This window comes from Arachis ipaensis, chromosome B8, assembly GCF_059453495.1.
Source record: "Arachis ipaensis isolate K30076 ecotype BB chromosome B8, ASM5945349v1, whole genome shotgun sequence".
NCBI lineage: Eukaryota > Viridiplantae > Streptophyta > Magnoliopsida > Fabales > Fabaceae > Arachis > Arachis ipaensis.
The window spans coordinates 26,959,456-27,031,544 of NC_142443.1; the positions used below are offsets into that span (position 1 = coordinate 26,959,456).

Here is a 72,089-nt window from a genome sequence, read left to right on the forward strand (position 1 = left end):
GCTCTTTTTCCATGAAGACAGCGGGTGGAACTCCACGTCACACATTTCGTCGAGATTTTATATTTATCGTTAAATAAAAATATAATTAATTTAAGAATGAATGAGTTTATAATTAAAATTAAAATAAATTAAATAAAAGTAAACTATTTGATAAAAGATATATATATATATATAGGTTTAGGGTTTAGGGTTTAGGGTTTATAATATATATATATATATATATATATATATATTATAATTTGCATATATATTATTGAAAATCAACACAGTTCAGCGACAAGGAAAGGTTTTGATCTTATATAAGATAGGGGTTCGAACCCCCTATCACACATTTTGGATAATTTTGACTTTCAAACGGTTCGGTTAGACCGGTCTTACCAAGTTTAACCAGTTTTTATCGGTTCATTTCGGATTTGACCGGTTCATTCTGATTTCATACCTTACACGGTCCAAATATCAAACCGGACCGATATTAAGTTCGGTTCACCGATTTTTCGGTCGAACCAACCGGTCCGGTTCGGTTCTGCTAACTATGGTTAGTAGAACTAAAACTGGTTAGAGCGAGAAACAGGTGAACCAAAACTAATACGGGATCGGTCCGGTTTTGGGATCCCATAAGGTACAGAACTGGAACTAACCTGTCAAATCCGGAGTGCTCTAGATGAAGAACAGTCAAAGGAGGTAAGCCCGATCTGACCAAATCGCTTGAAAGGAAAATTTATCCGAAATGTGTCGTACCCATGTCTTCTGTGACATAAAAACCTTTCTTTCCCACCGAGTTGTCTTCTTTCTCGTTAATGTATGTGCAAATTATAATAAGTATACTTGTCGTTTATCAAATTGTTTACTTCTATTTAATTTATTTTAATTTTAATTATAATATGGCTCGTTCTAAAATTATTTATATTTTTTTCTAAGAATAATCATAAACTCAGTTATTCGTTCTTTTCATAGTTGTATAATACATGGATATTGTTTTTTAACAAATAGTTTAATATATATTAGTATATTAGAGATAAACTGAATGATAAATTATTTAAATTTAAAAATCACGGGTTTTTCAATATAAAAAGAAAATAAACATACTCGTGAGAGTATAAAATTAACAAAATATTTATTGTTTCTATTCCATATTATTTTAGAGCGGTTAGATATTTTTTAAACTATTACTTGAAGACTTTTTTTTATATATAATAATATTGTGGCAAATAGAATTATTTTACGTTCAATAGGCTTCAATATTTGCTGGCCTATGTTGACATAAACCGGGTTGGATAGTTCACATGGGAATAAAGATTAAGATCATTGCCTTCATTAATGGGAAAATGATGAATGTCCGTATGGGATAATCACGAGTAAAATCTAAAACCGTAAGGAATCGAAATTTTTTGCAAGAATTGCAGTTTCACGGTCAAACAATCATTGAAGGGTAGCTTGGTAGATATTAATTAAGCGATCTTGGAGAACGCTCCTAAGGTTTTTCCGAATTATAGGGAAAGACTGATCCATCCACAGTAACAACTCCCTTGGTTATCCCATCTCTTTTTGGGATCAAATTTGAAGGCCCAACAACACCACTAACGAGACACTCTACAACGATAACCTCATTCTGAATGGCGTTATACAGCCGGCTCACCAAGCTCTTGAATGAGCCTCCCCAGCTACTTGAGACCTACCTGCTTTCAGCCATACACAGACAACACGTGTCCACAGCAGATTCAATAAAAACAAGAATCTGTAAATCTGTACAAACATGCATCTTTACAGTAGATCGACTCTTTTTTCAATCATTGGAAACTAAAGACTTGACCATCCAAACTAAGGTAGGAGAAGATTTTGGCTTAAAGCCAACAAAAATTACAGGAAAAAACACAAAATATAAACTAAAGTATTACATATATGATAACTCTTCACAAAATACAAATCATCAAATAAAGTTAAAAACATCCACACCTAAAGACTTTGATTTGCAAGAACTCCCCACTTTAATTTTCAAGAAAATGAAGGCCTAAGTTGTTACTGCCTATTTGGATTCGGCTAGTGATAAACCACTATTTTATGGTTTATCTTGTACTCAATTGAGTGGTTTTTATTAACTCTTTACCCACTTATTCATATTATTTGCATGGTTTTATATTTCCTTCCTAATTATGTACTTTGATTGAAAACATGCTTCTTTGATATTATATTTGCTTATTATTAATCCTCTCTTATTACCATTAGATGCCTTGATATATGTGTTAAGTGATTTCAGAGATTATAAGGCAGGAATGGCTTGGAGGATGGAAAGGAAGCATGCAAAAGTGGAAGGAATACAAGAAGTTGGAGAAATTGCTAAGCTGTCCAGCCTGACCTCTTCGCACTCAAATGACTATAACTTTAGCTACAGAGGTCCAAATGACGCGGTTCCAGTTGCGTTGGAAAGCTAACGTCCGGGGCTTCGATTTGATATATAATATGTTATAGTTTCCCTGACGCTAGGCGACGCGACCACGTGATCCATGCGGCCGCGTCGCAAGTGACGAAAATCAGCGAATCTGAATTCGAACCCAGCGAATTCTGGATTGTTTTTGACCCAGTTCTCGGCCCAGAAAACACATATTAGAGACTATAAAGTGGAGGAATGCATCCATTCATGAGGAGGCTCTCATTTTTATAATTTTAGGAGTAGATGTAGCTTTTAGAGAGAGAGGTTCTCTCCTCTCTCTTAGGATTAGGATTTAGGATTTCTCTTAAGTTTTAGGAGTAGCTCTCAATCCCAGGTTCTTTATTTTTATTTCTTTTCTCAATTTAATTTATGAACTCTTTATGTTTAGATTGATCTTCTATTATTAATGCAATTTGAGGTAATTTCAGATTTAATTTTGCTTTGCTTTATTTATAAGTGCTTTCAATTTAACTTACACATTTTCTTCCTTTTGGTTTTGGTTAAATAATTGGTAACTCTTGAGTTATCAAACTCATTGTTGATTGAGAATTGGAATTCTTCGAGAATTAATTCATCCACTTAACTTACCTTCATAGTTAGAGGTTAATAAAGTGGGAGAAAAATCCAATTCTCATTACAATTGATAAGGATAACTGGGATAGGACCTCCAGTCTTCATACCTTGCCAAGAGTTTATTTTATTATTACTATTTTATTTTATTCTTTTTGTGCAACATACTGCTTCCTTACTTCCAAAATCCCCAATTTACAATCTTCATAACCAATAATAAGAACATACCTCCCTGCAATTCCTTGAGAAGACGACCCGAGGTTTAAATACTCGGTTATCAATTTTAAAGGGGTTTGTTACTTGTGACAACCAAAACGTTTGTACGACGGGATTTTTGTCGGTTTAGAGACAATATCTACAACGCGACTGTTTTTATGACATTCTTTACTGGCAAAAATCCTAACGTCAGCTAGCCCTTCTTCTCCTTCTTGATCTTGTAAGACCCGGTTAATTAACGGCTAATTAATCCATATATGAGAATTTATTCTAGAAAGCCAAAAATATGATTTTTTTTTTTTATGGCTAAATATGATAGAGGAGATTGAGACGAGAATTTTGGTACCAATTTTATAGAAATCAGATTAAGATTGGACCGAACGGGCCAAACCGGGCCAACCGGACCCAAAGTGGGCCCTTGGCCCAACATAACTAAACTCTAAAACACTCATTTCAGAACTCTCTCTCCTTACTTATCACTCAAACACGCTGAAAGGGGGAAGAATGGGGGAAGAACACTCTCTCAAACTTCTATCTCTCATTTGATCTTCAAACCACCATAACTTTTGATCTAGAGCTCCGATTACCATACCATTTGTGGCCACACGTTCACCGTGGAGAGCTCTACAAAACTCATATAATCAATTTTGAGGTAAGCCACGTTTTTCTCTTCGAATTTCCAGCCTTGTTTTCGAGTTTTATGAGCAAAAATGTTGAGATTTTGGGCTCTTTGATGTTATATGACCCAACTCTCTTGAAGGAGAAGGTTAATCTTGTCTCCTTGGACCTTGGGTATGGTAAGATTCTCAACTCTAGTATAATTTGTTGTTCTATGATGTTTGGGTATTGAGATGTTGTGTATGGGTATGATGATTGTGGCTTAGGTTATGTGTATGTGAATATTGGAGCTTGATTGGTGATTTTGAAAAGCTTGGGAGAGGATTTTGTGTGATAAAATCTGTTCTTGGAGGTGTTGAGACCTTGAGAGCTTGAGGAAAAGTGATTTGGAAGTGCTCCGGTTGAGCTTGGAAAATCGGCTAAGGTATGGTCTCGGTTTCTCGTATCTAATATGTAATGTGGTAGGAAATACTTAGGCTAGAGGCTCTAAGATAGGCATTGAATTGATGATTTTGTTGAATGGTTGAGATATATGATGTGATCATATATGTGATTATGAATGTTGATGCCTTGATTGTGTGATATATGAGAAATGCATGTTGTGATAAATGCTTGATGAATGATTGAGGTTGAATTGGTGGGTGGTACCATATTGATGGTGAGTATGATGTTGATTATGTATAATGATGGTTGATTGGAAATGGTATTATTGGAAATTGGGATGAGGAAGGATGTATGACATGATATTGTGTTTGTCCTTTAGCCATTTGATTGAGAAGTGTTAAAATGGTTGGATGGTGATTTTGGGAATTTTGGTAAAGTGTCAATGTATGAGTTGAGGATGGCTTGATGTTGATTTTGGTACATTTTAATTGATTTCAAAAAGGGTTGAAATTGGCATGTTTTGGTTGATTTTGAAAAGAGTTAAAAATGGCTTGTTTTGAAATGGCACCTTGTGGTTTTGTATGAAAACATGGTTTTTGGGCATATTTTGACGGGACATAACTTGGACTACGGATCCCCGTTTTGTACCAAACTTGTTTAGAAATTAAATTAGATCCGAGATGTCCATGCCGTTGGAAGAATGGGCGGAAAATGATTTAAAATGAGAAAGTTATATCTGTCGAAAGATTGGGGGTTGAATCTGTGAATTCTGCAGCTTTTAACTTAGAAAATTTCTAGCAGAATGACCCTCCGCGCGTAGGCGCACTTGGCGCGTACGCGCCGTTCTTCAAGAAAGCACCATCCACGCGTGCGCGGGGGCGTCGATGCGCTGCACCAAATGCCCAGCTATTTTCCCGAGAGTTGTGCCAGAGTTGTGCCAGTTTTGTGCCTGGGGCGCAAGAGCACCCACGCGTACGCGTGGCTGACGCGTGCGCGTCGTTTGGCTATTTTTCAATCCGCGCGTATGACGCTTGCGCATCGATGAGTTTTGTGGCCATCCACGCGTGCGCGTGGAGTCCGCGTACGCGTGGCCCTATTTTCATCCCAAAGTTGATTTTTGAGTTTTAAAGGCCAAATTTCATACTTCTAAGCCTCCGATCTCACCACTTATATCTTAAATCATTATGTTATGCCCAGCAATGAGAAAAAGGAGCTAGTGAATGTGGCAACTTGCGAGTGAAGTAAGGGAAAATGGATGATCATTGAGGATTAAAGATGATTATGTGAGATGCGGTGGATAGCGGTGGAAGTGCTGGTTATGCCATGGGCCGAAAGGCCGTGATTGTTAATGAATTGGCTGGTTATGGATTTAACCGTGAGCTGGATGGCTGGATTATTGCCGTTTGACGGCGGGGCCATGATTATGGCTAAGTATAAATGCATATATGCTGTTGAATGAATTGTGAATGTTGCACTTCCACTATCGGAGATGAGAGTTTCCCTAGGAGAAAGCAGTGGCTAGCCACCACGTGCTCTAGGTTGAGACTCGAAGCTCTTTGACCCGATGTCGTCAGGGTGGCTGGGCACTGTGAAAGCCCCGGATGAGCTTACCCCCATAAATATTCACCAGTGAAGGTGATGGATATGGATCATGATTATGATCAAGTTTATAGTGAGTATAACTCGAGTTGGGGAGACACGACAGAGGGACAGTCCAATGGTTAGCTACCAGGACTTGTCGGGTTGGCTCTATAACCGACAGATGATATCATCAGCCATTAGGAATAGGCATTCATCATATGCATACTATGTGAATTGATTGAGATTGCCTATTTGACTGCATATTACTTGCTATTTGCCTAAATGCCTTAATTGTTCTTATTTGTATATCTCTTGTCTGATATAACTGTGTTTGCTATATTATGCTACTGCTGGCGGTTGGGAGGTCTGAAAGAATTGGAAAGGGAAGTGTTAGTTAGACTGAAGGATCTTTAGTCAGATACCCTTTATGGTTTAGCTTTTTTATAAGCTTTGATTTTATCTGGAGGAAGTTCTAGGATTGCCTTCGGCTTTCCTCTTTTATTATGTATTATATATGTGGAAGCTGTTACCATGCTGGGAACCTCTGGTTCTCACCCATGCGGATTTTGTGATTTTCAGATGCAGGACGTGAGGTTTCTCGCTGAGGCATGCTGGAGACTTCTGGATTAGCGAAGATCCTTTGTTCTCGGGACGCTGTTTTGATTTTACGATTTCTCTTAGATACTTTTATCTCCATTGAATAATACAAACTGTGATGATTCCTCTTAGAGGGGATTTTGGAGACTAGGTTCTCTGTTTTTGTGTCCCTTTGGTAGCATTTGGTGGAGAGACAGAGACGGAAAGACTAAGACTAAGAGACAGAGACTAAGAGACAGAGATTGAAATAAATCTCAGTATTCTGTTTGGTGCAAAGTGGGAGACAGAAATTGAAACAAGAATAAAATTCTAATTTAATTTGTAAAAAAGGTAAAATTGAAATTAACTAATTAAAATGAAGGTATTTTAGGTATAAAATGTTATTAAAGTTTCAGTCTCTATCTCTAAAAATTTTAGTCTCCTATGTCCCTACTTTTTGGAGGTACTGAAATACTGAAATTTTGGGGACAGAGACAGAAATTTTAGTACTAGTCTCTGAACCAACAAACATGATACTAAGTCTCAGTCTCTCAGTCTCTCAGTCTCTGTCTCAGTACCTCAAAACAAACGCTACCTTTGGGTTTCCTTTTGGTATCTTATTCTATTTATATGTATATATTGCTATGCCCGGACCGGTTATCTTCGCATCCGGATTTGAGTTTTGATATTCCCGTTTTTGACACTCTTTTGTATATATATAATCTCGCGTTAGCTTATCCCTATTCGTTACGTTATCGATCGGAGTGTTGCGCTTTCGAGTTACGGTTTTTGTTTACCCCTTTTTCTACAAAGGCTCCTAGTTATAATCAATCGTTCATACTATTATACGTACTAAATTTTTGTTTTAGAGGTCGTAATACCTTGCTATCTCTGAATTATGACTTAAACATAAGACTCTGTATGGTAGGGTGTTACAAATCTTGTTATGATAGATATATTGTCCATCCTGTCATATTTTTCAAGTTCGCTCCTTTTGAGCTATGTTACTGCTTCACTATCATTACTGCAAGACAGTTTCAATTGAGTTCTTACTCTCCAAGTTTTGATAACTTCATCTTCAGACTCATCTTTCTCTTCTTTGCTACTATAGTCACGTCCCAAGGTATTCTCACTTTTCTTCTTAGTGAAAAAACCTCTTACTTCTCTTTTAGCTTATATTTCATTTATGGCTCTCTTCTTGATTCTAGAACTATTCGCTTTTGCTCTCTTTTTCTTCAAGTGTTTCTTAGTCTTCATTTCTATTCTCAATCTTCTTCTAGGTCTCGCTGACTTGCACTCTCTCTCTCTCTTTTTTTCATCTGTGAGATTAGGATCTATTGCAATCCTACTCTTTTTGACTTTATTGTCTTTATGCAGCCCATTATTAAAGGCTGTCATTTCTAATAGTTTCTTCAAAGTCCAGTGGATATAGGGGTGCAGAAATTGATTCATCATCATCCATTTTATGAGCTATTACACCCTACTACACTTCATTTTGGACCATCGAAACCCAATTAATTTTTCGGTATCACTTTATCTGTGCATCTATCATCTTCCAAGCATTTAGTTGAGATTGAACTATCAAAGTTATTTCTTAGCTCCATTTCTTGTATGTCTAGAAGTTCACCTTTATCATTCTCCATGGCTTCTCCTTGAGACAAGTCTGTCAACAGATCATAACTTGTGTTCTTCTCATTTGCTACGTTGTTTCCCAATTCCTCCTCCATCACATTATCTTTCTTCTCCAACTCTTTTGCTTGAATATTGAATTTTCTCTCAAAGCTGCTTAAAAGTATTTATTTTTTATATATATTCATCCCTTTACTATTTTTTACTATCACCATCTTGTCCTTATCACCAAGAAGATTGCCACATCTCTCTTTAATAAAGATTTCATATTTTGCTTCATTTACTTTTAAGAGAATTTGATCTTGTATTATGGGCACCCAAGTAGTTTCTACAATAACACTTACTGGATTGAAGCTTTGACTTTGAATAGAATTTTTGTCCCAATTTATAACAGGAACCCAAACCTCTGCAATATTACAAAAGTTTTCTTCACTCCAAACATGTAGTGGCATACCGTGCATTTCAATCCACGTCCTCCTTGTTCTATAGGATTCATTTTCGGACCATCTTTTTATTTATCCAAAATAATTCAACAAAAAAGATGATTGGAAGGCCTCTTCTATATTTTCAATTGAATTGTAAATAATGACCATTTTAAATGGGCTCATAGATTTTACTTCAGACAATGTATGTCAATCTTGAAATAAATAAGGAATGGTGTCTTCCTCATCTATAAGAATTACCGACTCTCTAATAACACTCCTTTGTAATTTCTTTATCATACTTAGTTTCATACTACCTTTAACAGTTTTCACCGTTACCTTGTCTTTGTTTTTGCACTTCTCAACCACTTTATCATCTTTTGCATAATCAGAGCCAATAAGACACTCTTTAAAAGATCTTCCATAACCCACATGCCTGTTTTCCTCCATTCTTTGAGAACGTTGTTTCTCATTTATGTTATAACCATTAGGATTGGCACTATAACCATCCTTATTATCACCTCTCCCATACTTAGCTTCTAACACCGATAACTATACTCCACTTACATTCCAACCATAAAGGTGATAAACTACCCTCTATACATGGTTGTTGAAGGCGTATCTGACAAAAGTAAACTTATGAGGAATCGTCAACCATTTCTTTTTTCATAGAAAAATATCCACAGCCTATCTCTCTTTACTAAATACTTTCCACAACCATTGAAGATTCACCAATCGTGGTATATTATCCACAAAAATAATAAATGATCTCAAATCTACTCTTATAAGATTTTCAAATGTTTTTGAGTTTCGAATACTTTCAGAATTTACTTCCTGCTTCTTAGCAAAAGGTTCTCTATTTTCGAACTGATCTTGATGAATACTTGAGATTTTATTCTTAACATGTACTCATTGATTTTTTCTTTTCTCATCATCTTTCTGTTTTTCACTTCCATTATCATTCTCCCTAATATTCAAAGAAAAACTCCTTCTAACTAAAATATATATGAGAAAGTAACATTATTGATTGATAATGACCAACACTTTTTAAGCAAAAAAAATTATTAATTAATAAGATATTTTTTTGAGACGTTTGGACATTTTGATATGTTTTTTATTTGATTTTTGGAAATTATTTTTGGGCTTTCATTTAGCTTAAAGCACATTTTATACTCTCTTTTTTTTTTTTTTTTTTTAACTTAAGACTACATGTAAATCTTTAGTTTAAAATCTTGAGTCATAATGTATATGATGATTTCAGAAGGTATATGGGAGAATTGATACGGCATTTCATTCGACGAAAGAATTTTTATTGGAGCTAGCATATCTTCAAACCCTAACATCGTAGTCCAACAAGCACCTACAGTATTTGTAGCTTCCATGGAATGTGACCATACTATAAGAAAAAATAGTATTTGTAATAAAAAAATTATTACAAAAAATCTGAATTTTAAAATGAAAAAAAAGTTGTAACAAAAAAATTGTTACAGAATTATTGTAGTATGTCTCATTACAAAAAAATTTTATAACAAAAAATAAAATTATTATAATACAAAATAATATTTTATAACAAATTTTTTATTTTTTAAAATATTTTTTGTAACAATATTATTTTTTTATCATAAAAATTTTGTTACAAAATATAATTTAATTTTATAATATTTTTTATTTCTTTAGTTACAAAAACACATTTATTTGCAACAATAATTTTTTTAATACAAATTATATAGATCTTTATATGTAACAATATAGATTCTTTTTATAGGTCTAAATAAATTATTATTTGTTAAAATATACATAATTAATTTATTATTGGATACAATATTATAAAATTAATTTAAGTGGAAGGTGACCATATCTTTTTATAATAGTATATAAAATATATCATGAACTTTAGATAAATTGGCATCCATTTTAAAAAACTTCCTAAAATCAAATAATGACGGATTCGGCCAAAACAATGTCTAAAAAGTCTAAAATAAAACATCTTATTAATTAGTAATAATTATTGCTGCTTAAAAAAAAGTGGTTATTATCCAATTTAATCTCTTAGCTAAAGTGTTACCAAAGACTGCAACACATTTGACATTTGACATTTGATGACAACTTGATGAATCATGAAACTGTAACTTTTGTCGTTTTTTGGAGACATTTGACATTTGCTGGTTTTGTCGACAAATTTTTACACGTGTAGATATGCACTTTTTAATTTTGAATGAGTATCACAAGTTCACAAAAGTGTAACGCAACATTATTAGGGACTATGATGTTTGATGCCATTGTGATGACAGGAGAGAGCAAATCGGACGGTCATTTGAGTTAGTAGATCAGTAATCGAAGGGTTCGATTTATGTATGATAGTCACGTGTCGGACATGCACCAACTGGCGTGCTCCACTCTTCCATATCTATTATTGTTCTTTCTCTGAAAACACAAAGAAGGCCAAAAAGGAGACCTAAAATAAAAGATGATCATTCGTAAACTTCACATTGTTAATTATTTTAGTCATCTTAATATGTAAGTTATTATTTTTAAATTTTTTGATTTAATAAAAATAATAATAATAATAATATTATAAATTAATGTTGTTTATAAAGATTAAGTGATAATTAGCATATTGTATTTAGAGATGTTATGTACTGAATTTAATTAGCTAATGTTGTCGACATAGGCTTATATACATTAGATAATACATGTTCCGGTGCGATTAGTGTATTTAATAATTATTATAATTATAATTTTAGATATATTTAAGTTTTATTAGTAATTGTTAGAAATTAAATATAATTGTGGATTTTTTTTAAAAATATATTTAGCATATTTTGAGTAACTAATGAGTTAATTATTATTATAATTAATTATTGTTAGATATATAATATAATACAGTATATATAATTAATATATTTATTATAATTAAATTTTTAATTTTTTAGATACAATTATTATCGTTATTATAATAATATTACTTAAGTAATTAATATAATAGCCGTACGTGTTAATGAATGAATTTAGTGTTAATAAATTAATTAATATAAATAATTTATTAATACTAAATTTATTGTTAATTTAATAAATTATTTATTGTTATTAATAAATTAGATATTTTTAAAATTTTTGGATATATAAATACTAAGTTATTTTAAGTAATTGATTATTATTTTAATAATATTAGTTATATAAGCCTTGTATGTATGTGAATAATAGAATAAACGTGGACCTCTACTTTTAATTAATAATAATATTAGTGTATATTATATTATTATTCGGATAATTAATGGTAATTTGTTAAATATAATTAAATTATGTTAATGATAATAAATAATTTTGTTTTACAGTTATAAATTGTGATAAAATAATTAAAATATAATTTAATTAATAAAAATTTTAATTATTTAGTGTTTATAGATAATTTTATTTGATGTAATATTTGATTATGTTTTGTAGGGCTTATGAATGTTGATGTGTAACTACCTACTTCCACCGGATCCGTACAATTTTATTGTTGAGGAGTATTTACGACAGATTGGTTTTTATCACGTTTTTTAAATTGGAGTAATTCAATGTCAGTCGACAATGGTAAATGCTCTAATTGAGAGATAGCACCTAAATACACATATATTTCACTTTTTGGTTGGTGAGTGTACTGTGATATTGGAAGATGTGGCTGTAATTCTTGGTCTTTTGACAAATGGTCTTCTAATGACAGAAATGACTATGAGTAATCACGATGACTTAGAGGTTAAATATTTGCACCGGTTTAGAGTTGCACTTAAGAAGGCAGATTGTAGAGAAAGTTTTATAAAGTTGATGTGACTTCCGAATATGAAAGATCGTTTAAATTTGACGGATGAAATTGGCATTTAGAGGTACATGAAATGTCACATCATGTTATTATTTGGAGGTTTGGACAATCTTATTTGAAAACAAGTCTGGGACAACAGTGCACTAAAAATTTCTGCCATTGCTCAACAACTTCTCCGGGATAAAAGAATTTATAGAGGAATCATCATCTACCAATGACTTTATTACTTCTATAATTGTGTTGGAATCTAGTTTCGAATAGTCCTAAGAAATGGTGGCTCTACTACAAGTGTGACTATCATTGTACCTGTTTATCTTCCAATAGTACTTTCTGTGGATCATGCTGACCCTGATCAGTCAATCACAGCTTGTGTCATATTGTATGTATTTGGCATAAAATATCATCGATTCCGACTTATACACTCTGATAGTCTATACCTCTACAGATGATATAATCTTTGATAGCTGTAATAACAACTTCTCTAATACTGAATTTCATTTCCACAATGAATTCTCCATCCGTTGTAATAGAAAGCTCTACTACAACAACATCATGAAATAAATATTTAATAAATAAGTAAAATTAAAATTAAAATATATCTACAAATTATAAATTATAAATAAATATTTATGAATTTATATTTTTAAAATTAATTAAAGTTATACATTATAAATAAATATTTAATAAAATAATATAAATATAAACATATATTTATTCCTAATCAAGTAATTATCCAAAATTTAACTAAAAAGTTAGCTAAACCTAATTAGATAATTATCTTGAGTTTAACTAGATAAATAAGTAAATAAATACTAGTTAATAAATTATATTCTACAAATTACTTATGTTATTAATTGATCTACAATATAAAAAATGACAAAATTTTATTCCTTCTAATACTAGTCAAGTAATTATTCTAAATTTAACTAAATCTATAATATTAATCTATCGTACAAATATTTAAATTAATATATAAAATTAATATCTGAAAACCGTTAGATGATTTAATTAATTTGACTATAAAAAAAAATACCTAATGAGTGGAGAGAGCGGGGGAGAGCGGGGCGGTGGAGACGGTGGTAGGGTTTTAGAAGAAAACTTTCTTGTTGATGGGAAGGACAGCGGAAACCTTGATCCAGGTTTGATAGATGAGGCTTCGAAGGGCAAGAATGTTATGGAGGCCAGTGAAAAATCTGGTTTGGACCAAAACAAAGTGTCAGGAGGCGCCATGGAGATTGAAAGGCAAGGAGCAACTCAGGACATGGAAGATGGAAAAAAGAAGGTAAAGGACAAGGAACCTTTCAAGGTCTCTTTTCGAGACAAAGTAGTAGGAGAAGCGTCGGCTAGTTTCTCTCACGGAGTGGACGCTCTTGATAAGGACAAAATGGCAACCATTATTGATGGAGAGATACCTAGTGTGGTTTTTTCGGAGGAAGCTAGAATGATCCTATCTGCTCCATACAAGGATGCCATTATCATTAAAGTCCTCGGCAAAACCTTTAGCTACTCCGCCATTACACATAAGTTAAGAGGAGTTTGGAGAACCAGAGGAAGATATGAAGTGTTAGATGTTGGTTTTGGATATTTTCTCATCAAGTTTGATTTACGGGAGGATAGAGAGCGCGTGCTACTTGGAGGGCCATGGATGATTGCTGGTAATTATGTGGCGGTTAAGCCGTGGTGTTCGTCGTTCCGCCCATGTGATGACACTTTTGGATCCACTCTAGTCTGGATCAAAGTCACAGGCCTTAACATATGGTATTATAGTGAGAAGGCTATCTTGAATATAGCTAGAACATTGGGGAAGCCGATCAAGGTTGACTTAGCCACCAAATCGGCTAAGCGCGGAAAGTATGCACGTGCATGCATTCAAATTGATCTGGGGCAGCCTGTGAAACGAAAAATCATGGTAGATGGTTTTGAGTACAACATCGAATATGAGAATTTGCATCTCATTTGTGATAAATGCAATTGTTTTGGGCATGTGACTAGAGATTATGGAGAGACAGAAAAGCAGGTGGTTCGAGCACCACTAGAAAGCTTGAATGTATCACAAGAAGAAGACAGAGGAGCAGAAGTCGGAGAGAAGCCGGTAAACACCGCGGAAAGACCGCCGGAGAAGGCAAAAATTCAGGAAAGGCCACCGGAGAATGCGAAAATTCAGGAATTCAAATTTCAAAATAGTGAAACTGAAGATTCGCTGAATATGGCAAGTGAGAATTTTGTGGGTGGGACGTTGCATGCATCTTTGGAAGGAAATCATGCATTTAATGATGGGGGTTGGACTAAGGTCACCAAGAGTAAAACCAATAAAGGCCCAAAAGTGGGTTTTAATCTCAAAAGGCCCAATCTTGATAAAAAAACTTTTGTGGGCTAATAAAGGGCCATCTTTGGGTAAGGATGAAGCCAAGAAAAATTCTCCAAAGCCCAAAGAAGTTATCACATGGACTACTTCTTCCTCTAGCGGTGCTACTGGAGTAAAGAAAGGGGGCACTGTCTCACATGCTTCTACCCCACTGATCAAGATTAATTACAAGAGGAGAAGACTTCCTTCACTTCAGAACTCACCGAATGAACCGGTTGGAGGGGTCAAGCATGGCGACGATCAGATGGAGGGTGGTGATATCCTGGAGGGAGGTACCAAGATGGGAGATAGAGGACCCCCAACGTGAGACGTTAGGGGTGACGTTCCATCATCAAGTCTGATTTTTTATGGATAGTGATCCTATGAACTTGATTAGTTGGAACGTGAGAGGAGCCTCTAACAAGATGGCTCGCGTACACTGTAAAGAACTGGTAAGAAAATTTAATCCAGCTTTTGTTATTCTTGTTGAAACACATGTTGCTTTTGGCTCTATGAAATTTTTTTGGGAACATTTGGGTTTCACTCCTGTGGAAATTGTGGAAGCTAGTGGACACAGAGGGGGTATATGATTTTTATCCTCTGACGACAAAGCTAAGTGTAGAGTAATTGCTACTATAGAACAATGTTTATCTGTTGCTATAGAAAGGGACGGAAAGAATTGGGTATGCAGCGCAGTTTACGGTAGCCCCCAGTCGGCGATTCGTGAAGATTTGTGGGAACATCTGTTGGCACTTGGAACTTCTATACAAGACCCGTGGTTGATAACAGGGGACTTTAATGAAATTTTGCATTCTCAGGAAGTGAAAGGGGGCCACTTTAATGTTAATCGAAGTAATTATTTCTCTCACATTTTGGATTCGTGTAATTTGTTTGATCTGACAACAGTGGGTAGGAGTTTTACTTGGTTCAGGAAGGTTCAGGGGAACAAGGAGGTAGCCAAGAAGTTGGACAGAGCTTGTAGCAATAGTAGTTGGAGAGTTATGTTTCCTGAAGCGTTCACAGAGGTACTTAGTCGTTTGCATTCTGACCACTGCCCTTTACTCACCAGATGTCTTGGACTGCCAGTCAGGAAGGGCAGCAGACCGTTCAGGTTCCAAGCTGTATGGGTTACTCATCCATCCTATAAAAGTGTCGTCTATAAAGCCTGGAATGGCAACAACACACACATTCATGGCAAGCTTAGAAAGGTGCAAGAGGCTTCTCTGAAGTTCAATTCTCGTGTCTTTGGGAACATTTTTATTAAGAAAAGGTCTCTAAAAAGCAAGCTTAATGATCTCCAAAAAAGATTAGAATTTTGTGATGATGTAGTTGTCAAAGAAGAGGAACAAAGGTGCAGGGATGATTTTAATTCGGTCCTTCTTCAAGAAGAGATACTCTGGTTCCAGAAATCTAGGGAGCAATGGGTTAGGTATGGTGACAAAAATACAAAGTTTTTCCACATGCAGACCATCATTAGAAGGAAAGCAAACAAAATTCATGGCCTTTTTGTGAGCGATGGATCTTGGTCTTCAGATCCGAATCTTCTTCAACAAGAGGCACTAAGTTTTTATAAAGATCTTTTTTGCTCAACCGACCCGGTGGAGGTAAACTGTATGGGTGATTTTCCAAGACCTTCTCTTAGTAGTGAAGCTTGTGAGAGCCTAATTAAGCCAGTGTCAATGTTGGAGGTTAAATCTGCAGTGGACAGCATGAGCCCTTTCAAAGCTCCAGGGCCGGACGGATTCCAAGCATTCTTTTTTAAAGAATATTGGGATGTAGTGGGCTAAGATGTGTGGAGTCTGGTGTGTAGGGTGTTCCAAGGTGACACGATTAATCCTTCTATGCTTGAAACCCTTATTGTGCTCATTCCTAAGGTTGACTCCCCAAGCAGAATGAAGGACTTTCGACCAATCAGTCTCTGCAACGTCGTGTACAAGATAGTAACTAAGGTGCTGGTAACCCGTTTAAGACCCTACTTAGCTGATATTATATGCCCAAATCAGGGAGGATTCATTCCTGGTAGAGGAGCTCCTGACAACATCATAGTAGCGCAAGAAGTCCTTCATTTCTTGAAGAGAACGAAATCAAAAAAGGGTGCTATTGCTTTTAAGATAGATCTAGAGAAGGCATATGACCGGGTCGATTAGAGGTTTTTAAACTACACTTTGAGTAGCTTCGGCTTTCCTGCCTCTACTAGAAGTCTTATTATGAATTATATTCAGGCATCATCTCTTTCGATATTGTGGAATGGGAATAGGTTGGAGAGTTTTCAGCCCAATAGAGGGTTGCGACAAGGAGACTCCATATCACCGTATTTGTTTGTTCTTTGTATGGAAATGCTAGCTTGCTTTATATCTAATCAAGTGGAGTTGGGGGCTTGGGACCCGGTTGCTGTCTCTCGGGGAGGTACATGAATCTCCCATCTCATTTTCGCAGATGACCTTCTTCTTTTTGTAAAGCAAGCAAGACACAAGTCCACCAGGTAATGCATTCTCTGAACTTATTCCGTAAGGCATCAGGCATGAAGGTGAACATAGATAAGTCCAAAGCTGTTTGTTCGAAGAGCGTGTCCAATACTCGTAGAAATGTTCTGGCTGGTGTATCTTCTATCAGATTTGCTAATGAGTTAGGCAAGTACTTGGGGGTCAACATCAACCATCCGCGGGCATCTCGAACGGCTTGCCTGGAGGCGGTGGAGAAAATAAAAAGCAGATTGTCTAGCTGGAAGGGTCGGCTGCTTAATAGGGCCGGCAGATTATGTCTTATAAAATATGTGGCAACGTCTCTACCTATATATCAAATGCAGGTCTCCCTCTTCCCCAAAAAAGCGTGTTCTAAGATTGATTTTGTTCTTCGTAATTTCTTGTGGAAAGGAAAGACAGATGAGCGGGGCTTAAACTTGTTGAATTGGAGTACTGTGATCACGCCCAAGAGGTATGGGGGCCTTGGTGTTCGCGACACTCAATGTGTTAATACTGCCCTCCTTGGTAAACTAGTTTGGCAACTCTTCCATGGTAAAAACAAATTATGGGTGCGCATTATGCTAGCTAAATATGTTCAAGGAAGTTTGGGGCTGGATCTTCAATGCCCTACGCAATCTTCGAGCATATGGCGCAACATCACAAAGACAGCTAGTAGGCTTAAACATGGCTATGTTTGGTGCATTGGTTCTTTAACTCAATCTTTCTGGTATCATCCTTGGAGACCGTCGGGGCCTTTGGCCCCAGAGATCCCTTTTGTGCATATTTCAGATACTGGTCTTTCCCTAGGTGACGTGTGGTCTGGGAGAGTTTGGAATTTGGACCATCTTTATACTGTGTTGCCTGAGACCCTAAAACTAGATATTACAACTTACAACCCTATAGTGCAGGCAGGTTGTGATCCGAACTGGTGTTGGGGATCTAATGCCTCAAAGACTTACTCAACAAGGGATGGTTATGAATGGCTCCTTGAAAGAAAGGTTGCATGGGATACTAATGAGAATTGGTTGTGGCTTTGGCATTTAGGAATACCTAAGAAGGTCAAGGGGTTGATTTGGCTCATCTTGCATGGGGCCATCCCCACTGCCAGCCTTCGTTACCGAAGACGCTTAACAGCAACGGATCTTTGCCCCAGATGCAATGAAGCACCAGAATCTGTTGAACATTGCCTCAGACTTTGTAATAAAGTGAGCCCGATTTGGGAGAGCTTGAAGGTGGGAATGCAAACTTGGGATGTCGCCTTGGATTTTCAAAGTTGGCTTCGTATAAAACTTCGGACCAATGAAGGGATTTTTGCAGTAGGTCTTTGGTGGATTTGGAGGGATAGAAACAATGATATCTTTAATCAGAATGACATTTGGAGCAAGGAAAAAGTTCTCCAGCTTATCAGGCACTCTGCAGCCGAGTATGCTGCAATCAAGCGTTCTAATCAGGTGACACACAATCCCTCTTTATGTGATTCTTGGTGCCTCCCCCAATCAATGTTGTTAAATTAAATTGCAATGCTAGTCTTTTGGAACAAGATCAACTGGCTGGTTTTGGGTGTGCTATTCGAGACAGTACGGGTAAATGGTTATCGGGTTGTTCAGCAAGCATTCCAATAGGAACTATTACTTGGTGTGAGATATTCGCAATTTGGAGGGATCTTTGTTTGGCTTGGGAAAGTGGTCACAGGGAGGTAATTTGCGAAACAGATTGTCTAAAAGCTTATCTCTTGATTAAAAAGGATCCATACCAGATGCGGAGAGAATACACAGACCTCCTTTTGAAGATTTCTGAGATCCTGCAGCGTAATTGGGTGGTTCAAGTTCAATTGATTCAACGAACAGCGAATTCGGTAGCTGACCGTTTAGCTAAGACAGCGGCTAGGCATTCTCGTCCTTACACTGAATTTTTAATTCCTTGTAGTGTTATTGATCAGATCATTAGGAAGGAGATGATATCTCCATCTTAGTTGCTCTTTGTTTCTTGTTTTATCAGACACCAAAAAAAAAATTACATACATGCATTCGTATATTCAACAAATTTCGGTGTATACATAGCCTCCAAATCTAGCGCGTGCATGAAAGATGGCTCTTCAAATGGATGTATATTTACCACTTCTGCGACATCTACCTCCATAGTGTCATCATCTTGATCTTTGTCTTTATTTGGATCAACGATTTTATAGTTGCTTTCAAACTCTTCCTTGTTATCACTATTGTAATCTTCCCATTCGATATTTCGGTTGGATTCAAATTGTTCGAACTCAATATACAGCTCAATAAACGATATATGTGAGTGAGTTTCAATATACATTAAAAACATCTCTTGCATATTTTCTTCATCGGTTACATATTTGGTTTAAAATTGAACGAACCCACTAAATACTGATATAGAATATATACCTGTACAAAATATATGACACTCTTTTTGATATTTGAGAATCTATCTTATCATAAATCATACATTTTAGTTATTCAAATAAAAGTGTGAAAGGAATAACAATATCAAATAGATTCTCACATATAAATTTCACTCCTTTAAATGTTTATAATAAAATCTAACTATGATAATATACTTTTAACATAACTCTATCATCTATTTTATTTTTTCTATTCACATTGATAAAATTCAATTTCACTGTTGTAATTTCTGGAAACAAAGTAAGAGAGTATGAGGAGGTGAGAGACAAAAAAGAGAAAGAAGAGAGTTCTGACAATTGACAAAGACGAAGTGTATATATATATATATATACCCACACAAATTGAACGGTTCAATTTGTTATTATCCTTTTAAATTTCTTTTATATACAAATTGAATCTATTGATTTGGGTGTTTTTGGAATAAAAATTATTAAAAATTTTCAAATCAAATCTTCTAATTTAAGTTTCTCTAAATTTAAGAATTTTTCGTCTAAAAAATTGGACTATCCAATTTGTTTGTATTTTTAAAAAAAAAAATCGAACCCTCTAATGATTTTACTATACTATTTTTAATTTTAAAAACAGCCGCCACATTATAAGATAACACGCCCAATTCTATATCAAAGCATAACAGACGTACATTTTTAGTATAAAAAAAATGAGCCATAGATAGATATGTTATCTACTTCTACACTAGAGAAAAATACTTTAAATTTAAGTATTCACTGCTTCTTTAAAAAAAATGATAATAAAAAGCGGAGAAAGTGATTAAGTGAATGAATAAAAGGCAAGTGGAGTTTGCAATAATCTTATGATAGCCAAATTTGAGCTTTTTTTTTTTTTTTACTTTGGGATTTTGGTCACGATAACACTTTTTGTTTTGTTTTAAATTACATGGTATTTTTGGTGTTGCTTTTAAATATCGTTGGTGTTTGTTATATACATTAAAATCTTCAATTCATTACTCGGCATCAAAATAATTTTTTAATTGAATTTTATGATATTTTAGATTTTTGGTGATATGGGCTTTTCTTGTAGCCCATTATCTAAAGAACATGGGCTATCATTCGTTCATCTTCTACACACCTCTTTATCATCTAAGCCCACAACCATACCATTGTAGAAATACCATAAAAGAGGAATCTATTACTGTACAAAAAAAAAGAGGTATCTATTAAATATGAAAATAGAGTGGCTACAGGGGAGGGAAAAGAGAAGTTTTTGGTCAGAGAAATAAAGAAGTTTAAGGGAGGTGGTGGTGAGTTTTAGCCTGTTACTGTTTGGTTTTTGCATAAAATTTATAAAAACCTCATCAGTTGTTTTTTTTTTTTTGTCAGTGGATTGGACAACCCTCATCAGTTATTTAAAATTGTTCAAGAAAACAAAAATTTTCATAATAACCCCATACTGAATAAATGGGCCTACAATAATCTATTACTGAATCTTTTTGCTTTTTTTTGCTTTTATTTTTTTTTGTCATGTAAATCATTTTATTTTGAACAAGCTAAATATGTGTAAGAAACTCAAGCGAAATGATAATATGAAACCAATGACTCTTAAAAAAATTCAATGAAGAACATGAAGTGCATGCAGGAGGAAAATTTTCTGAAATAAATAAAAAAAAATTATTTATTTTTCAAAATAAATAATTTTATTTTAATTAATTTCATCTTTAATTTTTAAAATATTTTTTTATTGGAATTTGAAGTAAGTCCATTCACTGCAACAGCAAACTTGCTAATTTTTATGAAGTTTACTCACTGTAACGACGAATTTCATTGAAACTAATAAATTCCTATTTTCATATAATTTGGATTGCATTGGTATATTTTTTTCATTTAATTCACATAATTTAACATTTTTAATTATAAAATTTTTAATTTAAATAGATATAATTTAAATTAATAATTTAATTTAATTTGATAAAAATAAACGTAATCATAATATTGTACTCATATAATTAATTATGTTTATTCAATTTCAAAAAAATTAATCGTTTAAAATTAATAATTTTAAATTAAAAAATCGATGTATTCGTATTATTTTAAATTAAAAAATTATAAATAAAAACATTCTTTCAATAGATTAGGCACTTAGTTATCAAATAATTAATTAAATCAACCATTTAAATCTTTTAATAATATAATAAATCAATTACATGATTTTACATAGAGACAAATGGACAAGTGATATGTACATGGATGTTAGACTCATTTTAAAATTTAAAAAAAAATTTAAAATATATAATATTGAATTCAAAATGAGAATTCAGGTAAATAAGATATAAATATTATAATATTTAATGCATTATTAAAATATTTAACTTGTTAAATATCAAATTAATTTGAAAGAGTAAATTAAGTTAATTTTTTTGAAATCGAATAAACATAATTAATGACATGAGTACAATAATATGACTACATTTATTTTTATCAAATTAAATTAAATTATTAATTTAAATTATATTTATTTAAATTAAAAATTTTATAATTTAAATTTTTAAATTATGTGAATTAAATAAAAAATAAAAATATATCAATATGATCCAAATTATACAAAAATAAGAATAAATTTGTTGTATTAATGGACCAATTTATTTTAAACTCCAAAAAAATGTATTCTAAAAATTAAAAGTAAAATTATTTGTTTTAAAAAATAATTATTTTTTTATTTATTTCAGAAATTTTTCCACATGCAAGAAGCTACGCAAAATGATGGATACAAGTTTTTATTAAGTATTCATCCTACAATTTTCAGCAAATACTTTATGTGAATATTTGTTTTTATTATAACCATACATATGTGTATATAGATTAGAACAAGAATCTTTTAATTTTTAAATATATGTAAGTATTACAATAATATTTTTATAAATTATGCATATAAGTTTTATAATGATATTTTCATAGGGCATTTAATCTTAAGAAGTCTCAAGAAGATTGTTATTTTGCCTAGGGTATTCAATGTAATTATTGATGAAGTTTGTAAAATTCTCAGATAAGATGAATCTAATGATTAAATAAAATAGTTATTCTATTTTTTTAAAATTCGTTTTATTTCACTCACTAGAAATGACTCGATCAAATAAAATATTAAACATTTGAATATAATATGTATTTATTGGAGATTGAAAAATTTTTATATTTATTTATTTTATTTTATTTTTGATACTTTATATTTATTTTTTATTTGGCCTTTTTTTATTCTTTTTCGGCTTAGCTTTAATTTTTTTTCGGTCTTCAGCTTGGCTTTTCTAAAAAATTGTTGAAGTAACATTTGCTTCTTATTATCATTTTGATATTATCTAATAACTCATATATTGTGGACTTCAAAAATCATAATCCTTTTATATTAGTGCAGTAGAAGTCCAAAAACAATACTAAACAAATATTTTTATTTAAGCATGACAAATTAAACTTGTATTATTGCAACATAGACCCAGGGTTCAGGTAATTATGTCGCATAAAGACCTGTAATTGAGTTCATTGGTCATAAAATAACTCATTTCATGTCAGATTACCAACTCATATTCTACGCTTTAATATGACAGAAGGGACAACAAGCTAAAAAGTACCAGACATATCATTCATCTTATTTAGTCAAGTGCAAGCTAAAATTCACCCGAAAGTGGTTACAATAAGTAATAATTAGAATTATGTGTTTGGTTTGTTCTGAGCTTGGATGATCCGTTTCAAAAAAAAAAAAAAAAAAAAAAAAACTAATTTGTATCGAGTGTAGTGATTAATTTATCGGTCCGTTAATTAAAGTGTCGTGATTCGAAATTTATTTTGTGTATTTAATAATTGATTGGCTAATGATAAATAGAATTTAGATTTGTGATGAACTAATTTTTAATTTATCAGGTTAAAGAAGATGGTATAAAAAATAAATAAATAAATGCGAATAGAAGAAATTAACGAAAAGAAACTTGAAAAGGATAAAAGGAGGGTATTGGGCTAGATAGCTTTGCTTTATTGCCTAATAAGCCCCTCTACAGGTCAAATTCAATTATGCTTAGTTTGGATCAAGAATAAATACATGTTTGCCAAAAGAAAAAAAAAATTAAAGTGAAAAGGAAAAGCATTTATTCCATTTCACTATCTTTATTTTCTTTTCTTTTCTTTTCTATTCTAATCCTTGTAATAGGGAAAGTTTGAGGAGGAACTTCGGAACTGGATTACTCATACTTGTTCACCCCATACCTTAAAGTAATTTAAATCTTATCTAATGTTAAGTGTAATCAATAAAGAGGGACGTAGTAAGGTACAAGGAGTTTTTAACTTTTAAAAGGTGACTATAGTAGTTTGTAAAGAATTCAGATATGAGGATAATATCATTTAGCTGAGTGTAATTTGCTTCTGTTCTGTAATTTTTTTAATGGTTTTGTTAGGTAAACAATGACTTTCGTAAATAATATAAATAATAAATTTTAAAATTAGTCTAATAAAATAAAAACATACTACATCCCTACGAAAATCACAAGTGAAAAAGGAAAATTATCATATGCATAACTGCATTGTTCACTAAACTCATTGTCTCCCTATATTTTTTCTTTTTCTAAATTTTTCTAAATCTATCATGTATCTGTCATATAAGATTTATTTTAGGATAAAATATATTTTTTATTTTTAAAGTTTATGAAAAATTTTAAAAATATCCTTAAATTTTATTTTATTTTAATTTTGTCCTAGTATAAAAATTTTCGATTTGCATCAAATATATTCTTAACGGTTAAATTTTCAAAAAATTAGAATTAATCCAGTAACAATGAATGATAACTATCTCTAAATTGCTTGTATTGATGGTTGTTCTTGATTTCTTATAAAATTATTGTTAAATTGGTCTTAAGTATTTTAAAAAATTAACCGTCAGAAATATATTTAATGCAAATAAAAAATTTTTGAGACAAAATTAAAACAAAATAAAATTTAAAGATATTTTTAAAACTTTTAACAAACTTCAACAATTAAAAAATATACTTTATCTCTTAATTTAGTATCCTCTTTTTAAAATCGAATAACTATAATCTTTTGAAGGAAAAAAAAAAAGTGTTATCAATCTAAACATTATGTTACTAGAAAGAGCAAACTATATCACTATAACACTGTCAAATAGTTAATCAAGTAGTAGGTAAGTTTGTCTTCTCTTCAATAATCTTGAGTTTAATCAATATGATATTTATTTGTTTGATATATAAGGGATCATTTAGGCATACTTCTAAATTCTTTGACTATAGATATTTACTAAGCTCCCCAACTAAAATGATATACCTTTTGCATATAATAAATAAAGATGGAATTCACATCTTTTATAATACGAGATCGTTTCTTATTGATTAGACGAACCATTTTACCTAGGGTGTGTTCGGAATTATATTCTATAGAATTGGAATTGATTTTATTTAAAATTAAATCATTTGTTTGAATAGATATTAAAAGAGGAATAGAATTGATTTATAAATTCTATAGACTTATATTATAATTAAACTCAAATTTCTTAATTTTTGAGAAGATATGGTTTGAAATTAAAATGATTTGATGTCTTAATTAAAATATAAAAAAACATGTTTAGCATTTAGGTATTAATATAATTTTAATTGTCTGAGCAAGTTATTCCAATCATTCGGTCAGGACAATCAAATAGATTAAGCAGACTGCACCAGTTATTTAAGTAGATCGGACTTACAATCTCAACTAACTGTGATTATTAGTGGTGATAAAAAATTATATAGTAAATAAAAAATAAAAAAATCAAATCAAATTATTATTTTATTTTTTAAATCAAATTATTATTTTACATTATTAATTTTAAATACAATCATTTATTTCTAATTCAATTCATTTCAAATTAAATCAAATAAATTCTAAATATATTTTGTTCAAAAAAACACCATTATTGTTGATAATGTATTGTTAATAATGCCTCATTGGCAAAATAAGTGAATATAGGGTGGGGGTGGTTTGAATAAATAGCAATGCAAGAAGAAAATAAAACAAAAAACAAAAATTAGTAGTTACATGGGGCTAGATGAATTAATTGACATCAGCAAAGTTTTGGCCGTATAAAATCTATTTTAAATATAAATCCTCTCACTGTCTCACATTAACATTTTCTTTGAAAGGTTGTAATAAAATAATAATAATAAGGATGAGAAAGTGATTGTTGCCTTCTTGGTCTTAATTTCTCCTTAAAATAATAAGCAGAAAATAAAACAAAATTGTTGAATTCAGTTCCTGTGCCACACCAAGTAACGAAGTCAAACCGCCGCCGTTATTTTGTGACTAAATCCACCTAAGCAAAGTTGATATGATGTTTTTCCCAAAATCCACTTCATATATAAAAGCCAAGGTGACTTTATTATTTATTTTTGAAGGGGAGTTTATTATTTATTACTCACGTGCATTGTCTCATTTCATTACTTATAAACCAATGCAAGTTTATTATTTATCATTTTTGTAAATACTAAATAGAATTTCTTTTTTCTTTAATTTGTGTTGAGTGTTAGTACTATAGAGTGAAATGATTTCTCTAATTAACTAGCTTCCACATTAATAAAAAAAATAAAAAAAAAATACAGGACATGGAGATTTCAAGGGTTAGTTATTAATTATTTGATGGAAAAAACTATCTATAAGTAAGCTGATTAATTATCTTTCATTTGTTTCATAGATACCATAGGCTAATGTTGGGTCAATATTAGACCTAGGAAATATCTTGATATTAGGCCCAAAAATATAATGTTGGTGTATTAGTTTAACCAACAATCACATGTGGGATTTTATGAACCACATCTAAGGCCTTTTAGTTTTCCTAGCAACATTGGACTTGGAAAGTTGACTTCTGAGTTTTGACATTATAAAAAAGGGCCTATTGAGAGGTATAATTTCTTTGTTTGAGGACAACACTTATCATCTTTCCTAAAACATTTCAGATCTCAAGGGACACCTATCCCAAAAATTTATTTAATTAATCTCTCAAAAATATTATATTTCATAGTGTAAGTGTATGTGTAACTGTTCAGGGAAATTTCATTTCTTCAATATATTTATTATTTCTATATTTTAATATAATATTTATGAACCATTTTCATTTTTTACTTTTTACATAAGTATATAGTGAATCAAATGCAATATTATTTTTCTTGGTATAATCATAACAATATGAAATAATATAATATTAGTAAAATTATAGAAAGCTCCTCAATTTATTTATTGCTTCCATGGAAAAATGTGGTGTATTAATTACTTTAAAAATGTCAACGATCTAAAAAGAGAAGAGCATGTGAAAAAGGGTTATGATGGCTTGTGTCTATTGTGGACGGTGCCATCATCATGCACAAGTATAAAATCCTGCTCTTTTTTCATAAGCTTGCTTGCCAAGATTTATCATAGCTAACTTTCATTCTTAGAAAGAAAAAGAAAAGGTAATAAAATGAAAAGAAAATAAAGAAGAAGAAGAAAAAAAAAGTGTGCAAGTTACAAGCCAAAATAGCATAATGAGCATCAATCTTACTTTAGTTAATTACTATGGGTTTGGTCCCTCTTCCTAAAAAGAAAAAATGTTTAGCCAAATATTCATATTAGGAATAGAACTATAGTTTGGTTAATCTAAAAATTAAATTTATTTTTAGGTTAGTCAAAAATATAATTTAGTTAATTAATCAAATTGATTTTATATGATAAAATTGATTATTAACTGGTTAAAAAAATTTAAAAATCGATTTTTAACCAATTATAAAAATAAAAACTAATTTTTAAAAATAACCGGTTTAAAAAAACGGTTTTTACATTAAAAAAATTAAGTTTAAAAAAAATTAAAAACCAGGTTAATTAATCGGTATTTACAAAAAATTCGATTAACCAATTTGAACACAAGAATTACATAAAATTTAGTTTTGATTTTGCTTAATCAGTTAAAAATCAATTTTAAAATTTAGTTTTGGTTAACAATTTTTTAATAATATGAATATAATTTTTAAAATTATTTTATTAAATTAATTAACTAAAATGTGGTTATAATTTTTTAACCAATTAATTACAATTTAGTTATTTTATGTACACTCCTAATTAGGGATAGGATAGCATCACATTTAATTTTATACATACAAAGAATGTGATCGTATGTGACATGACATTTTTCTAAGTACTTAAGTTAGTATTTATGGTTATAGGTTTTTATTATTAATTAATCTTATGCAATTTTAATTAATATAGGGAAAAATATATTGATCCAAGAAATAAATTATATAACTAATTAAAATAAAAGAAATGCTATGCAGACATTGTTTGGATGTTCAAACAGAATAACACTTCTCATATAAACATTTGAATATGGATGGTTTCATTGAGAGGGGGGGAAAAAAAAAAGATGAAAGAGTAGACAACGAAGCATTTTAAGGAAAGTAATTGGTTATGATTTATAGATCCTAAGCTACAAAGAGAAGTGTTAATGCATATTATAGTCTATATATAACATTTCTCTTAAAATAATAATACTTACTAACAATAGCCTTCTTCTATTTTAAGTCAAAACAAAAAAGTTTATTGAACATCACATCATTCGCACTTAACTTCTGACTTATGAGTTTGTTAGAGGCTCATTAATTTAAATATGGGAAACATTTTGGTGAATTGGGAGAAAATGGAGCAACTGTATGTATTACATAGAGGTGGACCTGTCAGATGATCAGCACAACACGCAGGGGGCGTGGTGCATACAACACGTGGTGGGCGTGGAAGCTAGGTGGCATGCTGCGGTTGAGCCACCTAGGCAGCACGCAGGGGGCGTGCTTAGTCAGCACGCAGGGGACGTGCTTAGTCAGCACGCAGGGGACGTGCTGACGTGGCGGAACTTGGTTGGACAGCAGCTGCACCACGTGGGGGGCGTGTTGCGTCAGCACGCAGGGGGCGTGCTGACGTGGCGAAAGGTGATTGGTCCAAGTGTGCACCACGTGGGGGGCGTGTTAAGTGCACCGCTCTATATAAGGTAGAGCTCGATAGTGTTTTCCAAACCGAGTGAGTGAGATTTGAGTGTGTTGTGAGGATTCTTTGATGCTGTTGTTGGTGTAATGGAGGACACCGCAAATTTGGTGGTGTATCGTAATGGTGAGATAATACGTAATACTCATGAGGGAGTGAGGTTTGTGTCAGAAAATATATTTTCGTTTGTGGTTCCGTGCACGATGACGTTAATGGAGCTGCAGAATGGCCTATGTCAAAGCATGGAGAATGGTACGTTAATGAGAGTGAGCAGAATTCTGTACCGGAATCCAGTTGTGGTTTTTGGTGGTCTAATACAGTTTGATACCATTCCGATCACGGATGAAGCGAGTATGCAGAATATGTTTCAAATTCACCGGCAGACTTATATGAGACACCCGCAGATTGAGTTGTACGTTGAGTTTGAAGCTGTAGAGGCAGTAGCGGTCCAAAATGATATAGATGTAAATGATGATATAGCTGCGGTGTACGAAGGGTTGAATAGTGACAGCGAAGAGGACTTTGAAGCCACCTATGAAGCCGGCGACGAAGATGAGGATGGTGATGTGGGAGTTGAGGCAGCAGTGGAAAATGTAGTGGTTCATCCCTCGAGCAGTCAACCGATGGGTGTTCCACCTTTTATGTGTGAGTTGGATCTCGACGCCATGCATGCCCCCGAGTTTCCAGAATATGCAAACAGAGGTACGTGTTGACTAAATAAGAAGTTTTTGTTACTTTATACCTTGGACTGTGCAATGAACGATGATTTCGGCTTTCTGTAGGTATTGCTGATCCTGAGGACGGAGAGTTCCGAATTGGAATGGAATACAGTTCTAGAAAGTCGGTCGTTGCAGCAATTAGAAGTTTCACTATATCTAGAGGAGTTGACTATGATGTGTATGAGTCTGAGCCACAGACGTTCTATGCAAAATGCAAGATGTACGGGCGTGGATGTGACTGGCTTATCCGAGCCAGCTTGATACGAAGAAAAGGTTGCTGGGAGATACGCAGATACAACGGTAGGCACACGTGCACCATCGGAACGATTTCACAGGATCATTCCAAGTTGGACTCAGATACAGTTGCTGAGGCTATAAGGCCGTTGGTCGAGACGGATCCGTCCATCAAGGTGAAATCTATAATTGTGGAAGTCCAGTCAAGGTTCAACTATACCATCAGTTATCGAAAGGCTTGGTTGGCAAAGCAGAAGTCCGTTGCCAACGTCTTCGGTGATTGGGAGGAATCTTACCAAGCATTGCCGTGGTGGCTCTCGGTCATGGTGCAGAAGATTCCTGGTTCAGTTGTCCAAATAGAAACACGACCACTCTACAACGGGAATGAAGAGGCACAAGGTGTAAAAATACTTCATCGTGTATTTTGGAGTTTCAATCCATGCATTAGGGCATTCAGGCATTGCAAGCCCCTGGTTCAGGTTGACGGCACACACCTATACGGAAAATACAAAGGTACACTTCTAGTCGCTGTTGCACAAGATGGGAACCAAAACATTGTGCCTATCGCCTTTGCCTTGGTGGAAGGTGAGACAGCTGATGCGTGGCACTTCTTCCTCAGGAATCTGCGAGAGTATGTTGTTAGAAAAGACGGTGTGGGTATGATCTCAGACCGGCATGAGTCAATACGGGCAGCAGTTAATCGTTCCGGTGATGACTGGCAACCTCCAAGAGCATGGTGGATGTTTTGTATAAGACACATCGGCAGTAACTTCTTAAGGGCATTCAAAGTCCCTCACTTGCAGAAGCTTGTTGTCAATATAGGGTATTCAAGAACGGTGGAGGAGTACAATATCAACTATAAGAGGTTGGAAGAGCGAGGCGAGGCATATGCCATGTGGTGCGATGCCATCGGACTCAGACATTGGGTATTGGCATTCGACGAGGGACATCGATGGGGCCATATGACAACGAACCTTGTCGAGTGTATTAACTCAGTGTTGAAGGGTGCCCGTAATCTACCTGTGTTGGCGCTGGTCCGAGCAACATATTACAGGTTAAATGAACTCTTTACGCGGAAGAGTGCCGAGACTCACGAACGTAAGCGTGCTGGATTTACGTACTCCGCATTTGCGCAACAGCGGATAGAAGCAAGTATGCAACAGGCTGGGAATATAGTTGTGCACCGCTTTGATAGACGAAATGAGGTGTTTGAGGTGCGCGAAACGACTACTGGGAAGGTGTTAGTTGTTGATCTAGCGCGACGGACGTGTGACTGTGGGCACTTCCAGGTTGAACGAATACCATGTCGCCATGTTATTGCTTGCTGTGCTAACCAGCGGCTCGATTGGCAGTTGTATGTGCATGATGTGTACAAGATGACGGAAGTTTGTAAGGTATATAGGTTTGAGTTTGCACCATTAGGAGATCCCGAGACATGGCCTCCTTATGAGGGACCCACATTGGTCGCTAATCCCGCACTGAGGCGAACGTCTAAAGGCAGGCCCAAACTGACCCGATACCTGAATGAAATGGACTCACGTGACATGCGTGGTCCTCGGATATGCCGTCTCTGTGGTGCTCAGGGTCATAGTCGGAGTAGGTGTCCGCAGCGTGCTGGACCGAGTGGTGCTGGTTCATAGTTTAGTATGGTCATGTTTGTACTTTTTAATTTGCATTTCGTCAGTTGATGCTTTGGAAATCAGATGTGTTTGTATTTTTCAAATGAATTCTATCCATTGATATCTTAATGTCTGCTTAATATTGTCATTAACTGATTTCTTTAGTTAATATACAAAAAAAGGAACTACAGGTTACATAAGTTAACAAAGCAAACATTAAACACGAATCACATTAACTTAACTCCGAAAATAAAATCTAGATAACCTAAACCGAAGCTCACTTCTTTCCACCAAAGTACCTCAGTCCCTTACCCATAATGCCCAGACTGAATCGCGATGGAGTATACCTATCAGGTGGATTTCGCTCCGTCCGTAGGTCATATGGGTGACCACGAACTGAGTCATCCACCCCCGGAGCGGCCGACCCACCTGCATCTGTCGGAGTGGCCGACCCACCTGCATCTGTCGGAGCGGCCGACCCGCCAACCTCTGCTGGAGCGGATGATCCGGGGTTGAACGTGTCAACAACTGTGTATGCCCGCTGACGGTGCATAAAACCACTATCACATGACGCACTCCCTGACGTGCGGTCGGAGGTACGACCCTGCAAACCATGAGCCATATCTACTGATGCCCTACGTGGATCAGCTGACACCGACAGTGAGGGTATACCACTGAAATCTGACCAGCCACCCAAACCAGCCTCTCCGCCGCTGGAGAAGTCAAACCAATCTGTACCGGAAGGAATGGTAAGTATGGGATCATGATGCTGGCCGGACTGACCGTGGTCACTGTGCTGAGAATGGTGGCTGCTCTGAGCGTGGGGGCTGTGCTGAGAGTGCTGAGAATGGTGGCTGCTCTGAGCGTGGTGGCTGTGCTGAGAGTGGTGACTTCCCTGAGAGTGATGGCTACCATGACTGTAGGCCGATGACTGTGGTATATAATAAGGAATCGGCTCAAACACTGCATGCTGTGGGGCAAGTGGCTGTGGGGCAGGTGGCTGTGGGGCAGGTGGCTGTGGATGATGAGGAACGTAGGCCGTCAATCTCAACAGATGTCCATAGGAGCGTACGTACCAATCCCGATACTCTACCGTCGGGAAAAAATCCCAGGTCGGAAGGGGGTGCCGATCCCGCAGTCGACTGTGTCGCCTGTTGGCCCACTCCTCTATCCATGGTCCATGCAAGACTGTCCAGTCATGTTGCTGCACTCCACGTAGAACGACGCAATGCTGATCAACTGGAATATCCCTTGCTGCCCGCGGAGGAGGTTGTGCATATCCATACTGACGCATCACTCGATCCGCAGGGTGCCACTCGACACACTCGAACGACAACAACGGAGCAACGATGTCACACACCTCAAGATGGGGATATAGCTCGTCCGGAACGATCAATCCGTGATACGGCCGCCACTCAAACTGTCACAGTATTATTGGCATATTAGAACCCTAACAATAATGGATTGAAAAATGGAACAGCTAAAATATAACTATTTACCTCTTGCATGTAGTCTATGTCATGCCTGAATGTCTCTACGGTCTTCGATAACCACGCTGTGGTCCGTTTCGAATGACTCCACCTGACACATTATTATTTCAAAAAATTTAAATAAACGCCATAAGTCAAACATGCATCATGAATATAACACACGACTAAAATAAGACTTATTACCTCATGGCAACTGGTATCTCGGCGGGTGGAAGGGTTTGCCTCGGTACGGGAGCAAGACACGGCATTCGCTCCCATGCCCAAACAAACAACAGATTCAGAGGGCCATCCATCTCCTTTGTATCATATCGTGATGCACGGCATAGTGCTCTGTAAAGATGAGCGAGACAAGCTGACCCCCAACTATAAGTATGGATCCGATCGAAATCGCGAAGCAATGGTAGATATTTCGCATGGGCATATGCGGTCGACTTGTCCGTGAATAGGGTCGACCCTAACAAACAAAAGATATGACATCTGATGTATCTCCTGATGGACTCCTCAGTGTCCAATGGCTCTGCGTCTCTAATACGTCGAACCCAACCCAACTTTATATAGGACTTCGCATTATGACTGACTGATGGCTCACGACCGAATATCGCTATGCCCTGACTTTGAACGAACTCGCTACTACTATCTGTCCATCCACTAACAGGCTCTCCATCAATGGGTAGGCCGAATATATGAGCGACATCCTCTAATGTCACTGTAATCTCACCGATCGGCAATACAAAGTTGTGGGTTTCAGGCCTCCACCTTTCAACCAGAGCAGCTAACATGGGGTGAAATTCTCTTATAACTCCAATTCTGGAGACGTGGTAGAATCCCGTGACGCGTAAGTAGTGCTCCACCATCGGATTCCACGTCTGTGGTGGATCCAGTTTACGCAGCAACAAATTTCTGTTAGGCTGCATCAACAAAGATATATGTTACATTAATTAAATAATAATCCTTATAAATATTATAATGAACATTCACATATTTATACGATAACAATATTTAATAATATTAACCTAACACGTATTATTTACTAAATTTATCAATTTATTTATTTTTTCAATTTTTTAATAATGATATAGTATAACATATTATAATAATAATATACTATTATATATTTTTTATACATTTTACATTTTTAGTTTATTTATAATATATTTTTTACTCATGCAGCGTATTTATTATTACAACATCAGAATACGTTGTTTGTTTTTTATTCTTCAACATATTCTTAATAACAAAAAGTATAACAAATTATACCTAATATTATTATTATTATTATTATTATTATTATTATTATTATTATTATTATTATTATCAATTTTTATTTTATAAAAATTATTGTTATATTCTTAAAATATTTATAAAATACACAAAATAATATTCTCAATACTATACATGCATAAAAAAAATACATAAAAAATAAAATAATTTCAATACAATAAAAAAAAAAATTGTTTACTTACATAAATTGGATGATCCAAATAGTTGATAATATGTTCTTCAGGCGCCAGATAATTACGTACCATTTTTTTTATCCTTTAAACTAATATTCTTTTGTTTTCTACGTATAAGCTTAACTCACTACTACTCACTATACTCTCCTTACTAATACTACTTCCAACCTTACCCACTTCCTTCTCTCGCACTCCCTTATGTTTTTTGCTTCAGCTCAACTCAAATACAATGAATGGGAGGTGAAGAAGAGAGACTCGACGCATGCATATATAGATGGAGCATCACTGGCGCTGGTTCCAGGGTGGGGGGGTTGTCTTCTGCATGCAGGCAGGACTGCAACACACCCCCCCGTGGTGCAGCAGGTGCATTGGGACTCCGCGCAGCTCTGCCAAACCTCACGGGCCTTGACGTACCACGCCCCTTGCGTGGTGACTCACCACGCCCTCGGCGTTCTGCCACCTCAGCCACCACGCCCCAGGCGTGCTGCCAACTGGGTCTCCCGCTCAGTCACCACGCCCCCGGCGTGCTGCCACCTGGCTCTCCTGCTCAGCTACCACGCCCCCAGCGTGTTGCCATCTGGCTCTCCCCCTCAGCCACCACGCCCCCGGCGTGTTGTGGGTGAGCTCCACCCACCGGTAATTCCCCTCCTTGGCCAATATCCGGCCAATTCACCACCACTGCCTCCATAAAGAAAATAATTTCCGTTGGATCGGTACCTGTTTCAGTTTTCGATATTTTTTCAAAAAATTACGACGTCCTCATATTTATTTTAGTCCTTTGATAATTAATTTTGTGAAAAATTAATTAGTTTTTTTTAATAATTTTTTTCAGAAATATATTTATGTGATTTATTAATTATTAATATATTTTTTATTTAATTTTTATAAATAAAAATAATAAAAAAATTATTAATATTTTTAGTTCTACACAATAAATTTAGTCAATATATTTAAAAAATATAAAATAAATTAATAATTATCCCCTAAAAGACAACTAAATTTCCAATAGAAAAAGAATTTGTCAATCTTAGTTAGCTTTTAACGGATAAATCAACAATTTAACATGTTATATGATTTTATTCTATTAATACAGAAGAAATTAAAAATATTGACAGAGATGCTAAATAGTCTTACTGAAATAAAATTTAAGAGTCGAAAAAGGTATTTTTTTATTGAGGGTTTCGTTGTCTTTCGAAATAATTGTCAATGGTCGTTTAGAATTTTTTTTTCTAAATTTTGTGATCAAAAATCAAAATATTAATAACTAAGTAGAAAACTAAAAAAATTTAATTATAGCTAGAAAAGTAATAAGGTTTAATTATTCTATCCATTCATATAGTTTCGTTAAGTTTGTAATTAAATTTTTATATATTTTTTTTGTTAAGTCTTTACATTATTTTTAATTTTATAATAAAGTCTTTTTAATATTAAAAATATTAGAGTTAGTTAAATATTTTTTATAAATTAAAAATATTCACAATTAAAAATTTAATTAAATTTTTTATTATATTTTTTTAGAAAAAATATACCGTTAATTTTAATGTTTTTGACATAAAAAAGATCTAATTATAAAATTAAAAATAACAGAAAAATTTAATAAAATTATAAGAGATGTTAATCATAATTAAAAATAACATACCTTATAATTTATAAGTGCAGTGTATTTTTTTTTTTTTTTTCAGCAGTGTATGTACTTATTAGAACATTTATGATGAGTCCTAACAAACTTTATTTTTGTCGTATATATATGCAATATCTTTCTTTCTATGCCAGACATGAAGACAAAGTAAAGCAGAAAATGTACTGAACCATGTAAGTCTAATTATTCATTTAATGTGGCTCATTCCTAAGTCCTAATCCTAGTAGTTGTATTTGATTACACTTTTTGAAAATCAAAAGTGGTGGGGGAAAGCTTCAATTGAGGCTTTAATTAAACCACACTCCACATTAATTTGAAGAACCTTTTTTATTGATTCAATAAATATAATATTAGATATTAGACGACATTTTTCATACAATTGAGGTTGGACCAATTATTACATAATGTATTCTCGTATTAAATTGTTTGTGCTTGTCTTTTTAAATAAATAAATTAAATATTTTATTTATTAAAATAAATAATTTATAATATTTTTACAAAAATATACCGTATCTCTTATCTTATTTATAGTGTAAATAAAATAATATTATACGTATTTAGTTTACACTGTAAACAAAATATACACGTCATAATTATATGCCCTTATCTTGTTTACAATGTAGTATTATAATGTAAACAAGATAAATGTAGTATTACTTCGTTTACACTATAAACGAGATACATGAATAATTATGACGTTTACGCTGTAAACGAGATATATAAAGACAAATTTTTAGCAGTTATAACAGGATGTGCAACATTTTGTATTTTTCACAAACATTTCACTACTTCTTCTCTACCTTTTTGTTTCGAAGATAAGCCAAAATGTCTAGTAGTAGTCCATATTTGGTTGTAAGTATGTATCAAGGTTGCGAGAACCAGATCGGTCACTGAACCGATCGAGTGACTGGTTCAATAATTCAATGGTCTAACTGAAGTTGAATCGTAGTTGAACCGGTTTAATTAAATATACAGTAAAATTATGATGAGTTTGGAAAACTCTTATTTAATTTTAATGATGAACAAACATTATTAAAATATTTAATTACAAAATTATTAATTTGATCTTAACTCATACTTACTAAATTAATAATTTTGTTGTGCAGATTTTATGTTGGGCCGAAAAATGAGTTTCTGGTTTAAGCCCAATGATCAGCCTTGCTACATGTTTCTCATACCATGAGGCTGAAATATTAAATGGGCCAAAATAAATATTATTGTTGCAAGCCCAAACAAATGCTTTCTTATGTGTTCTATGTTTGATCCCAAATTCATCAAGAAAGCAAATGTTAACCAAATGGGCCAGTTTTAATCTCAATGTTACAAGCCCAAATTCTATTAGTGATAAATGGTTCCAATCTTGGTCCGAAACCAAGGAAAAATGAAAGCAAAGTGCTTCCAACGGAACTAAGCCTTTAACCATGTGATGGATTTCAAAATCTATTACATTGTTAATTAATGCATGGGGAATATGAGAGAGAAAAATTCAGCTGAATTGATTGATGGCTATTATGTCAAACACGCCACTCTAAGCTAGGGAAGTAAAAGCAAGCTATTCTCAATTAATTTGTTTAACCACTTTGTATTGCTTTTCTTCAGATTCTTTTCTTTCTCTCATCTCTTTCTTGTTTCTTCTTCGGTCTTTGTCCAGTAAACCATGGACGCTGTGCTCATCAACAAAGAAAAAGAAGAAGTTGCATGCATCAAGACCATCAAGCTGATGATGGCAAGAAAACATACTAAAATAAAAATGAGCTGTGGCTGAGATATTCACCATATTTGGTTAGATTTGGTGAGGTATCTTGGGCCTTTCATGCTCAAAAATGGACGTTGAAGATTCGGCCAGCATGGAAGAGATTCTTGAAGCATGGCTTGTCTTTGATTCTGTTTAACCACCACAGGGAGTAGCTAGAGTGGCGAAGTGATGGTTGAGGCAGAGATTGAAGCAGATGAAGTCATTATCATCATGAGGCATCAAGGGCCAGAAATTCATCTTGGAGAGCAAGCTAAGGATGGAGAGCTCGGATTGATGAAGGGTGATGATCAAGAAAGGTCCAGAGGTAATTGCATGTTGGGTTTTACATGGTTATCTCTTCTCTCTCTATGTGGCCGAACCGGTTCTGTTTGTTGAAGGAGGAAGAAGTTGGTTCGGTTGTTGGCTTCAATAAGTGGAGGCTTCCCTCTTCTATAAAAAGAGAGAACAACCACTGTTTGGAGCAAGGAGAAAATTTGAGAGTGCAAGGCACAGAGTTCTCAGAGCTACCTGAGCTAACAGTTTTCTCTTCTCCTTCAATGTATTTTGTTTTGTATTTTTCTGTTTAATTTTGTCATGTCTTGAGTCTCATGGAAAAAGGCAAACAGTGAGGTTTGTATGAAAAAGCCATAGAGCGAAAAAAGGCAGAGAGTGCAAAATTAAAAGAAAAAGCCATAGATGTCTTAGAGTTCCTTTGTTCATCTATGTTGTGTTTCATGATTCTGTGGGAATCCCCTTGTAAGTTGGGTTAGCACTTTATAGTTTGTAATCAAGTTGATTATAGTGAAATTCCATCATTGTTGTGATGGAGACTGGATGTAGGCTGCACTGCACTTAGCAGCTGAACCAGGATATATCTGGGTGTAATCTTTCTTCTCTTCTACTCCATTTCTGTTTTCTACTGCACAGGAGCAAAAACGAAAAATGTCTCGTGACAAGTGACGAGACAAAATAAAAAGTCTCGTGGCTAGGGACGAGATAAAAGAAAAAGTCTCATGTCCAGAGACGAGCCAAAACAGAAAAGTCTCTTCTGAGTTCAGCAAGTGTTAGCAACCAAAAAAAGGGGGCTAAGATTCAACCCCCTTCTCTTAGCCACTGAAACCATCAATTGGTATCAGAGCTTGGTCTCAAAGAGATCAAGCTTTGCAGCTTGGAGTAAAGATCCTCATGGCAGAAAACAGTGGTGCAAATGTGGTGTCCTATAATCTGACTGAAGGTCAATCAAGCAATAGACCTCCTCTTTTCAATGGGAAAAATTATACCTATTGGAAGGAGAGGATGAAGATATTTGTGCAAGCAGTAGATTACAGACTGTGGAAAATCATCTTGGAAGGACCTCAATATCCAACTACTACAAGTGCCGAAGGAGTTGTTTCTCTCAAACCAGAAGCAAGATGGACCGAGGAAGATAGGAAGAAGGTGGAATTAAATGCCAAGGCAGTAAACCTGCTCAATTGTGCTATCAGCTTCGAGGAGTACCGACGGGTATCAAGATGCACAACGGCAAAGGAAATCTGGGACAAATTGCAAATCACCCATGAAGGAACCACCATTGTCAAGAAGACTCGGGCAGATATGCTAAACAGAGAGTATGAAACGTTTGCAATGAAGGAAGGAGAGTCCATTGATGAACTGTTCGAACGGTTCAATTCCATCATTGTTGGCTTAGATGCCCTGGGAATTACACATTCTAAATCTGTGCTAGTGAGAAGAGTGTTGAGATGTCTCACAAAAGAGTGGGAAACAAAGGCTTTAATTATTTCTGAAAGCAGTAGCTTAGATTCCATGACACTTGATGATTTGAGAGGAAATCTTCTTGCTTTTGAAAATACCTATTTAAAAAAGGATACAAAAAAGAAAGGAATTGCATTTTCTTCTGTGACTAACCCTTTGGATGATGAATCCAGTGATAACTCTTCTGAAAATGAGTTTGTGTTATTTGCAAAAAAATTCAGGAAAATGGCTAAGCTCAAAGGCAAAGGCAGCAGCACAAGGAGAATGAAGAAAAATCTTAGCAAAGTAACTTGCTACAATTGTAAGGAATTGGGGCATTTCAAATCTGATTGTCCCAAGCTGAAGAAGGAAGAAAAGCCGAAAAAAGGAAAGAAGAAAGGACTGATGGCCACATGGGAAGACCTGGAGAATGACTCTGATGATGATGATGAAGAAACCGAGACCAAGTCACAAAATGTCTCATGGCAGACCACATAGATCAGGTAGTCTTTCATAACCCTAATATTGAAGATCTTCATCTTATGATAGACCACCTTTCTGAAAAAATAAGATGTTTTTTGCTGGAAAATCAAGAACTTGAACAACAAAATACCATTCTTAAGGCTGAAAACAATTTTCTAAAAGAAAAAGTGAGAGAGGCCGAAACTGCTTGTGATCTTGTTGAAGAAAATAAGCAGTTAAGAGCCCAAGTTAGGAGCTGTGAAAGTAACCATTGTGTTCTTGCATATGTGGATTGTTTTAAGCAAAATGAAGAGTTGCTTAAAGAGGTTAAAAGACTTAAGGAAGACTTAGCCAAGTTCACCCAAAGTTCCGAAAGTCTGAATCACATCTTGGCTAGTCAAAAACCTCTTTATGATAAGGCTGGGTTGGGGTTCTATAAATCTGAAAAATCACATTTTGAAAATATTGCTTCATCTTCAAATGATACAAGATTTCAAGATCCCACCTACTTTAACAAAACAGCAACTCCAAGGTTTTGTAGACTATGCAATCGGAATGGACATTTTCCCATTCAATGCTTTTTCGGTGAAAGAATGGTTGGTGACAAGGTTTATAAAATTGTTTTTGATTACAATGGCTTAGGACATAGAAGATGGTTTAACGTTAAAGGATCCAAAAAGATTTGGATACCTAAGGTCACTTGAGCTTGTTTTGTAGGTGTGCCTAGCATCCAAAAGGAAGGAAAATATGTGGTATATGGACAGCGGATGCTCTAGGCATATGACCGGAAAGGCAACCTTCTTCATAAAGCTTGATGACTATGATGGAGGACTTGTCACTTTCGGTGATGATGCAAAAGGAAAAATTGTGGCTGTTGGAAAAGTTGGTAAAAACTTTTCTTCTTGTATAAATGATGTTCTCCTTGTACATGGCTTGAAACATAATTTGCTTAGTGTTAGTCAACTTTGTGATTTGGGTTTTGAAGTTATTTTTAAGAAATTTGTTTGTTTAGTTGTGTGTGAGAAAACTGGGAATGTTCTTCTTGAAGCTAAAAGATGCAACAATGTGTATGGATTAACTCTTGAGGATTTAAAGGAACAAAATGTAACATGTTTTACATCTTTTGAATCTGAAAAATGGCTTTGGCATAGAAAGTTGGGACATGCTAGCATGTATCAAATTTCTAAGCTAGTCAAAAGAAACTTGGTTAGAGGAATTCCAAACATCAAGTTTGATAAGGATCTTACTTGTGACTCTTGTCAATTAGGCAAACAAGTAAAATCCTCTTTTAAATCAAAAGATGGAATCTCAACCAAAAGGCCATTGGAAATGTTACATATTGATCTTTTTGGTCCTACTAGAACTCAAAGTTTAGGAGGTAAACATTATGGTCTTGTGGTGGTAGATGATTACTCTATATTTGGTTGGGTACTTTTCCTTGCTCATAAGAACGATGCCTTTCATGCTTTTTCCACCCTTTGTAAGAAAATTCAAAATGAAAAGGATTTGAAAATTGTCCATTTGAGAAGTGATCATGGAAGAGAATTTGAAAATCAAGATTTTGAAAAATTCTATGATGACTTAGGGATTTCTCATAATTTTTCATGTCCTAGAACCCCCCAACAAAATGGAGTGGTTGAAAGAAGGAATAGAAGCCTTCAAGAAATGACTAGGGCTATGTTATGTGAAAGTGAAATTCCTAAATTCTTATGGGCTGAGGCTGTGAACACAGCATGTTATATTTTGAATAGAACAATCATTAGAAAAGGGTTAAAGAAAACACCATATGAGCTATGGAAAGGAACCCCTCTAAATCTTAAGTATTTTCATGTTTTTGGATGCAAATGTTTTGTGCTCAACAATAAAGAAAATCTTGAAAAATTTGATCCAAAATCATATGAAGGAAAGTTTGTTGGATATTCCACCACAAGCAAGGCCTATAGAGTTTATCTCAAGGAGCATAGGACAATAGAGGAATCCATACATGTTACCTTTTGTGATTCTAACTTAATTCCCAGTACTGTGAAGGATATTGATTCAGATTGTGAAGAGAATGGAACAAATAAAGAAAATCCCAAATCTGTGCAAAATGAAGAATCTGTCAGCCCGGTTCTGTCTCGTCAGATTGGAGGAGACACTTCCATTTTGTCTCCTGAGCAGACACGAGCAACTGAAACAGTGAGACCACCAGAAGTTCATCAAAGTTCTATACCTGCCCGAAAGCCTAGAGAATGGAAGTCTATGAGGGGTTATCCTCATGACTTTATCATTGGTGATCCCTCTCATGGTGTAACAACAAGATCCTCCACCAAAAGGCAAACCGAACCTAGCAACTTTGCTCTCTTGTCACAAATGGAGCCCAACAATGTCAAACAAGCTCTTGAAGATCCATCATGGGTCAAGGCCATGCAAGAGGAGCTAGCTCAATTTGACAAGAATAAGGTTTGGACATTGGTACCTTATTTGGATGGTATGAAGGTAACGGGTACTAAGTGGGTATTTAAAAATAAACTTGGTGAGGATGGACAAGTTGTTCGTAACAAGGCTAGATTAGTGGTCCAAGGTTACGATCAAGAAGAGGGTATAGATTTTGATGAGTCTTTTGCTCCGGTAGCTAGAATGGAAGCAATTCGGTTGCTTCTTGCCTATGCCGCCCATAAAGGTTTCAAAATGTTTCAAATGGATGTTAAATGTGCTTTCCTTAATGGATTTATTGATAGAGAAGTGTATGTGGCACAACCCCCCCGGTTTTGAACATAAAGAGTTTCCAAATCATGTTTTCAAATTAACTAAGGCTCTTTATGGTCTTAGACAAGCTCCAAGAGCTTGGTATGAAAGGCTTAGTGCCTTCTTGTTGGAAAATAAATTTCAAAGGGGTACCACCGACACTACTCTATTCATTAAAGCATCTAATGATGACATACTTCTTGTTCAAGTTTATGTTGATGACATTGTATTTGGTTCGGCCAACATTTCCTTGTGTGAAGAGTTTGGAAAACTCATGACTAGTGAGTTTGAAATGAGTTTAATGGGAGAGCTTACTTTCTTTCTTAGCCTCCAAATTAAACAAACTCCTAGTGGTACTTTTATTTACCAAGGAAAATATGCAAAAGAACTTATTAAAAAGTTTGGCCTAGAAAATTCCAAAGCAATGGGTACACCAATGCATCCCAACACAAAACTTGAAAAGGATGATGATGGTCAAGATGTGGATGAAACAAGGTATAGGGGAATGATAGGTTCACTCATATACCTTACCTCCTCTAGATCGGATATTGTTCAAAGTGTGGGTGTATGCTCAAGATTTCAATCTCACCCAAAAGAATCTCATCTTACGGCTGTTAAACGCATCATTAGATACATTAAGAGAACTTGTGATTATGGCTTGTGGTATCCTAAATCTGATGAATTTTGTGCAGTAGGGTTTTGTGATGCAGATTATGCGGGAGATAGAGTGGATAAAAGAAGCACGTCCGGCATGTGTTGCTTCCTTGGAAGCTCACTCAACATGTGGTCAAGCAAGAAACAAGCCACAGTGGCTTTATCCACCACTGAAGCAGAATACATTTCCGCATCTGCATGTTGCACTCAATTAATTTGGTTAAAAACACAATTAGAAGATTACAAATTAAAAATCAATAGTATACCCTTATTTTGTGATAATATGAGTGCTATAAACATTTCAAAAAATCCTGTTTTGCACTCAAGAACCAAGCACATTGAGATAAAGTATCATTTTATTAGGGAACATGTGCAAAAGGGTACTATTGATATTCAATTTGTAAAATCTGAAGACCAAATTGCTGATATTTTTACAAAACCCCTCTCTGAAGACAGATTCTGTACCTTGAGAAAAAGTTTGGGAATGTTTGATTTAAGCTTCATTGAAAATTTGTGAATATTTGACTCTGCTCAGTTTTTGCTCGTAGGGTTGGACGAGAAACAATAAATGGCATAATGGAAGAGCTGTGGTCAAGGGGGAGGCAACGCAGAATTCAAATTTTATGGGTCCCACCAAAATTCCTTGACCCCACCATGACAGTTTTGTTAGTTTCATTTCTTTTGAAAAATTAAATCAACAAAATCACTTGGTTGTCTCATCAAATCTTGTTGGAAGAAGCATGTTGTCAAATCAAAATCTTTCCCTCCAACTAATCCCTTGATTTAAGGAAACCTCTTTTCAGTTTTTGAAACCCCCTTGGATAATAACCGCTCTCTTAATGGGTAATAACTTCTCTCATTCTCTTTCCAATTAAGAATTTAATGCTTCTCTAACCTCCCATCACTCACCTCACTATTCGGCCACCTTTTCCTCTCCAACTTCCATCTCCATTGATCTTCTTCATTATGAAAAAGAAAACAGCCCCAAGGAAGAGTGAGAGAATTCGCCAATCTCAAAAAACTTCTACACCCCAAACACATACCCACATTCACATCCATTCCACCTCTTCCTCTTCTCTTTCACCCCCCTCCAAGCGGACCGAGACTATGAGACGCAAAGTTATCGCTAAAAAATCTTCTGGAAGAAGGAAGAGCGAGAAGGCGAAGGAGCCCAGCATTGAAGAAGAAGTAGAGGAGTCTCATACCTCACCTTCTCCATCATCGCCGAAAAGAACCACCCCACATGCATCCGGAAAGAGTTCCAAGAAGACGAAGGGTTTCGAGTTCCATGAGACCAGAGAACCCACGAACCTTGGGTCAATGGAGTTTAAGAACAAGTTTCACAAACCACACTCACATTTCGATCCTTCCAGGTTCTCTACGTGTGCTGCCTTTGAATTCCACAATGAAGTCCTGGAGAAACGGCATTTGTGTCTCTCTTACCTAGTGAATATAAAATCTCTGGCCTCCAAAGGAATCGATTTACAACCCCTGTTTGAAGGTCTTAAATGGTCACCTCTGCTTCATATTCATAAAATGGTGTACCCAGGGTTGGTCAGACAGTTCTATGCAAATCTAAGGTTTATTGATGGTAGCCTTCACTCTTATGTGAAACGGGTTCAGATCACCCTGAATTCAGAAATCATCTCTTCTGCCCTTGGATACATTGATGAAGGGCCAAAGGTTTACATGAGTGATAAATGGGACTCACATGTAGGAGTTACATACAAGCAAGTGATTCATCAAATCTGTGAAAATTTGTCTGGCCTAGATGGAACTGTTCCGACTCATAAGGCTTTAGGTCCAACTAACTCTCTGTTGCACCGCATCATAACTCACATTCTCACTCCTCAAAGTGGTTCTCACAACAGGGTAACCGTATCTGACTGTCTCATACTATTTGCACTTGTTACTTCATCTTCCATTTCATTTAGTTATATTATGATTCGTCACATATGGGAGTCTGTGAAAAGTACAAAAAAGGCCAATCTACCTTATGGCATGTTTCTTACATGCATTTTTTAGTACTTTAAGGTAGATTTAACCAATGAGGATGTAGAGAATAGAGTTTCCATGATCCGAGCAGGAGGAGCTGCAAAAAGGGGAAAGAAATCAATGGTGTCTGATGATGACTTTGAAGGCCGCCCAGAATCCTCAAAGACGACTGGCTCCCTCAGAGAAATTCTCACAGAATTCACCAATATGTTCGATCTCATGGTTCAATTTCACAAGTCTGCTCGCAAACTTGCTTATGAGAATGAATTGGCATGGAAGAAATGCCAAGAAAGGGTCAATCTAATGTTGGAAAGCCTTGAAGAAGAAGCTGGCAGTGATGGTGCCGAGGAGGGATCTGCCTTCAATTTTTCTGATGATTAACTCTCTGGTTACTATTTGATATTGGCACACTTTGGCTCAATTAGTTCTTTTGTTTTTTGTTAGGGTTGCAATTGACAATAGCTACCTAGGTGATACTTTGATGACACCGTTTGGTTATGTTTTGGACTGTTATATTGCATATTCTATTTTCTATAACAATATTTTGTGCAGGTGCCCCCGTGATGACAAAAGGGGGAGGAATTTAAGGTTCCAAAATTGAAATTGGAACGAAACAAGGGCAGAAAAACAGGGGAACAGGGGTTGAAATTTTCAAAATTGAAAATTCATGATCACTTGTTCAAAGAATGCATGTTGCTATTGCATTCACTATGATTGCTGTTTAAAATATTCTAGGTCTATCATGATCAGCTAATTCTCATTTGGCATTTGATTTATAATTATATTTGATTTATTGAGATGCCCAGCTGTTGACCTATCATTGATAAACTTGTTATATTGAAAACTAATTTTTGGCAGTTCCTTTAAATTGTGTAATGTATTAAAACTGCCTTGTTTTGATCATGTGTACTTCAAATATTTTTCTCATCATGTTGTTTTGCTCTGATATCCTCAACAGGAAAGGGTTTGAAAAACATTTTGATATTTTTTGTGAATAAAATTGTTTGAGCAGAAAATCAGTTTATGATATCAAATGAGTTTTGATTATCAATTAAAACTGCTCATAGATCAAGCATTTAGCATCATAAAATATGCTAAATAACATTGTTACTTGAAGCTTGATTTAAATGTTACAAGTTAGTGCTTCCCTTGGTAAAATAAGCATGCATCAAGGGGGAGCTATGTGACATTTAGAAAGGGGGAGAAATTCAAATTCAAAGGGAGTATTCTTTACTCAATATCTAAATTTCTTTCCATTTCAATTTTAATAATGTTTGTCATCAAGGGGGAGATTGATGAGTTTGGAAAACTCTTATTTAATTTTGATGATGAACAAACATTATTAAAATATTTAATTACAAAATTATTAATTTGATCTTAACTCATACTTACTAAATTAATAATTTTGTTAGTGCAGATTTTATGTTGGGCCAAAAAATGAGTTTCTGGTTTAAACCCAATGATCAGCCTTGCTACATGTTTCTCATACCATGAGGCTGAAATATTAAATGGGCCAAAATAAATATTATTGTTGCAAGCCCAAACAAATGCTTTCTTATGTGTTCTATGTTTGATCCCAAATTCATCAAGAAAGCAAATGTTAACCAAATGGGCCAGTTTTAATCTCAATGTTACAAGCCCAAATTCTATTAGTGATAAATGGTTCCAATCTTGGTCCGAAACTAAGGAAAAATGAAAGCAAAGTGCTTCCAATGGAACCAAGCCTTTAACCATGTGATGGATTTCAAAATCTATTACATTGTTAATTAATGCATGGGGAATATGAGAGAGAAAAATTCAGCTGAATTGATTGATGGCTATTATGTCAAACACGCCACTCTAAGCTAGGGAAGTAAAAGCAAGCTATTCTCAATTAATTTGTTTAACCACTTTGTATTGATTTTCTTCAGATTCTTTTCTTTCTCTCATCTCTTTCTTGTTTCTTCTTCGGTCTTTGTCCAGTAAACCATGGACGATGTGCTCATCAACAAAGAAAAAGAAGAAGTTGCATGCATCAAGACCATCAAGCTGATGATGGCAAGAAAGCATACTAAAATAAAAATGAGCTGTGGCTGAGATATTCACCATATTTGGTTAGATTTGGTGAGGTATCTTGGGCCTTTCATGCTCAAAAATGGACGTTGAAGATTCGGCCAGCATGGAGGAGATTCTTGAAGCATGGCTTGTCTTTGATTCTGTTTAACCACCACAGGGAGTAGCTAGAGTGGCGAAGTGATGGTTGAGGCAGAGATTGAAGCAGATGAAGTCATTATCATCATGAGGCATCAAGGGCCAGAAATCCATCTTGGAGAGCAAGCCAAGGATGGAGAGCTCGGATTGATGAAGGGTGATGATCAAGAAAGGTCCAGAGGTAATTGCATGTTGGGTTTTACATGGTTATCTCTTCTCTCTCTATGTGGCCGAACCGGTTCTGTTTGTTGAAGGAGGAAGAAGTTGGTTTGGTTGTTGGCTTCAATAAGTGGAGGCTTCCCTCTTCTATAAAAAGAGAGAACAGCCACTGTTTGGAGCAAGGAGAAAATTTGAGAGTGCAAGGCACAGAGTTCTCAGAGCTACCTGAGCTAACAGTTTTCTCTTCTCCTTCAATGTATTCTGTTTTGTATTTTTCTGTTTAATTTTGTCATGTCTTGAGTCTCATGAAAAAAGGCAAACAGTGAGGTTTGTATGAAAAAGCCATAGAGCGGAAAAAGGCAGAGAGTGCAAAATTAAAAGAAAAAGCCATAGATGTCTTAGAGTTTCTTTGTTCATCTATGTTGTGTTTCATGATTCTGTGGGAATCCCCTTGTAAATTGGGTTAGCACTTTACAGTTTGTAATCAAGTTGATTATAGTGAAATTCTATCATTGTTGTGATGGAGACTGGATGTAGGCTGCACTGCACTTAGCAGCTGAACCAGGATATATCTGGGTGTAATCTTTCTTCTCTTCTACTCCATTTCTGTTTTCTACTGCACAGGAGCAAAAACAAAAAATGTCTCGTGACAAGTGACGAGACAAAACAAAAAGTCTCGTGGCTAGGGACGAGATAAAAGAAAAAGTCTCGTGTTCAGAGACGAGCTAAAACAGAAAAGTCTCTTCTGAGTTCAGCAAGTGTTAGCAACCAAAAAAAGGGGGCTAAGATTCAACCCCCCCTTCTCTTAGCCACTGAAACCATCAAATTATAAAAAAATTTAATATATAATTAAAAATTGAATATAGCATTCAAAAATTAAACAAACAAATTTTCAACTGAACAAAGACACTACTCATCAGAAATCAATAAATCATAATCATTAAGTGTTCCATTGTTCTCATCATAAACAGATAATCCAAATTACAAAATTGAATATAGCATTCAAAAACCCAGAATCCAGAATCCAAAATATTCTATATAGCATTCAAAATAAAAAATAAAAACTGAAAAGTAGATTTTGAGTGGACATCGGATTGCAAAAGAGCCTTTTATACTTTCTGTAACAAATAAACCACACAAACAGTCAGCATCCATTGAAAATAAGATCATTCATTCATAGCAAAGTTCTGTTATAGGGTTTGGACCAACGATGGGCTTGAACACACACTTATCTTCAATTGAAAATAAGATCATTCATTCATAACAAGATCATCCATTGAAAACTCTTCTTCCAATATCAAATCAAAGATAAATCCAGTTGAAGAGTACAAATATCTCAATTGCATATTGACACATTCATTCCCAACAAAGTACCATCAACAACTCAGAACTAGAAGAATTAGAAAAAATCAGGAACCAACAACTCAGAAATCAGAATCAGTATAACAAAATAAATCTCAGAAATCAGAATCAATATAACAAACCAAGTTTTTAAGTTTAACTAATTTTACTCGGCAACAAGCCAACAACTAGTAAATTAACTCAGAATTAGAAAAAATAACACAAAATAACTAAAAAAATTACCAATAATCAACAATAATTAACCAGAAGTCAGAACAAAACAACAACTATCTAGCTCTGTTAACAACAATGAACAATGAAGAAAATTAACTCAGAAAATAACTAATTAACCCAGAAAAAAAACAATCAACAATCAACATAATTAAATCCATAAAAATAATAATTAACTCCCAAAAATAAAACTGAAGAAGCAATGGAAGGATGGAGGCTTACCAACGTGAGAGAGAGAGAGTAAAAAAACGCCGACGAGAAGTGAACGTGCATGAGCGACGGAAATGGGAGAAGTCTACGACGGAGTTGAGGCACACCGGTGAGAGCAATAAGCGAACCAAACTTAACAAAAACAAAAAAATCAGCAACTCAGGGCTGACCACGACGACTGGCTTGACCTTCGAGAGGGCCGAGCAGACCTTCGAGAGGGCTGTCACTGTCAGCGGCGACAGTGGTAGGAGCTAGCATGCGTTCTGGAACTTGAAGTGGCTGCTGCTCTGATAGGGTTTCGTTCTTTGTGTGAGAGAACTGAGAGAGATCTGGTTTCTTTTTTTTTTAATAAATAGTGTAGCGAACCGGGATGCCCAAAAACCCGGGCAGTTCAGACGGTTCACCGATTAACCACCAGTTTGTCCGATTTTTTTCCGATTTTTTGTATATCGGTTTCTAGCATCAACCAGACTGGCCAGATGACCGGTTCCCAGTTAACCCCATCAAACTAGCCGGTTCGGTTTGATTTGCAAAACCTTGGTATGTATCCCAATTGCCATATGAGAAATAGTGATAATAGAGTGATATTTGAGTGTGAGAATCTCATTCTGTTGTATACCCCATGAGTAAGTTCTTTATTCGAGTTGAAGAGTGATATTGAGTAGCGTCGGTGGTAACAGAAGAAAAGAGATCAGAAGGGTTGGGTATAGATTGCTAGCATCGATGAAAAACAGAGTTTTTCGATTTCGTCTATTTTGGCTTCATGGCAACGAACATGTGCGCCTAATGTTTGTCATCCATGGGAGAATCATGGCGAAACAAGTGATGGAACTTTCTGCGGAAGTTGGTGATGTCGGTGCAGTGGATCTAGCTCGTCAGACTTCGTGCAAGATGACCCACCTATCACACCCAAACCGCTATACGTTGCTAGTCCAGTGGAAGACATGGACGTTGACGGTGAGGACTCTAACGGGGAGTATGTTGCGGATAGTAACGAGAGAAGTTTCTCTAAAGATGATGAGGAGGAGGAGTATGTACTAGAGACCTTGGTCGAGGCACCACGTTGGTATCTTCTACCTGCCCTGCACCCAATTCCGTCCTTGTTATCTGTACCCAGTCATTATCATACGTTGGATCTAGCCGCGATGCAAGAGAAAAATCTATTTTCCAACACGAGTGAAGATGATTACAACTTAGACGGTGGTGTGGAGTTTTGGGTTAGCCACAGATTCAAAAGCAGAGACGCAGTAATGCAGGGTGCGAAGAATTACAACATTCGCAAAAGTGTTGAGTACATATTTGTGGAGTCGGATCGATTAAAGTACCATGTGCATTGCTGACAACATGAAGCAGGCTGCCCTTGGAGTCTCCGTGTTACTCTCTCCAACAGAATCTCGGATATTGGTAAGTTCAAGTTTAATTGTGTTCTATATTCTCAATTATCATGGTTATGCTTGCTGTACATGTCAACTACGGTTGTTCTATTTTGTTAGAGAGGTGCGTATGGTGGGAGGAGCTCACACGTGTTTAGCACCCACCATGTCTTGGGACTATCGACAGTTGGACAACAGTCTCATCTGCCATGTCATCCTCCCGTTAATACAATCCAACCCATCCGTCAGTATCTTTGTCCTACAAGGTGCAATTAGGCAAAGCTATCACTTCAAAATCTCGTACAGAAAGGTTCAGATGGCAAAACAAAAAGTACTTGTGTAACACCCTAATATTCAAATCCTTATGCTCGAGTCATAAATCAATGATATTACGGTGGTACGACCCTCAAGGTGGATTTTTATTACATAATTATAAGTAAAATAGAAAGGGTTATTAATCGAGAAGCCTGAAAAGAGTAAAAATAAAATCGCGAAGTCGTATCACTCACGCATCGACAACTAAAAGTTAAAGCGTGAAGTCGAAAAGCGACATACAGATAAAGGTATGAAGGAGAGTAAGAGAAGGACGGTATATAGATATATAACATAAGTAAAAAGTCACTAGTCGCGACCCGCGAAGTTTAGGCCGGCTAGGGTACAGTATGAAAGTAGTTGACAACAGTATCTCCTAATCTCTCCCAAAAGAAACATAAGAGCCTCTATAGGCAAGTCTAGGAGAGTTCAATACATAATAAAGCTTTTCAAATAAAAGTGGAGAGATTCTAAGCAAAATATAAAGTTGAGAATATAAAGATCTTCGCCATCTCTCAGATGAACCACAGCTCACTTCTGAGCACCTGAACCTGTATCTGAAAAACAAGAGATATATACGGAATGAGAACCCCCGACCCATGGGTTCCCAGTACGGTAAAAGTGCCAAATAAATACAATGCATTGTAATAAAAACTCACTAAGCATCCTAAACTTCCTTTCACCAAACATTCACCCTATGTTCTCGCTAATCCATAAATAGGCAACTGTCATAAGGGAATGTTAAGTCAAATTCTTATTCTTCATACTTCTCAAATCTCTCTAACTCTCCAACGAATCGGAATCAGAATCATAAACAAAACCATCACCAGTTATTCTGTCTCAGTAATTATATATCAATACATCATATCCTCACCTGGAGCAAATGAACTCACTTCACTGCGTCTACCCAGGGGACTCAAATTGTCTCATTCAATAATCATCATCATTATTCAATTACATCATTAACTCATCTCATCAAGAACAACCCTCAGCGTCCACCGACACCAGCATGAGGGACCTCTCAGTTGTACAAACACAAGCAATACAGACAAGTAATACACAATTAAAGTACAAGTAGAACAAGTAGCACATAATCAGGTAACATAGCATATATGATATAGCAATCCAAAACAAATAGGCAAACCCAAACAATTCAAACATATGCAAATGATGTATGCCTGCCCTATGGCTGATGAGTCTCATCTGTCGGTTATAAAGCCAACCTGACAAGTCTTGGTAGCTAACCATTGGACTGTCCCTCTGTCGTGCATCCCCAACTTGAGTCATTCTCAATCATAAACATGATCATAATCATAATCATACAACACTCACACTGGTGTTTATCTATACAACACCCACACTGGTGTTTTTTCACGGGGGCGAGCTCATCCGGAACTTTCACAGTATCCGGCCACACTTACGACATAGGGTCAGCAGAGTATCGAGTATCAACCTGGAGCACGTGGTGGCTAGTCACTGCTTTCATTCAGGGAAACTCGTATCTCAGATAATCATTTCACATTCATTCATAACATTTCATAATCATTCATCATGACCATATCGTCATTTATACATCACATGATTGCATATTTTATACATCACTCATCATAACCCGGGGCAAGTGGGATGAAATTACAACCCTTGCATCCACCCGGAGAGCCTCTATACTAACCAACTTGGAGCAAGTGGGGCACAACCACAACCCTTGCATCTACCAGGGAGGTAAATTCTCATATGCTCAGGAGAAACTAAGGAGGGGATCCTAACCTCCCACCATCTCGTTGGGGGCGATTTTACAATACCAGGAGGAACAAGGAAGGGGATCCTCACCTTCCTCCATCTCTCTGGGGTCGCACTTCCGAGAAAGAGAGCTCAAGATAAAACAATCATTCAAAGTCATATTTTCATTTCCAGCCATAAATCAATATTTATCATAGCCATCCGGCTCATGGTATAACTCATAACCAGCCAATAATCATTATCAAATACAGCCATTTAGCTCACGGCATACACCGTACTTCCATCATCACCCTCAGCAACTCATACAGTCATCATTAATCATAATCATCATTAATTCTCCCCTTACTTCGTCCACAAGTTACCACATCTCCTAGCCTCTTCCCATCGCTAGAAATGCTATAAGTATTTAGGACATAAAGGGTGAGAATGGAGATTTAGAAGACTGAAATTTGGCTTGAAAACTCAAAATCAGCTTTGGGGTGAAAACGGGGTCACGCGTGCGCGTCGCCCATGCGCACGCGTGGGAAGTAGAAAAGTTATAGGGACGCGTACGCGTCGCCCACGTGCACGCGTGGATGGAAGAAAAGTAAAGTGACGCCTGCGCGTCAGCCACGTGTACGCGTGGGTGCGGTTTGTGCCCCACGCACAAAACCAGCACAATACCTGTACAACTCTCGGGAACTTTGGCTGGGCACTTGAATCAGTACATCGACGCGTACGCGTTGGCCAGGCGCACGCGTGGGGAGTGAAAATTTGAAAGTGACGCGTGTGTGTCGGCCACGCGTACGCGTGGGAGTACGATCTGCCAAAAATTTTACTAAGTTAAAAAGCTGCAAAATTATATTTTCAAACTCCAAACTTCCAACACACATAACTTCTACTACAAAATTCCTTTTTCAACCATTCCTGAACCGTTGGAAAGATCGTTGAATAAACTTTCATAAAACTTCAATTTTGAAGAATTCCAAACTCCATGGACCAAGTTACGGACCGCCAAAGTTGGTCAAAATTAATTTTTACCCCAAAAATAGAAATCACCAATTTTTCTAATGTTCACAAGCCAAATTCATTTCCACTCATCCAAATGACCACAACCCAACCACATTCACATAATTACACTCAACGAAACCAGACCTACCTTCTCTACACAATTTTACCCAAAAATATCAAATTTCACACCTCAATTCCTCAAACCTTATTATTCAATAACCAAACCAATTATTCACACATTCAATATCTAAAATCCATCTAATCTCTTATATCATCACACAATACACATATCAACTTATCTTCCTTACCTCTTTCCGGCCTCCGGCCCAAAATTCACGGCCTCCGGCCCAAATTCACAATTTAAATGCATATTCCACAAACCAATATTCATTATTCAATTCATCAAATTCTCAACACACCAAACATACAAATTCACACAATTCTCAACTCAATCATCAATTCTCATTACATAACAACTATACATATTAGTACCAACTATTTGCACAATCAAAACTTAATCCTAGGGGCATCTACCTTAGGAATTCTCATCACACCACACGGTACTTAAATGAAACTTAAACCGTACCTCTTGTAGCCAAATTAATTGAGCTTCTTCTTGGAAGTCTCCACCAACCCTTAGCTCCAAGCCTCACCAAAGCTCCTCAAGCCACACCAACCTCACAATTATGCACCAAAATCACCAAATACACTAACATAACTAATTTCACATATATACATTAACCTAGGGTTCATGAAAATGATAAATCACAAGGATTGGAGGGTTTCTTACCTTAACCCACAAAATTGGTTGATGAAACTCACCAATGGCTCATACTAGAGTACTCCTAAACAATCAAAATCACAAGATTTTCTCAAAACCCAAACCAAATTTGAATTTAAAGAGGAAAACAAAAAATGGGCAAAGAACGGTGAAATACTCACCACAAAACTAAGATAGAATTGTAGAGGATGAGAAGAGCGACGCGTGGTCATAAACGACTCATCAATCAGAGTTTCAGAGAGAAAGTTATGATGATTTGAAGTTTGATGAAGTTAGGATTTTCTCTCTTCTTCCTCTCTTCTCCATTTCAGCGCCCCTACCCTCTTTCTTTAGAGTAAATGAACTGAAATGCTCATAACTAATGTTTATATATGTTGGGTCTTGGGCTCACTTGGGCCTGGTTCACTTGGTTTAACCCGTTGACCCAATTTTGGGCCAAAACCTTTAAGATTAGAGTTTTAAATGTATTTGAAATATTTCTATCTTCCCAAATTATAAATTCTTATTTCTTAACCTTGTTCACTCCTAATTAGTTCCTCGGCCGCAGTACCTAACATATCTCAACCTGTACTGGCGGTCAAATTTTCAGTGTGTGTTTTTACGTGGAAAACTATGTTTTTTGACTCAGAAAAATCCACTGAGTCCAAATATCATATTTAAATTGTCAAATTCCGATTGCTAAATTTTCTAACCGTATTCGCTCCTATTTAATTTATTATTTAATTAATTACGGTTTGACCGAATTTTACAAATTGCGTAGATATACAGTCATTGGGAGGAGTCATACAAGAAGGTGCCAAAATATGTCAGGTTGCGTTCAGTCAGTTGACATCCATATTGTGATTATCGGCACGTGCCATAATCTTGAAGTAATTCAAAAATATGATTAAAAAAGGGTAAAAGTGGGAGAAAAGGTTAAGAAATAGAAGTGAAAAACTCTTAACTACGACTGTAAATGAAATGCATATATATAGACCTGCTCTAACCTTATCTTATTTACAGTGTAAACAAAATAATATTACACGTATCTCGTTTACACTATAAACGAAATAAAGACGCTACACAACATGTGTACAAACGTGATACGGCCACGTTATCTAATATCTAGTGCCTTATCTCGTTTACGGTGTAAACGAAATACATGTAGTATTATCTCGTTTACACTGTAAACGAGATAAGAGATCCGATATATTTTAGTAAAAAAAATACAAATTATTTATTTCAGTAAATAAAATATTTATTTTATTTACGGAAATAAATAATTTATATCGTTTTTACTAAAATATACCAAATTTTTTATCTCGTTTACAGTATAAACAAAATAATATTATATGTATCTCGTTTTAAATAAATAAATAAATATTTTATTTATTTAAAAAAAATCCCTGTCTTTCTAGTCTCGTGACCTTTTTGTTCTCTTTTTCTTGTATTCAATTATCAATTTTATTTTACTTTTATTCCTGTGACTTCGTTGCAAGTTAAGTGAACATGCAAATCCTACAGGAAATAACTTCTTTTGTTTCATGCAGAATTTCTATATGATTATTATTATGTGTAAATTTTTGTCACCTACTCTAATAAAAGAAAAGAGAAATTGATAAGAAAATTATGTGATAATTTCTTCTTCGACGGAAGAGAACTTTCTTGAACTACAACTACATATACAAAAACAATTAAAGAAGATCGACAATGTAATATATACCATACATAATCAAAATTCTAATATATATTTTTTATATAACAAAAATAAGATAGACTACATACATAGACTGTTATGTGTGATCTTAACTCCGACATGGTTTGCACATAGCTTGTATTGTATGGTAATGGTTATGTTAGACATACTAACTAGTACTTGTAGTTATTTATTAAGAGAAATAAAAAAAAAAACCGCCAGAATTTACTTTATTTAGTATTAATTAATTATTATAATAATTAATAAATATTAAATAAGATAAATTATAATTATTTTTTGTTATTTTTTTTAATTATCAAATATTTTTAAATTTAAACATTATCAAAATTTATTGATTTAGTCATTTAATTAAATAATTTAATAATATATTTTATTTTATATTTTTAAATATTAATGACTAATTAATAATAAAAAATAATAAATTTTAATAATTTTTTAATATTTTTTATTTTTTAATTATTACACATATATCTCGTTTATTTTCATACATACACACAAACTTTTAAACCGCCAAGGTGGGTACGGTCATAAACAAATTATGCAACAAAATAAAAATAAAAAGGATATTATTATTATTATTATTATTATTATTATTATTATTATTATTATTATTATTATTATTATTATTATTATTAGTAGTAGTAGTAGTAGTAGTAGTAGTAGTAGTAATAGTAGTAGTAGTAAAGTATCATTTTTGTCCTAACGTTTGGGGTAAGTTCTATTTGTGTCCGTAACGTTTAAATCGTCCTATTTGTATCCCTAACGTTTATAAAAGTGATTCAATGTTATCCTATTATCAATTATACTAACAAATCAGATTATATTTTTCAATTATTCTCATTTGGATGTATTCATTCTCAATTAGGTCTCATTTGGATGTGTTTGATTTTAATATTATATCCACTATTTGTGTTTAGATTCAATTATGTCCCTAAAAAAGTAAATTATGTAAATGTTGTAGGAATTAGTTTCAACTTTTGATGAGCTATTTTTCGGAGTGGATCATCGATTCTATCCAGACATTTGTATTCTAAATTCAAGAAGAGATTTTTAAAACTCAAACTAAAGCGTTCATGATGTATAATCGATGGAAGGATAACATTGAATCACTTTTACAAACATTAGGGATACAAATAGGACGATTTAAACGTTAGGGACACAAACAAAATTTACCCCAAACATTAGGAACAAAAATGATACTTTACTCTATTATTATTATCCACGACAATATTGCAATTTTTAGCACTACGAAGAAAAAATGAATTGGTTAGACCATTGTTAACACACACACATGTGGTGAGTTCTACTAAATTTTTTCTAAAATAATATGTAAATTATCTTCTATGACATGGCACATTTTAATTAGATATTTAGTTTTAATTTGAATTAATTTAATTTATTAAGAATTAATATCTTAACTAAAGTAGGACCATTTTATAATTAAATAGTTTTATAAAATGGATGATTATATAATTTCTGTAAATATTAAAAAGTAAATTTATATTTTTTACCATTGTTCTGAAACCCAATGCACCACAGCTCCCATTCTTCTCTGAAATTGAAAGAAAAAATCAACTCAAGTCCTATCCACTCATTGATCCAACCCCACCGCTCGCAGCCATGTCAACCACCGTAGCCACCTCAACCCCGCAGCCCCGCAGCAGCTTTATGAAGGTATGGTGTTTGATATAAGTAATAAAAAGTTACCGTTGAATAAAAGATCATTATCTGTTGCTATTTTTTTTATTGGTTGTCTGGTGCTATTTTTTCCTTTCTATAGAACATATATGATCACGTGGTAAAAGAGTTGGAAACATTAGATGTTTCAGGATCTTTTGGCTTTAAGATGTCTGAAGATTTATAAGTAACCAATAAAACAAAAGACATGATAAGAAAAGATTCAATTTTTAATATTTTAGTAAATTATACAATTATTTATGTTGGGATATAATTTAATTTTAAAATAGTTTAATCATAGTTAACATAACAACTAATTAAAAATTGGCATATCATAAAAAATAATTTATATATTATTATAAGAAAGGTAAAGACTTTACTTTTATATATATATATATATATAGCAAAATCGTATGAAAATTTCTAACATCTAAGTATATGTTATTGAATAATTAGAAAATAAATAATTGATTTTTAGGTTTATTATTTTAAAAAATCATACATATATATATATAAAAACTTATTTTTTCACTTTAATAAACAAGCTAGGAAGATTATTCCCAGGGAAAAAAAAAAGGAAATAGTAAAAGGGAAGGGAGTGAGTAATTGATTTGAGTGAATGGAAACAACATAAAGAAAATGCTTCAGACAGACATAGTATATGAGGAAGGAAAATGCAATGTACCGATACGTTTAGTATAAAAAATGTAAAAAATTGAATAGTATTAATTTAAATATAAGATAAAATTAAAAAAGAATTAGTGATCTAATATTGTTCTTGACCACTTACAAGCACAAAATTAAATAATACCCTAATGCACTATACATAATTATTAACTATAATTATAATCTATCTCTGTATATATATAAATAATCATTTTTTATTATAAAAATATTTAGACGTTGATAAAATTAACAATAAAAAAATAAATTAATATTATATTTATAAAAAATTAGTATTGTTTGATGAAAATATTAAACCGTTAAATTTAGAATTGATTCCATTAAAAGTGCTATATCTTTTTTATTATGTTTTACATTACAATCCTTTAACCTAAAAAGTGCGGATATCATATCCGATCCGATCCGATGAAAATTGTGCGGATCAGATCCAATTTTCGGCCATATCCGATCCGATCCGATCCGTGGACACCCCTAGTTAGCCACCTCTAGTGACCTCCAACACCTCCAGATCGTCGTCTTCTTATCCCTATCAGAGCTACTCTTTTTTACCAATGTTGTCATTGTGTTTTGACTATTGAATTGTCTACTATTCTGCGCTGCCGACAGTTTTTCGCTGCTAGCCTCGTTGTCAACTGCTCCTTTCTCCTCCATCTCATCTCGTTGTCTACTGCTTTTTCTCGCCTCCTTTCTCTTTTTTGTTGGTGATTGCTCTATCGTGTTACCAACACTTGATTACTGTATTTTTTTATTTTGTTCTGAATTTAGTATTAAAGTTGATTTTGGTTTTGAATTTGGTTCTTGTTCTTAGAAAAGGTTGAAGAGTTGAGACAGAGAAGATAATAAAAAGCGCAATTTGAGAATTGTAGAAAAATTTTAACAGGGTCAACACTAAATTTAATGATTAAGTATTTTTGCCGGGTTAAGTACGATTTTGATCCCTAAGGTATAGGTCGGAAAATTTTTTCGTTCCTAACTTTTTTTTGTATACAAAATTGTCCCTAAGATTTAAAACAAAGTTTTAAAATCGTCATTTTTACTTAAATATTAAAATTTTGGACCAAGTTACTCATAATAAAAAAATTATAAAATACAAAAAAGAAAAGAAAAGAAAGATAGTGTTTCTGCTCTTGCGAAGGGGAATGAAAGAAGAAGAAGGAAAAAGGGAAGAAGAAGAAGAAACTATTCACGGTTCGTCTCTGTCTTAGCTTCCGTCACCACTTCTGTATAGTTTTGGTCCTTAAAATAAGAACAATTTTAAAATTAAGTTAAACATTAGGGACGATTTTTTATGCAAAAAAAAGGTTTAGGACAAAAAAATTTTTTGCCCTATTCCTTAAAAACTAAAATCGTATTTAACCTTATTTTTGTCAAATTATATTATTTTTTATAAGTACAACATCAATTTATTTTTTTTAGTTAATTTCGTTAGCACTCAAAACTTAATTAAAAATTTTTATTTACTCCCAAAAAAATCGATAACATTGTTGAGCTTTTTAGCATCACTAGCACAATTTTGTTGAGAGGAAAATCTTTTTTTTTTTAAATTATATTAGTTCACGCATTTTTTAGCTATTTTGTTATATTATCTTTTATTTATTATGTCATAAAATATATATTTTATATATTATTGTATTAATATATATCAAAATATTTATTACTTTGCTTTTTATTTGTTAGATATATAAAATTATAAAAAAAATAAAATTAGTCAAAGTGATAAATTCAAGTCATTTTAGTAGCAAAAAATATTTTTTAACTATATATATTTAAAATTAAAATTTATCAACTAAATTATTAAAAATTTAGATTAGAGGGTATGATATTAATTAATTTCACATTGCATTTATATACATTTAATAGTTAAAAAATGGATTAGTAAGCATACTTACACTAGTAGCACATATAATTTTATTATTTATTATTTTAATTTAATAAATTCTATTTGCAGCTAAAAGTATAGAAAAAGCTTGAAATACGAATGCCATTGGGGCACTCACTCTCCGTGACGTTCGCCTACAGGCTCCCATTTCTCAACTCTCTCTCAAGTGCGTCAATTCCACTCGCTACGCACTAATAAATCAATGTCAAAATATTCATACTTTCTCAATTAAAAAAAAAATTAATCTTCATGCACTTGTAGCTTTATATCTGCATCTAATTATTTAATATTATACATAAAAATTAATTATTATTTTTATTAATTATATAAATAATTATTAAAAAAACAAATGTATTATATAACTATATATTTTACAATGTTAATGTATCAAAAATTTAAAATTAAACTCTAAGAAAAGATAAACTATACGTTTTGTTATTTTTTTTTATTAAAGATAGAGAAACTTGAATCCGCAGCCTTTTAGGTGAATATGCAAAAACTATGTCATTTGAGCTATAACTCATTAGCATACATTTTGTTAAACTAAAATATTCTAAAAAATTTAAAAATATATTTATTAATTTTATTCTAAAAATTTTCAGTTTATATTAAATATATCCTAACAATTAAATTTTTAAAAAATTTAAAACTAAAGTAGGTGTTAAAATTAGAATCCAATTTTTTTCAACCTTAAGGAATATATTCCAACACAAAAATATGACGGTTTCTTGATTCCATTGCATTTTTTAAATTTGATAAACCGGGAACAAAGGTCTTCAGATAGGTAATATCAACCGGATGCAATGCAATATTATTATTAATGGCGATGGAGTTAGTCAAACATTTGTTACACTTTTTTCTAATTTATGGTTATACGTCATTATAATTTATACATCTCCCTCTGATTGAAGCAATTTGAGTTGAATCATAAGAAATTGACCAAGGGGAAACAGGTCAAGAAACATATAATTATATAGTATTAGTGGGGGTGTTAGATTGCCATCAATCGCAAACAAGGTTGAATCATACCCATATTTGATCATTTTCTTTACTTAGTATTCCTTTTTGGTTGTTTTTTTTAATTATTTTCATTGGTTTGAAACTTTGAATAGAAATTTAGTAGATGTTGCAACATGCAATGCAAGGTCATATATGACAAAAATGTATTGACTATTGTGGTATGTCCACGTGCATAGAAGGAGATTGAAGATTGAAGATTGAAGATTTATTAAGGAAGAAAACAAAGGAGGAGTTATTTGCTTTTTTCTGCTCCTCGTTTTACCGCACACCCACTCCTTCAACTTGTCTTAATCTAAAGTCTAAACGTCCAACCCCCTCAACTAACCACATTTCATATTAGTTATGTCAAGTTTCAGTAATTTACCAATTTACCCATTCTAAAGATAGATAGAATACACCTACATTAGGTGTCCTGCCGTTGACAATTTACTGAAGCTATGCTTATATTAATTAACATTAACAACTTTTTTTTTATATTATATTAAATTTTATAATTGGGACCCGTCTAAAGTTAAAATATTTCTAAAGTGAAAAAAAAAAACATTTTAATAATTTTTTGAATTAAAATAATAAAACTCATTAATAATAAAAATGATAAATTTAACTGTGATTAAAATATTTATTTTTTATTTTACTAATTTACTCTTCTTTTAGCATTATTTTAAAAAAAAATTAATTTGTTAAGTGTGGATGAGACATCTGTTTATAGATATTCAAGTAGTACTATCATAATTAATAATTAATAATATGAAAATTCATCATCGGAAGGGAAAAAAAATGCCATGTGTTTCTAAGAGAGCAAGTGAGACTATTTCCAATACACTAATTTTGTACACAAGTAACCTCATTTTCAAATCCAATCCTTTATGGCACCTCCTATAAACTATTTATTAGTATATTTATTTTAAAAAAATCATAAAATAATATATAGATATTAAATCTTTACGCTTTGTAAGAATTTATAATAATAGTCAATTTTTGCACTCTATAATAAGAGTGTTCATGAATCGAATCATATTCGTATCTAATCTATAATTTATATATATAATTTAATATTTAATTTGTAAAATGATTCAATCTGATAAGCACTATAATCGAATTAGGTCATAAATATCACATTTATATCTGCAAATCTGCATCAAATAATAAACAAATAAATAATATATATTGTATTTTTTATTTTAATTAATATTTATTATTTATATATTATACTTTTTTTTATTATTTAAAAAAATTAATTTAATAATATTTTAAGAGTAAACATATTTAAAAAAGAGATTTTTATTAGAATAATAAAAGAGATTTTATTGATTTCTATTTATAGAAATAAACTATTTTAATACTTTTTAATATGTGGATAAGATCATATTTGACTATATAAAAAAGTGCATATATTGGATCCGTTTAAATTTAACGAGTTTTGTACCGATCAAATTAAATTTTTGACCATATTTGATCCGCAAACACTCTTATCCTATAGCAGATTATAATGATAATCAATTTTCACATAAATCTCTATATCCTGTAACAGTTCTTTTGAAATATCTACTTTTTATAACGATTTATATAGAATAAATATAAAATTAAAATATAACAACAAAGTCTTGTCTCATTAAGTGGGGTCGGCTATATGAATCAAACAATGCCATTGAGTTCTATCATGTATCATGTTAATAGAAAGATCGTTTACATGTAGATCTTGTTTGACCACTTCATGGATGGTCTTCTTAGGTCTTCCTCTGCCTTTCACCCATTGTCCGTCTTCCATCTCATCCACCCTCCTGATTGGGTGTTCTGTCGGTCTTCTTCTCACATGTCCGAACCACCTGAGACGCGATTCTACCATCTTTTCCACAATAGATGCTACTTCAATTCTCTCTTATATCTTCATTTCTTATTCTATCCAATCGCGTATGACCACTCATCCATCTCAACATCTTCATCTCTGCCACACTTAACTTATGTTCATGCTCCCCTTTAGTCGTAAACACTCTCTACCACAAAGCTAGCATAGCCGGTCTGATAGCAATGCGATAGGATTTACCTTTAAGTTTTAAAAGTACCTTTTGTCACATATAAAACCAGACGCACTCCGCCATTTTAACCAACCTACTTGGATCCTATGATTTACATCTGTTTAATCTTTCCATTATCTTGTATGATGCACCAAAGATACTTAAAACTCTTAACTTTTCATAGGATGTTATCTCTAATTTTGACCTCTATATTAGGATTTTTTCTTCGCAGGCCGAACTTACATTCCATATATTCCGTATTGTTATGACTTAGGCGCAGACTATACACTTCTAGAGCTTCTCTCCATAACTCCAATTTCTTGTTTAGGTCTTTTTTTTGACTCTCCTATAAGGACGATATCATTAGCAAAAGCATGCACCATGGTACAAGCTCTTGGATATGCTCTGTGAGTACTTCCAAGACTAATGTGAAAAGGTATGGACTTAAGGATGATCCCTGGTGTAATCCTATACCAATAGACAATTCCTCTGTCACACCACCTTGAGTCTTCACACTAGTTGTAACTCCATCATACATGTTTTTAATTGCACGAATATATGCGATCATTACTCTCTTCTTTTCTAAAATCTTCCATAAGACCTCCATTGGCACCATATTGTACGCCTTTTCCAAGTCAATAAACATCATATGTAGATCCTTTTTATTGATATGATACGTCTCCATCATTCTTCTTAATAGGTATATCGCTTCAGTGGTAGATCTGCCTGGCATAAAACCAAATTGGTACTCTATTATTTGTGTCTCTTGTCTCAACCTTTGTTCTATCACCTTTTCCCATACCTTCATGATATGGTTCATGAGCTTGATCCTTTTATAGTTTTCGCAACTTTGTATATCCCCTTTATTCTTGTAGATAGGTACCAAAATAATCTTTCTTCACTTACCTGGCATCTTCTTAAAAAAAAAAGATTTAATTACTCTGTTGGTCCCTATGATTTCACTAAATTTTTAATTAGGTCCCTATACTTTTTTTCTTTTCAATTAGATCCTTACATTACTTTAATTTTGTAATTAAGTCCTTTCTAGTGTAAAAAAATTAGAATTAATTGAATATTTCTTCGCAAATTAAATGTATTTATAATTAAAAACTTAATTAAATTTTTAACCGCATGTATTTTAGTAAAAATATTATGTTAATTTTAACATCTTTAACATGAAAAGGATGTAATTACAAAATAAAAAATAATGTAAAAATCTAATTAAAAAAATATAAAAACTTAATTAAAAATTTAATAAAATTATGAAACCATAGAGTAATTAAACCTAAAAATAATAATAATTTATTTATGCAATTTATCAATAGATATGGCCAAATATATTAATTTAAGTATGTGATTCAAATCCAATCCTCCGGTGTTCTTTTATAATAATACTAATTTAGTAATATAATTTTTATATATTCTAGCTGAGACAAAACTTATTATTATTTTATTAAATAGCATTAACCTATTTTTATAATATGCATTTCAAAAATATAAAATAAAGTTAAAATTAAAAAATATTTTATTGTACAATAATTGTATTTTGTTTCAAAATATTAATATGTATGATCCTAGTTCAAACTTTATTATACCCTAATTTAGGATTAAACTCTAATCATATAGACAAATTAAAAAAAATACTAATTAATTTGATCATCATAAATCAAATAATAATTAGGAACTATGAGAAAATAAAAAAAAATTGTCTACGTAGTTAAATTTTAAGAAATAATTGTGAAGATAGCTTTAACTTTTTTTTTCATTTATAAGTCAAACTTGGTCAAATATTTTTTTTATATTTAAAAGAATAAAGCTCTACATTCAAGCAAAATACTTAATCAAGTCTAATAAAATTGTTATAATAGCTTTTTAAATCACGTGCTTTTTCTCCGTTTCCTTATCCTTCTCCTCCTCTTTCTTCTTCTTCTTCTTCCCCTCCTCCTCCTCCTCTCTTTCTCAATGTTGCATTTTTTTTTTTACATTATCGTCATCACCAATAACACCAACATTTTGCTAATATCTTTGTTAGTTCTGATTTTCTCTTATACCATCATTAAATAATTTCAGTTCATATTATTATTCAAGTAAATTAATAACATTAAAATTACATAATTTTTTCAAATTGAAAGTAATTATAGTCAATTTCTGGACTTCAAATATTCAAACAAAATTTTTTTCCAATGATAATAATTGATTGAAGCGTTAGTCAATAGTGTAAATGAAAAATAGTATAAAAGTCTGTCTAGATGCAAAAATGAATTGAAATATGTTTTTTTTGCTGATTGAATGTTTATTACTTTTTGTTTAAATCTAAATCGAATTCGGTTTATTTATGAATTGAGTTAGGTTCACTTGATATTACTTTAAAGTATTCACCAAATATGTTATTCCTTAAAAAATTTGGTTCATCTCTTAATTTAATTGATTCATTTGCATGCAAAAATAAATTGAAATGTACTTTTCTTGCTAATTGAATATTTATCACTTTTTGTTCAAATCTGAATCGAATTCGGTTCATTTGTAAATTGAGTTAAGTTCACTTGATACTACTGTTAAGTATTCACCAAATTTAAACCAAATTCAGTTCATTTTTGGATCCAAATGAACCTCAATTAAAAGGAGGAAAAGAACAAACGTAGCAACAACAGCAACAATAAAAGAATGATAATTGAGAGAAAACACGCGAAGAAGAAGAAGGAGGAAGACAAAGAAGATAAGAAAGTAATTTTTGTTGAGTTTGAGCTTGCTTGATTTAACTTGAATACAAAAATGCTTGAATGTGTAGTTGGACTCTTAAAAATTATTTTTGTCAACTTCTAACATTTCGATAATATTAGTATTAAGATAAGAAAAATTTGTTTTTTTCTTTTTAAACTCACTAATTTGGATTTGATTAGATTCTATTTTTTGCAAATCACTTGATTATATTGAATTTCGAATCTACTTTTATAACCGATTCAATTCAATCCAATCCAAAATGCACAATGTACTATAATATTATTATATTTAAAATTATACTGATAACATGTTCAATTTATTAGATATTTTTATATTATTCTTGTATTATCATTATTTAATAAATATTCTATGTTCAAAATGTGATTTATTTATTTATTTTAACTAATCTATACTTTTATTTCTATTATTATGTTATCATTGGATTTTTAAGATATTATTAAACTTATTATATCAGTGTTGATTTTTTTTTTGTGACTATCATTGTTAGTTTAGTTATTTAAAATTTAATGTTAAGAGTTGTTATATATATATATATATATATATATATATATATATATATATATATTTTTTTTTTTAATTTATAAAATCGTAAATATAATCCAATCCAAACCGCTTGAAATTGAATCAGATTGGATTGGATCGAATTCGATTTTCTTTTAAAAATTATTTAAACCAAATCGTACCGCAAATAAAATTAGTGTTCGAATCGAATAAAATTTTAACTCGAAACCGATCCAAATCGCAGCGTAAACACCCCTAATAACAATACAAATATTTACGCACCCACCATTTTAAAAATATTAATTATATACAAATATTTAGGCACCCACCATTTTAAAAATATTAATTATATAATTGTTTATAAGTGCAAAGAAATTTTTAATACTATAGGTTTATAGATTCCCACGAAAGATTAAGAACTTTCCTTTTCTGTCTTGCACTATGCGAGACTTGTGCTCCCGTTCCCATCTCTCTTCCAAACCCACTGTTCCTTGATTTGAAGTTTCTGCTATCTTTGTCTTCCTCTCTAGATTCTATCATCTATCACTGTTTTGGGTTGAATTTCAGAGACACAGCTATAACCCCCTTTGAAAAAGAAAAAGAAAAAGAAAATTAAAAATTAAAAAAACAAAAACACAATCTTAGGAGAGAGAATATAGAAATGACGTTTTTGGTTTGGAAACTGAAGCAGAGGTGTTTGACGAAAGTTTGCTGAGGTTAGGTTCAGAGTCCACTGTTCTTTGTTTTCTACCCTTTTCTTTATTCTTCTTATTCAAACTCTCTGGGCTTAAATTTCAAACCTTTTCTGGTTTCTGCCACAAGAAGTAACCAAAGGTTTCATTTTTTATGAGAAAGGGCTATCTGGGGTTTGTGTTAGTGTTTGAAGAGGTCATTGTTGAGTTGAGTTTCTGAGAAATATTGAGTCATGGGATTTTGATTTTTGGGTCAAAGATCTTAAATTTCTGTTTTTTTTTTTTTTTTTTTCAAGTGGGGACTGAATGGGATCTCAACCTCACCGGCTAACTATACTCCTTTGTTGTTGTTGTTAGTATTGATTGTTGTCTTCACTTTATTTTTTTCAATGGGCACTATTGATTGCTTCATTCACAAGCTGTTGCCATATGGTCCCTATTCTATTTTCTTTGGGGTTTTGGGGATTTGGGATATAAGTTTCTTCATTTGAGCATCCCCTATCTCTTTCTCCAAGAGGAGGTGCTGTTTTTAAAATTTTCCTCTCAGGTTGTGTAAGGAGGGGTTTTGGGGTTTTCTCCTTCAATCTTTACTGTCTTAGATCTCTTTGTTCTTGGGATTTGGTGTTATTTCTGGTTGGGATTGGTGATCTGAATATTTTACTTGGAAGTTGGTGTTTGGTGCTTTCCTTTTCAAGCTGCTTGCTGCTTCAATTTGAGGGGATTGTGAATTTTGTTTGAAGCTGTGATTAAAGGTTCCTTCTTCACTTTCCCAGTGATAGTAGCTACCACTATGTGTATGGAGGCTTAGCCTTTGATTTTTTTTTTTAGCATACACATATCAAGTTATTGTTTTCAGCAATGGTGATTCTCAGATGTTTGTCAGTGACAATAATTCTGCAGTGGTGTATGTTGGCTTGCTTGCTATGGCAGGCCATATCATCATCTTGTGACCCTCTTGATTCATCAGCACTGAAGGAATTTGCAGGCAACCTTACAAAGAACAATTTCATGACATCATGGTCTAATGATGTTTCTTGCTGCCAGTGGTATGGTGTTATTTGTGGTAATGTAACTGCTGGTGGTGGTGGTGGAGCAGCATCTAGCAGAGTTACTAAGTTGAACCTCCCTGGAATTGGTCTCAATGGTACAATTCCAGCATCTTTATCAAAGCTAGATCAGCTAATTTTTCTGAATCTGTCGTTCAACCATCTTGGAGGTCGATTGCCTGTGGAATTCTCCAATTTGAAGCTCCTGAGGATCCTTGATTTGAGCCATAACATGCTTTCAGGACCGGTTTCAGCAGCGATTTCCGGTTTGCAATCCATTCAAGTGTTGAACATTTCCAGCAATTCATTTGATGAGGACATGCTCAAGCTTGGTGAGTTTCCTCAGCTCCTTGCTCTCAACATGAGTAACAATTCATTCAATGGCAGGTTCAATTCCAGAATTTGCAGTTCCTCAAAGGGTCTTCAAACCCTTGATTTATCTGCAAATCATCTTGTTGGTGGTCTTGAAGGCTTGGACAATTGCGCGAAATCTCTTCAACAGTTGCATTTGGATTCAAATTCATTCACTGGCACTCTTCCAGATTCATTGTATTCATTTTCAGCATTGGAGCAATTCTCAGTCTCAGCCAACAATCTCTCTGGCCAGTTAAGCAGGGAATTAAGTAAGCTCTCTAGCCTAACAGCTCTTGTTGTTTCGGGGAACCGGTTTTCCGGGGAGCTCCCGAATGTGTTTCGGAGCCTCTTGAACCTAGAACAATTGGTCGCACATGCCAATTCATTTACTGGACCATTGCCTTCTACGTTGGCTTTTTGCTCAAAGCTTAAGGTGCTTGATCTTAAGAACAACTCTTTGTCTGGTCAAATTGATCTTGATTTCACTGGCTTGTCTAATCTTAGCACACTTGATCTTGCTACTAATCACTTCAATGGATCCCTTCCGAACTCGTTGTCCAATTGCCGTGAATTGAAAGTCTTAAGCCTTGCTAGGAATGGGCTAACTGGTCGAATTCCCGAAAGTTATGCCAATCTCACTATGCTTTCTTTTGTGTCTATCTCAAATAACAGCTTAGTTGACTTATCCGGGGCTCTATCTGTTCTGAAGCAGTGTAAAAACCTCACCACTCTTATCTTCACAAAGAATTTCCATGGTGAGGAAATCCCGCAAAATGTAACTTTAGGATTCGAGAGCCTTTTGATTTTGGCATTCGGAAATTGTGGTCTTAAAGGCCAAATTCCTCCATGGATATCAAATTGCAGGAAATTGGGAGTCCTTGATTTGTCTTGGAACAATTTGAATGGTAGTATTCCCTCTTGGATTGGTCACATGGACAGTTTGTTCTACTTGGATTTGTCGAACAATTCTCTGACCGGAGGAATTCCGAAAAGCTTGACAGAGTTGAGGGGCCTCATGTCGACGAATTGTACCCGGCCGAATCTCACGGTATCCTCCGGCATTCCACTCTTTGTGAAGAGAAATAAGAGTGCTAGTGGACTACAATATAACCAGGCCTCGAGTTTCCCTCCATCAATTTTGTTGAGCAATAACATGTTGAGTGGAAGTATATGGCCTGAAATCGGTCACTTGAAAGATCTTCATGTCTTAGATTTGAGCAGGAATAACATTTCTGGTACCATTCCTAGCACTATCTCAGAGATGGAGAACTTGGAAATGTTGGATTTATCCTACAACGACCTTGTTGGATCAATCCCTGAATCATTTAACAACCTCACATTCTTGTCGAAGTTCAGTGTGGCATATAATCGATTGCAAGGAAAAATTCCAGATGGAGTGCAATTTTATAGCTTCCCTAGTTCAAGCTTTGAGGGCAACTTGGGGCTTTGTGGAGCCATTGATTTACCTTGCAAAAACGTCCCAAGTTTAAAGCCCAGTTCGTCTTCTGGTTCTTCGAGAAAACGAGCTAATGTACTTGGCTTAACGATCGGCATAGGGATAGGGCTTGCACTGCTTCTTGCAATTATTCTGCTCAAGATGTCAAAGAGGGAAGATAAGCCAGTTGATAATTATGATGAGGAACTCAGCAATAGGCCACACAGGTTATCCGAAGCACTTGTTGCCTCGAAATTGGTTCTGTTTCATTCGGATTGCAAGGATCTAACTGTTGCGGATTTGTTAAAATCCACAAACAATTTCAATCAAGCAAATATTGTTGGTTGTGGTGGGTTTGGCCTTGTTTACAAGGCATATCTTCCAAATGGCACAAAAGCCGCCATCAAGAGACTCTCCGGGGACTGTGGTCAGATGGAACGAGAATTCCAAGCCGAAGTAGAGGCCCTTTCAAGAGCTCAGCACAAGAACCTTGTTTCTCTTAAAGGTTATTGTAAGCATGGCAATGACAGGCTGCTAATTTACTCTTACTTAGAGAATGGAAGCTTGGATTACTGGCTGCATGAGAGTGTGGATGGGAATTCGACTCTAAAATGGGACGTGAGGCTCAAGATTGCGCAAGGTGCAGCTCGCGGATTAGCTTACTTGCACAAGGGGTGCGAACCATACATAGTGCACCGTGACGTTAAATCCAGCAACATACTGTTGGATGACAAGTTCGAAGCTCATTTGGCTGATTTCGGTCTCTCAAGGCTACTTCAACCTTATGATACTCATGTCACAACAGATTTAGTAGGGACATTAGGGTACATTCCTCCAGAATATAGTCAGACACTGACGGCAACCTTCCGGGGCGATGTTTATAGCTTCGGCGTGGTTCTTCTCGAGCTTCTTACGGGTAGAAGGCCTGTGGAAGTCATCAAGGGGAAGAATTGCAGGAACTTGGTGTCTTGGGTGTTTCAGATGAAATATGAGAACAAGGAGCAAGAGATCTTTGATCCAGCAATTTGGCACAAGGATCATGAGAAACAGCTCTTGGAGGTTCTTGCTATTGCATGTAAATGTCTAGACCAAGATCCTAGGATGAGACCTAGCATTGAAGTAGTTGTTTCATGGCTTGATAGTGTAAGATTTGATGTCCCTCAACAGTGATCTTTATATATAGTTCTTGAAGTAATGCCTTTAGTTATCTGGGTTTTGGTTGTTATCAAAATATCATCATTGACAATACATTTTGTAAAGCAAGTTTGTTGTAATATGAAAGGTGCAGTGTTTCTTAATACAGCTACTACCTTGGTTTTTTTTTTTTCTTTTGAAGCCATTTAGTTCATTATACTTGATATAGGATTTTTTTTTTCTATTCTAAAATTAAAAAAAAAAATTATTTCTCCCAAAAAATTAATTAGACTTTAATTCCTGAAATACGTTTGTTTGTTTGTTTGTTTTTTTTTTTTTTTTTTTTTTTTTTTTTTTTTTCATTTAGGTTGAGTTCGCTGCATCTCCGGCGAATCTCACTAATTTTGTAAGGTTTCCCGTACCCCGTGTATATTTTTATAGAGTTCGCAGCATCCTCCGACGAACTTCACTTCGTCTTCCTCCATAAAAAAAGTTGGAAAGTTGAATATTGGACAAACAAGAGCAACTATTATCATCGTCTCCAGGAATTTGTAGGAGTACCACAAGAGTATACAAGAATAGTGTAGTAGGAATCATGCTTCCCAGCATCTTAATTAAAAAAAAAAACCTAGTTTAGTTTAACAACATCTTAATTAAAAAAAAACCTAGTTTAGTTTAACAATAGTTGCTATTGAAAAACCATGCTTGTTGTCTGTATTCAACTTCCCAACTTTTCTTCTCATCCAAATAAAATCAAACTAAGATTTTTTCAAAATTAAAAATCTTGATCATATTATATATTTTTTTCAAATTAGAAGCAAAGAAGCGGTTGAGAGAGCATAGAAATTTAAAATTCGTCGAGATACGGCAAATTTTATAAATTTTATGAAGTTTGTTGGGTACAACGAACTTTTCTCCACAAAAAATAATTGAATTCGAAGAATTAAAGTCTCATTAATTTTCTTGGAAAAATATATTTTTTTTTAATTTTGGAA

At 34.0% G+C, this 72,089-nt stretch overlaps 4 protein-coding genes across 4 annotated transcripts; 3 read left to right on the plus strand and 1 right to left on the minus strand.

Moving 5' to 3' along the window:
- Positions 1-13,262: 13,262 nt before the first annotated feature.
- On the plus strand, positions 13,263-19,004 carry LOC107610776 (uncharacterized). The gene is made up of 8 exons (XM_088495474.1): positions 13,263-14,526; positions 14,609-14,863; positions 15,234-16,345; positions 16,445-16,525; positions 16,574-16,696; positions 16,793-16,976; positions 17,090-18,483; positions 18,777-19,004. The coding sequence occupies exons 1-8, from the start codon at positions 13,263-13,265 to the stop codon at positions 19,002-19,004; spliced, it is 4,641 nt and encodes a 1,546-aa protein (XP_088351600.1).
- A 9,518-nt stretch (positions 19,005-28,522) lies between these two features.
- On the plus strand, positions 28,523-31,026 carry LOC107633781 (uncharacterized). The gene is made up of 2 exons (XM_016337381.2): positions 28,523-29,135; positions 29,216-31,026. Exons 1-2 carry the CDS (start codon positions 28,523-28,525, stop codon positions 31,024-31,026), a joined length of 2,424 nt encoding a protein of 807 aa, XP_016192867.2.
- Positions 31,027-31,282: 256 nt separating this feature from the next.
- On the minus strand, positions 31,283-34,021 carry LOC148547508 (serine/threonine-protein phosphatase 7 long form homolog). Its single transcript, XM_088495475.1, has 4 exons — positions 33,959-34,021; positions 32,679-33,403; positions 32,505-32,586; positions 31,283-32,425 (listed from the first exon to the last, which is right to left on the minus strand). The coding sequence occupies exons 1-4, from the start codon at positions 34,019-34,021 to the stop codon at positions 31,283-31,285; spliced, it is 2,013 nt and encodes a 670-aa protein (XP_088351601.1).
- A 32,819-nt stretch (positions 34,022-66,840) lies between these two features.
- On the plus strand, positions 66,841-71,258 carry PSKR2 (phytosylfokine-alpha receptor 2). Its single transcript, XM_016314879.3, has one exon. The coding sequence runs from the start codon at positions 67,984-67,986 to the stop codon at positions 71,128-71,130; it is 3,147 nt and encodes a 1,048-aa protein (XP_016170365.1). The 5' UTR covers positions 66,841-67,983; the 3' UTR covers positions 71,131-71,258.
- The last annotated feature ends 831 nt before the right edge of the window (positions 71,259-72,089 follow it).

Bases quoted from the DNA above. Each gene is read 5' to 3' on its own strand.
- LOC107610776 (XM_088495474.1), top strand. From the start codon at position 13,263: ATGAGTGGAGAGAGCGGGGGAGAGCGGGGCGGTGGAGACGGTGGTAGG. The intron at 16,697-16,792 runs GCATATGACCGG...AATTATATTCAG, and splicing joins TTAAGATAGATCTAGAGAAG to GCATCATCTCTTTCGATATT. The intron at 18,484-18,776 runs GTGACACACAAT...TTGATTAAAAAG, and splicing joins CAATCAAGCGTTCTAATCAG to GATCCATACCAGATGCGGAG.
- LOC107633781 (XM_016337381.2), top strand. From the start codon at position 28,523: ATGGAGGACACCGCAAATTTGGTGGTGTATCGTAATGGTGAGATAATA. The intron at 29,136-29,215 runs GTACGTGTTGAC...GGCTTTCTGTAG, and splicing joins TCCAGAATATGCAAACAGAG to GTATTGCTGATCCTGAGGAC.
- LOC148547508 (XM_088495475.1), bottom strand. From the start codon at position 34,021: ATGGTACGTAATTATCTGGCGCCTGAAGAACATATTATCAACTATTTG. The intron at 33,404-33,958 runs GTAAGTAAACAA...TTGTTGATGCAG, and splicing joins ATTTGGATCATCCAATTTAT to CCTAACAGAAATTTGTTGCT. The intron at 32,426-32,504 runs GTAAATAGTTAT...ATACTGTGACAG, and splicing joins ACATAGACTACATGCAAGAG to TTTGAGTGGCGGCCGTATCA.
- PSKR2 (XM_016314879.3), top strand. From the start codon at position 67,984: ATGGTGATTCTCAGATGTTTGTCAGTGACAATAATTCTGCAGTGGTGT.